The sequence below is a fragment of the Miscanthus floridulus genome, chromosome 18 (genome assembly GCF_019320115.1).
Source record: "Miscanthus floridulus cultivar M001 chromosome 18, ASM1932011v1, whole genome shotgun sequence".
NCBI lineage: Eukaryota > Viridiplantae > Streptophyta > Magnoliopsida > Poales > Poaceae > Miscanthus > Miscanthus floridulus.
The window spans coordinates 21,347,833-21,419,219 of NC_089597.1; the positions used below are offsets into that span (position 1 = coordinate 21,347,833).

A 71,387-nucleotide genomic window follows, 5' to 3' on the forward strand; every position below is an offset into this window, starting at 1 on the left:
CCCCACCATGGATATCGCCCAGCAAATGCTTCTCCTATTCGATGGGGATGCAGAGCTGTAGGATCCTGGTGTGGCTTCATTTGTAGAGTTCACCCTCTACAAGAACGAAGGACTTGGCACAATGTGTGAGCCATCAAGCTTCCGTCTTGTCAATCGGCAGTGTGTCACAAAGTAGGTAGTTTAGGTAGAGTGTTCTCTAGTCAACTAGAGGGTCTGGCTATGTCGCTGGATCTTCTTCAAGCTCCATGACCTTGGGGCCGGACGAAGCCATTGGTTGGTTAGCCCCCAAGGGCACACCCTTCGTTGGCCCATTTTGACCCTTCGTAGCACACCGAGGGCTTGTGTTGGTTGCTGGCGAAGACACCTATTGGTACCGGCTCTCGGCCAGATACTGCCTTCGCAAGCACATCGGTAGCCTCGTTGAGGCGCCTTGGGATGTGATTGAGTTCGAGACCGTCGAATTTGTCCTCCAGCCGTCAGACTTCTTGGCAGTATGTAGCCATCTTGGCATCGTGATAGCTCGACTCCTTCATGACTTGGTTGACGACCAGCTGGGAGTCACCCTGGATGTCGAGGTGTTGGATGACCAACTCAATGGCAATGCGTAGGCCATTGATGAGTGCTTCATACTCAGCCACATTATTGGATGAGGGGAAATGGAGACGAACCATGTACCTCATGCGTACCCCAAGGGGCGATACGAAGACCAGCCTTGCGTCGGTGCCCTTCTTTATCAGCGATCCATCAAAGTACATTGTCCAGTACTCTTGATCGACGACCATCGGTGGTGTTTGGACCTCGGTCCATTCCACGATGAAGTTAGCCAACACCTGGGACTTGATCACCGTTTGGGAGGCATACGTAATGCCCTGATCCATCAACTCGAGTGCCCACTTTGTGGTTCTTTCCATGGCATCCTGGCTTTGGATGACCTCGCTGAGGGGGAACGACGTCACAACCGTCACTGGGTGTGACTCAAAGTAGTTGCGTAGCTTCCTCTTGGTGATGAGGATGGCATACAGGAGCTTCTGGATTTGGGAGTAGTGGGTCTTAGAGTCGGATAGTACCTCGCTGATGAAGTACATAGGGCGCTGCACCTTGAGGGCGTGCCCCTCTTCTTCCCACTCCACTACTAGGGCGGTGCTGACCACTTGCGTGGTGGCCGCTATGTATAGCAGAAGGGATTCTCCATCGGTTGGAGGAACCAAGATCGGGGCCTTTGTCAGAAGCAGTTTGACCATGTCAAGTGCCTCCTAGGCCTCGGATGTCTACTCGAAGCGGTCGGCTTTCTTCAAGAGTCGATAAAGGGGGAGACCTCGTTCGCCGAGGCACGAGATGAATTGGCTGAGTGCGGCGAGGCACCCTGTGACACGCTAAACCCCCTTTATGTTCTGAATCAGGCCCATCCTTGTGATAGCTGAGATTTTCTCTGGGTTGGCTTCGATGCCACGCTAGGAGATGATGAAGCCGAGCAGCACGCCCCTCGGGACCCCAAAAACACACTACTCGGGGTTGAGTTTGATGCCATTCGCTCAGAGTTTTGCAAAGGTCTGCTCAAGATTGGCAATGAGGTGGTCAGCCTGTTTGGACTTGACCACGATGTCGTCAACGTAGGCCTCAACGGTCCGCCCGATGAGGTCCCCGAAGAATTTGAGCATACTGATGAGGACATGACACCCATGCATATGACCATGTTTGCCGCATGGTATGGAGGGGTAGGAGGCCCACAAGGGTGTCCAAGTCAAGAAGGAGGTCCGAGGCTAATTCGGTTCGAGTCCCCGAGGTGGAGGCCCAAAGTAACTTAAGTTCGAGTCTACCTCGGCCTTCAGGACCAGTCTGCCTTAAACTGGTCACCCAGGACACATCCGGACTCCGTTTTCGACGATCCACATATGGATGGAAAGCTAATTTGATAAGAAAGCCAATCCAAGTGGTCTCACATAAAAAGCTTTTCGAAATCAATAGAAATCATCGAAACAAGTCAGCGTCCAGAATCTGCCAGGGTGCTGCAACAACGTCTTTTGGTCCATTGGACCGTGTATCGTGTTTGGGCCCATTAGAGGGCGTGTCCAGGGGGGTGATGCCCAAGACTCTATAATTAGCAGCTGTCGCTCTCCTTAGGGTTTAGGTTTTGTTTAGATCTTGATTTCCTCGTGAAACAGACATCGTTTTGCTGCAATTGTGCCGCCAAGGCTACTTGCTATGAACCAGGGCCCCAGTTCTTGATCTTATTCGCCTGTGGCAATTAGTCCTTTCGAATAAAGACTTGAACTCCTTTTTGTTATCATAAGCTTCATATTTATTTGTAATTTCAGATTGCGTTCATCCCGTTCTTGCTCGTGTTCTCGATTCGCTTGTAGGAAAGCCTTCTCGGCGAGGTCAATCGCATTCACGTGATTGATAACCAACGGAGCAGTGGTGTAACGGTTGCAGGGGTCCAAATCAGTCTTGGTTCGAAGCCTAGATCGTGAACGTCGAGTCTGCACCAATCAACGCTATCATACCTTTTGGAAGATCGGGCCTTGTCTACATCAAGTGGTATCAGAGACCTTGTTGCCCGTTAGGTATAACTTTGTTTTTCCCTTTAGATTGTTACTGTTTTTGCATTATCTATAGTCCACAAAAAGCCAAAAAATATATACACCGCCACATATTCCCTATCCTATAGCCTCGTTATGCTGTGCAATTTTGTCTCTGTTTCGTGTTGTTGAGTTTGTGTCCTAGGGCAAGTTCTGGTTGCTGGTTTTAGATCGTTTTTTAGTCCAGTGTATGTTTTTTCCTTTGTTTTTCATCATAATCCGTGAACACCTTCAAGTCTTGCTATGTTTCCTTTGTATCTATCAAACCCTATTCCATGCCATCTAATTTGTTGCACTTGTCTTCATTGTTTGCATCTATCCATAGCCGCCGCAACAACTTTTGTGCGTATTGTTCCTGTTTTGGCCTCTAATTCGGAGTCCGTTCGTAAAACTGGTCTAGTTTTCGCATATGAACTCGGATTTCGACGTTCCATATATCAAAATCGATCAGAAAAAAATTCGGATCCGTCCATCCCTCGACATGTTAGGGTCAGAAATTTTTATTTTGGTCAAAAACTTGTCACAAGATCCTCTTTTCGTGGTCACAAGTTTTTTGTCGATTTTGAGCACGTGTTCTGAAATTTCCACAGGCCACACCTTTCACTTGTTTAAGCTCATATTTTCTGTGGTTACTTCTTTTATGCTTCTAATGAAGGAAAAATATCAAAAAAAGAAAAAGAAAAAGTCAAAATTTCCCAAAAAAACAACGATAGCCCCAAAAAATAGAAAAAAGAGAGGGGCAAAAGAGGAACAATATCTAGAGGAGCACATAGAGAGCGCCATTTGAGCTATGTTTGCGTGTGCTGATTTTTGCCTTGTTTCTAATCATATTCCTGCTGTTCACATCACTTGATACATCTGGTACTTAGAACGTGAGTAGGCCAGCAACTAAGATAAGTACTCTGGATACTTATTCAGCTTTGCTATTCAGTTGCGAATATTGCTATTCCTTGCTACTATATTGTGCCTGTCCAAGCTCCATTTTCTTCTAACCAAGTACAGGTTCGCCTTGCAACTGTTACACTCAAGCTACAACGGTATCACAGTCATCGACCAATTGCACCGCCTGTTGCTTTGGTAAGAACACTTGTAAGACCGTGGTAAGACGCTTGAGAGTTGAGTGCCTTGTTTTTCCTTGTCCACAACCTAAGTAGTTGATAGGGATAATACTTTTATGTTGTCTTTTGCTGTCTTCTAACAATGACAGGTTATTCGTATCCACCGACTTATGATGGTATAGGTGCTGATGAGTACATGGAGTGGGAAATTACCATAGATAACATATTTGCTACTCGCTTTATGTGTCCAAGGAGGAAGGTAAAAAATGTAGCTAGTGTTTTGCGACATTCTGCTTTATCTTGGTGGGAGTCTTTAGATCCTTCTGATAAACCTCAAACTTGGAAAGATATGAAACTCCTTATGCGAGAAACCTTTGTCAATCCACCTCCTATTTTGACTTCATATGCTGAGGTGCACCATTTAGAGGAAGAGTCTGTTGTTATTCCTCTTGCTATGACTAACCTTCTGTAGGATAATGTACATAAGCGAGAGGATGACATGGAAGAAAATGAGGAGCTCACAACCTCATATGCAAATTTAGAACCATCACTTCACAATGCACCTATTACTCCTGCTGAGAACACAGGTAATGCCCATGGTGCTATACACACAGAAGGTGAGAATTGTTTTAATGTACTAAAATTTTCCACAAACCATGCTATCATAGAGCAATTGTTAGTGGAACCCTCTCTTGATTTATCTTTGTCCCATGATAATTTGCTTGAAGTTCCTTGTGATAAAGATGAATTGGTTGATGATGCTTCAGTTTTACATGTTTTGGAACCAGTCACTTGTGCTGAAAATAAACATGTTATTCATATTGCTACTAAAACTGATGAGTTCAAACTGTTGTCTTCTCCACATACTTTGGGTTACATTGAATTTGATGTTTTATGTAACCTAGATTGTTTGGAGGAGAGCCTTTTTAAATATGTTGATTTGCCTTGGTTTTCTAAACAAACATATCATGTTATTGGCAAATATAACAACAAAGGATGATATATGATACATCGAGCATACGTTCGTAGTAATATGAATTCTCCTTTTGTTGTACAAGATTATGATCATTTAGAGGGCAGACATAATAATATAAACATTTTCTCATGTTCCTCAAAGAAATAAGTTCACTTCCAAGAAGGGGAGCATTGTTGGTTGCTACCTATGTCTGCTAGACCATCTATTCCTGCATTGTCTTTGGATCAGTTTCAAGCACAATCGACGTCGAGGACGGCTTTTAGTCAAGAAGGGGAGGATGATGAGGACATGACACCCATGCATATGACCATGTTTGGCGCATGGTATGGAGGGGTAGGAGTCTAGCAAGGGTGTCCAAGTCAAGAAGGAGGTCCGAGGCTAATTCGGTTCGAGTCCCCGAGGTGGAGGCCTAAAGCAACTCAAGTTCGAGTCTACCTCAGCCTCCAGGACCAGTCTGCCTTAAACTGGTCACCCAGGACGCATCTGGACTCTGTTTTCGATGATCCACATATGGATGGAAAGCTAATTTGATAAGAAAGCCAGTACAAGTGGTCTCACATAAAAAGCTCTTCGGAATCAACAGGAATCATCGAAACAAGTCAGCGTCTAGAATCTACCAGGGTGCTACAACACCGTCTTTTGGTCCGTTGGACCGTGTATCGTGTTTGGGCCCATTAGAGGGTGTGTCTAGGCGGGGTGATGCCCAAGACTCTATAATTAGCAGTCGTTGCTCTCCTTAGGGTTTGGGTTTTGTTTAGATCTTGATTTCCTTGTGAAACAGATATCGTTTTGCTGTAACTGTGCCGCCAAGGCTGCTTGCTGTGAACCAGGGCCCCAGTTCTTGATCTTATTCGCCTGTGGCAATTAGTCCTTTCGAATAAAGACTTGAACTATTTTTTGTTATCATAAGCTTCATATTTATTTGCAATTTCAAATTGCGTTCATCCCGTTCTTGCTCGTGTTCTCGATTCGCTTGCAGGAAAGCCTTCTCGGCGAGGTCAATCGTGTTCACGTGGTTGATAACCAACGGAGCAGTGGTTTAACGGTTGTGGGGGTCTGAATCAGTCTTGGTTCAAAGCCTAGATCATGAACGTTGAGTCTCCACCAATCAACGCTATCATACCTTTCAGAAGATCAGGCCTTGTCTACATCACATACAACGCTGGTATGTAGCCCCAATGTTCTTCAGACCGAATGGCATTGAGACGTAGCAAAACGATCCAAAGGGGGTGATGAAAGATGTCGTGAGCTGGTCGAATTCTTTCATCGTGATTTGATGGTACCTAGAGTACGCATCAAAGAAGCAGAGGGTTTCGCACCTTGAGGTAGAGTCAACTATTTGGTCTATGCGCGGCAAAGGAAACGGATCCTTTGGGCATGCCTTGTTGTGACCCATATAGTCAACACACATCCTCCATTTCCCGCTCTTCTTTTGTACAAGAACGGGATTGGCTAACCACTCTGGGTGGTATACTTCCTTGATGAACCCGGCTGCTAAAAGTTTCGCTATCTCTTCACCGATGGCCCCGCGTTTCTCCTCGTCAAAGCGATGCAGGCGTTGCTTCACCGGCTTGGAGCCTGGGTGGATCTTCAAGGTATGCTCGGCGACTTCCCTCGGGATGTCTGGCATGTCCGAGGGTTTCCACGCAAAGATATCTCTGTTAGCGCGGAGGAAGCCGACGAGCGTGCCTTTCTATTCGGAGGAAAGCGTGGTACCAACGCACACCGTTTTACCCTTGGTGCTCCTAGGGTCTACAAGGACTTCTTTAGAGCCCTCTGTCGACTCGAACGACCCGGTCAACTTGTTGGCGTCGGGCGCTTCTTCGGTGACCTCCTCCTTGAGGACGGCGAGCTCCCTGGAGGCGATGATTGCTGCGGTGTGATCGCAGCACTCGACCTCGCACTCATAGGCACGCTGGAAGGAGGTGTCAATGGTGATGACCCCACGGGGGCCCGGCATTTTCAGCTTGAGGTATGTATAGTTGGGGACGGCCATGAACTTCGCGTAGCATGGACGTCCTAGGATGGTGTGGAAGGTTCCGAGGAACCCAACCACCTCGAAGGTGAGGGTTTTAGTTCTATAATTGAACTGATCCCCGAAGGTAACGGGCAGATCGATCTACCCAAGTGGAATGGCCTGCTTCCCAAGCACGATGTCATGGAAAGGTGCTCAGGTTGGGCGGAGTCGTGTCCGATCAACGCCCATTTCGTTAAGCGTCTTGGTGTACATGATGTTGAGGTCACTGCCTCCATCCATCAGTACTTTGGTGAGCCGCTTCGGGCCGATGATCGGGTTGACCATGAGCGGATATCTCCCCAGATGCGGGACGCTCTCTGGATGGTCGGTCGGATCGAAGGTTATGGCAGACTCTGACCATCGGAGGAAGGGAGGTGTGGCTGGTTTGGCCGTGTAGACCTCATGGTGTGCGACCTTCTGATGACGTTTGGAGTCATAGGCCGCTGATCCTCTAAAGATCATCAGGCAGCCATCCGGCATCAGAAAATCATCGTCCTTCTCCTCGGCGTCGTCCGCGGTGGGGGTAGGGTCCTTTCTGTGCTCCCCTTTGTTGGAGCCTCTGGACAAGAACCACCGCATGAGGCTACAGTCCTTGAGCAGATGCTTAACCGGGAAGGCATGGTTCGAGCATGGTCCCTCGAGTAGTTTTTTTGAAGTGGTTCAGAGTGCCCTCCGTGGGCTTCCGACCACCCTTGTGGTCAGCAGCGGCCATGAGCGAGTCCTTGCGCCGTTGCTTCTTGTTCTTCCTTTTGGCAGAACGATTGGAGGTGCCTTCGTCGGCGCCCTCGTTCTGCCTTGCCTTGCCTCGAGACGATCGAAGATCGCTCTGACCACCTCTTCTCTTGAGGCATGGCTGGTGGTGATGTCCAGGAGTTCCTTGGTGGTTCATGGGCCCTTGCGTCCTAGCTTATGAACCAAAGACTCGCAGGTAGTCCTGGACAGGAAGGCTCCTATAATATCGGTGTCGGCGATGTTAGGGAGCTCATTGCACTATCGGGAGAAGCACCGGATGTACCCATGGAGGGTCTCACCGGCCTTCTAACAGTAGTTCTTGAGGTCCCATGGGTTCCCAGGGCGCTTGTATGTGCCCTAGAAGTTCCCCATAAAGATCTCCTTTGGATCCACCCAACTTTGGATTGCGTTGGATGGCAGGTGTTCCAACCATGCTTGTGCTGAATCGGCTAAGAATAGTGAAAGGTTGCGGATAATGAAGTTGTCATTATCCGCACCACTGGCTTGGCAGGCAAGCCGATAATCTTCGAGCCATAATCTAGGGTTTGTTTCCCCAGAGTACTTCGGGATATTAGTTGGTGGCCGGTACCTTGGCGGGAAGGCAGCGTTGAGGATGTGCCGGCTGAAGGTCTAAGGGCCCGGCAGGATGGGGCTCGGGCTTTGGTCCTCACCGCTGTCGTAGCGTTTGCCGCGATGAGGATGATAGCCGTGGCGGGCTCCTTCTCTCAGGTCACCGTAGGTACGTCTGCGGGCGTCGAGAGTGCTGCATGCATCGCATTGCGGCCAAGACGCTGATGTACTGGGACCGTGGCGTGCTGCCTGCCGCCTTGTGGTGCCTGGTGGACTGATGTGTCCCTAGCAGGGTGCACTGAGGTTGTGCGTTGGCTGGCGTCGAGCTCGCGTCATCGAGACAGCAAGCTCTCAGCCTGCTGCGCCGCTGCACGCTCGAGTAGCGTGTGAATCTCGCGGTGAGCCTGATAATCCTCGGGCGTCGCAGCCTCTGGAAGGCCATGGAGCAAGGCCGTCGTGCCGGCGATGTTCTGGCTCACCCGGGTGAAGCGAGGAAGGGCTTCATCGTCGGTGATGATCCTTCGGTTTACATCATGGGCCATGGCACGTGTGCGCCCACCGTCTCCGCGGTGTTCAATCTCCCTATCGACTTCTGCGCATTCCTACACAAGCTGGAGTCATGCTTCCTCAATCTCTTGCTGTCGGGCTTTCAGCTGCTCCACCCCCATGCGAGGTGGGGCTGTTGTCTCCCCTTCGGTTTCATCACCGAGGTTGCCCACCGGGGTAGCCTCCTCCGTAGGGACGCTTTCGATGTGTCCCTCAGGGGTACCCGTCATGAAGCATTCCTGAGAGGGGTGATGGCTCCCTCGGCTAGAGTCAGAGCCAGAGGACGACCCCGGCTCCTCTGTGAGAAGGTTGTGGAGAGATTCTGTGACATGTTCGATCACCCCCATGAACTTGTTGTTCGTGGGTGGCAGGACCATGCGTTGTGCCACAAGGTGGCTAATGGTCGCCGCAGCGTTGTGGAGACCGAACGGAAGCGCTATCGGGGCGCTCCGTATGTGGTGTTCCGGAGAGAGGGACCCTCCTCCGGAAAACCACGCCATGTCATTGGCGTCGGAAAGGGTGAGGTGGCGCTGGTCCTCCCTAGACTGCTAGGGTCCAAGGGAGACACCGAGCTGGCGCTCAAGCCTCTCGTGGTTGAGGCCGATGGAGGGGAGAGATTGGATGGCGACGTGAGCCAATGCCAACTCTCCTCCCACCATGATGATGAAGTCTAGGTTCCCGAAGCGCACATGTGCGCCTGGGACCCAGCTGATACCGTGGCTAGCCATACGTGGCCTGATGTTTAACGTCAAAACGCGCAAAGGTCCTCTACCTGGTGCGCCAACTGTCGGTGTTTCGAATAAATACCGACTAGTAAATTTATATTTGTTGCGCGTTGGGCCCGGATGGTGTGCTAAAAGACACAAGGTTTATACTGGTTCGGGCAGAATGTCCCTACATCCAGTTTGCTGCTGCTTGTATTATTAGCACTAAAAGGTTCGTAGTAGGGGGTACAAACGATCGAGAGAGGGACATGTCCCAAGTCTCTGATGGAAAGGTCGAACGGGTGCTAAGAGCTTGAATGCTGCTTAGCTGTGCCATGTGATGTATGTGGAATCGATCCGTCCCTTTAGTGGGGTGTCCTGCCCTCCCTTTTATAGACCAAGGGGGAGCAGGGATTACAGATGGGAGAAAGAGGAAAAAACCAGCGGTAGAGAAGGTCCTTTGAAGGTGCTGGGTCTTCCTTTTCCCTTGAGCCTGCCTTGCTGACATGGCAGACGGTGCCAGGGATAGCATGTTCGCTGATCCTGATAGGGCCGTGCTCTGGCTTCATTCAGCAAGTGGTCACGTCCCATCCTACTCCGACGGACGGTGCGGCGTGCCAGGGTGCCGAGCCGTGACTCTACGGGGAGCAGATGGGGTAGTGACCATACGTCCGTTACTATAGGTGATATGAGTTCCCTCCTGGATTGTAGTGGTTGTCGTATGCTTATGTCAGGATTCGCGTCCGAGGGCTGATGGCGGCGCCCACAACACTGTAAGACAAAAGTCGACGCCTACAACACTGTTCGGACTCTGTCATGCCTGAAAGGGCTTAAAGCGTCCGTCCCGTCATATCCTGACGGTACTTTCCCGCATGCGTGCAGGGTATGGTCCTCGGTACTGCGGTTGACCTGAGTGTCATGTCTTACCTTGTGCTCGTCATTATGAAGGAGCAGGGTGCAGACATCGGGCCAGGCGGAGCCTGCCCTCGGACGTCGGGCGAGGTGGAGCCAGCCTCGGGACGTCGGGCGAGGCGGAGTTTGGCCCCAGACGTCGGACGTGGCGGAGTCCAGTCCTCGGGGGTCGGGCGTGGTGGAGCCAACCCTTAGGGGCCGGGCGAGGCGCAGCCAACCTTCGGTCGTATGGGCAAGAAGTGTAGTTGTGCTCTTGTCTATTCGGAAGCATCAGCGTTTGATGGTTATTAGTTTCACCTCTTTAGGTATCACAGAATTTGGTCCCCGACAATGCATATCTTGCTTCATCATCCGATGCACATTTCTCTTGCAGCGGCCAACAAATTCTTGATATTGCTGCCCTCAGTTGAACCAGCCATATTGGGGTGGAATTTGTCTTGAATTCTTGATCTCATAGGATTCTGCGTGCTTTTTGTTTTTGTTGTTCTGGAGTCTTTGTTTTCGTTTGTCAAAATTTGGGGAGTTCGTTCTGTGCAGCTACCGAGGAGTTATCGTCAAATTTGGTTGAGAGATTTTCGTCATCTACAAAATCATAACGTTAGCTTCTTCTGGACAGACCTAATGCACGATTGTTTCATAACCCTCTGTGTCCGTTTTTATAATTGTTTGGTGAAAATGGAGTCGAGTTTGGAAAATCCAGGCTTGAAAACGGTTTCGGGATATGCAATTGTATGGAAATGAACCAATATGGACGAAAATTCAATGAGAACGGTTGCAAGCTGGGAACTTAAATATTTCACGTCTTTGTATCACAAATCACAGTCACACACAAAAAAACTCAAAAGTTCACAGGTTAAACCTTTTGCAAAGAAAAATAGGTAAAGCATGAATTCAAATATTCAGACACAAATGACAACCTGAAGTTTACAGATCACACTCACAGCTAAAAATAACTAAGCACAATTCACACTTTCATCATGTCTAGAAGACTAGAAGACGAGTTCCGAGTTCACATGACTAGGTGCAGATACATAGTTCAGATCACACAGCTAATAAATTAAAATGAGACAACATGAATACAATACAACACACAATAACTAGAGTTTTCCATAGCCCCGTTCGGCTGACAGAATTTTGGCTGAAACTGGCTGAAAACACTGTTCTGCCTGAATTGTTGTGAGAGAAAAATACTAAATATGGGATAAGCCGAACGGGGCCACCGACTAAGAATGAGTTAGCACTTAATAGTTAGCAAAGGTGAATAATGTAAATATATGTCTATGACTCTGAGGGTGAGATGTGAGAACACTAGGATTTGCTTAGGTTGGGGAAGCTTTGATGGGCCATAGTGGGCTTGGACTGTCACACAAATCGGAATCAAATCTACAATACAGGTCTATTTCGACTAAATAAGAAATTTCGTAAATACGAATGAAAAAATACACACTCTATTTCCGTTTTGATACCACGAACTTACGTCCTGCAATCCGTTTCACTTTAAGAATTTTCCGAAAATACAGAAACAAATGGATCAAATGTAAAAAAAGAAAAAAAAACAGACAGGCTGAGGCAGAAAATGTCTATCTAGCTACATGGGTGGACATAGGAGGAGATGCGTGGAGACAATGTCACCGTGATTTCACTGATTTGGCCCCATAATTTTCCTTTTTTTAATTTGTTCAGTTTGTTTGCCGATCCGTGAACGGACGCAAGGCCGGCTGGTTTAGCGTTCTGAGTAGCATCCTCGCGGTGCAGGTTCGAGCCCCAGGGGTGGTGCATCCGCGCGTTATTTTTAGGGATTTTTTTCGAGCGAGGTAAAAAAAAACCGCGTTTAAAGCACAGGTCTATAGTCAGCTCATCTCATAGGAGTGGGTCAAGGGTTCGATGTTTTCTCGATCTGCGTGAGAAGATCTTTTTAAGCCAAAAATACTGGGCTGTATAGCCACCGTGGATCGAGTTTTTTTTTTCCAATCCATCGACACATCAGCGTGGAGGAATTTGTCGACCGCGGATCGAGTTTTTTTTTTCCGATCCATCGACACATCAGCGTGGAGGAATTTGTCGAGAGAAAACCATAATTGACCCGATATTTCGGGAAGGTAATGAAAATTTTTATTATATTATAGAAAAATGCGATTCTACTACTTTTATGGGCCCCAAAGTGTGGCCTGCTTCAAATTCATGAGGATATAATAAAAATCAGAAACCTTGGAATTGGCAACTGATCGGCTCCCGACTCCACGGCATCACCGAGGGCCCCTCCTCCTGTCCCGTTCTGCTTCTGCGGTCTGTATAGGGACTCCAGGTTTTGATCCGGACGAGCCGCCGCCTCCATCGCCCCCATCCTCAGCTTTTTAACGGATCCGGACGAGGCGCTGGTGTCATCCTCAACGCCGCCAACCTCCGCTCCCCCGTCGTCCTCACCCCCTCACGCCCAGCAGTACCAGAAGACCCCGGCCTCTACCTCGTCAATGGTTTAGGTATAAGGCTCGTACCACTTGCTTGTCCTGTGGATTTGTTTGTTGCATCGGTGTTAGGGTTTGTTTGTTTTGGATTTGGATCCGTGATTGATTCCTGACAGGAGCAGACCGACTTGCTTGTGCGCGAGAACGGGATAGACGGGGCTGTAGGAGTGCCAGTCCTAGTCGTAATTAGGTGTACTTGGATGGGGATTTTCTTCTGGCCTGAAGCCCTGAATTTTGACTGCTCTCCAAACCAAATCCTGCATTTTTTTTTATATACACGTAACATGTCTAAACTCCAAACTGCCAGCAATCATGCATGATTAGGTTCAGGTCTGAAGCTATAGCTTGCTTGCAGCTGAATTATATATTCATCCATCTTTACTGTATGCCAGCTGAATTATATATATGTCTGATCAGGACCACCACATATGTATTTCGCTACACCTAGTGATCTGCATTACTGAACTCACAAATTCACATGAATTATTTGTATCATCAGCAGAGTAAATGAAGAACAAGATTACTGTATGTCACATGAATGAGAACTTTAAAAAAAAACATGCAGAGCATGGTTGTGCATGCTGCACTCTGATAAATTACTTTCTTTCCACTGAGTTGTTGCATCAATCAGTTCCCTGTTCGCTGCTTTAAACATTTAGGCACACAAATAAAGTCTATTATAATTTGCTTGCTATATCTGCAGTCTGCACTGTTGAGTGTTGACATCATGCACCAACTTGTATTCCACAAAGCTCGCAGAAGCAGAACCAGGTTACGGAATGATTTAGGAAACAATTTTGAATTAAACCTGCCGCTGTCAGAAACAAAGCGGAAACGGATTAGCAGCTACCAGCATCCATCAATTACATGCGCTGCACAGCAGATGTGGCTTCTGGCCTGTACGAATGTTGGAATGCTGTTATTAGTCTTAAAATGTTAGAACCCTCCCTGCATGAATGGAGGGATATCGTGAGCAAGTGAATCTTTATGGCTTCGGTTAGTGGCTGCATCTGCGTTTGGTGTGGACCTGTGCTATTCATGCTCCTGTATACTCTAGTTTTCAGAATGGTTGCACCTCCATTTAAATCATTTACTGTGAATATGCAGTGATGGTCATTGACACTAACATGGCTAGCTAGCTAACCGTACTATTTTAGAGGATGATTCTGTGCACAATAGAGGGATGCTAATGTCTTGTTCATGTTAAGGGTCAATCACTCTAGTATGTTCTTTTCAGATAATACCAATTGGCCTAAGATAAAAGAACTTGCTTTAGCCAATTTTCAGTTTGTTCTTTTCTTTTTCTAGCTTGTCATTTTAATCCTTAATGTTGTCATGACAATCCTTCTATAAAGACAGATATGTAAATTCACTTTACGAGTCATTCCAAGAATCACATTCCAAACTGGATTGAAAGCTGTGAAACCCTAAGCTTGTCATTCTGTTATTGTAAACTGATCTGCCTTATTGCATAGTATATGGTGCTTGATTCACTGCTCATGTTAATAACATCTTTAAGTCTGTAGTTTGTTAACTCTGAGCCTTGTGTAATTTCATCTCAGGCCTGCATTTTCATGATGAAGGAGGCACGATCTTCGTCTTGGTCAGACCTCCTGCCAGAAATATTGGGGCTTGTTCTCAGGCGGCTGACCTCCTTAGCTGATCGTGTTCGACTAAGGGCAGTGTGCCGCCCATGGCGTTCCAACGCTCAGTTAGATCCCCTGCCCCCACTGCTTCCTTGGCTCACCCTCCTTGACGGGACCTTCTTGAGTATTCCGGATGGTAAAATTATCAGAATGCCGATACCAGATAAGGGTTTTTGCAGAGGTTCTGTTGACAACTGGATGTTCTTTGTGCATAATAGTGATGGTGATTGCTCACTGATGAACCTTTTCTCCAAGGCCACACTGAATATTTCTAAGCTAGACATCACGTGGCTCAATGGAAACTCCAGATATTATAATTCACATTTCTATAAGCTGATGGCACCCTTGCCCTTGGAATCATCACCAGGTTCCCTTGTTGTGCTGGAAGGTGGTGGTAGGCTTCGTATCTGCCAGCCACCAATCGCAGTTGACTTGCGGTTGCACCTTGATGATATTACCTTGTTTAATGGAAAGTTGTATGGTCTTAATGGCAATGTGAAAGGTCCTAATATGGCTAGAGGGGGGGTGAATAGCCTATTTAAAAATCTACAAATCAACTAGAGCAATTTGATTAGTATGACAAATAGCGTAATGCAAACTTGCTCTAGCTCTACAAGTGTTGCAAGCCACCTATCCAACAATTCTAGTTGCAATGATTACTTAGGCACACAAACTTGCTATGTAATTACTCACTAAGAGCTCTCAACCTTGCTACTCTAAAGAGCTCAACTAGATGAATATAAATAATAAAGCAAGCTCTCAATTCTAATTACACTAAAGAGCTTGTGTCAACTAGTTTGCAAGAATGTAAATAAGTGAGTAAGGTGATTATACCGACGTGTAGGGGATGAACCAATCACAAGATGAATATATAGCCAATCACCGGGAGAATGCCAAAGACAAGAGACAATCGATTTTCTCCCGAGGTTCACGTGGTTGCCAACACGCTACGTCCCCGTTGTGTCGACCAACACTTGGTGGTTCGGCGGCTAAGAGGTGTTTCACAAACCTCGTCCACACGATTGGACACCGCAAGAACCTACCCACAAGTGAGGTAACTCAATGACACGAGCAATTTACTAGAGTTACCTTTCGGCGCTCCGCCGGGGAAGGTACAACTCCCCTCACAATCACCGGAGACGGCCACGAACAATCACCAACTCGTGCCGATCCTCCACCGCTGCTCCAACCGTCTAGGTGGTGGCAACCACCAAGAGAAACAAGCGAAATCCGCAGCGCAACACGAATACCAAGTGCCTCTAGATGCAATCACTCAAGCAATGCACTTGGATTCTCTCCCAATCTCACAATGATGATGGATCAATGATGGAGATGAGTGGGAGGGCTTTGGCTAAGCTCACAAGGTTGCTATGTCAATGAAAATGTGCAAGAGTTGTCCCTTGAGCCGGCCATGGGGCTATAAATAGAGCCCCCATCAAATAGAGCCGTTATACCCCTTCACTGGGCAAAACGCGCTCTGACCGGACGCTCCGGTCATACTGACCGGACGCTGGCCCTCAGCGTCCGGTCGCCCGATGGACGCCACGCGTCACCAGCTTCAAACGCTGTTCGTCAGATTTCAACGGCTACGAAGTTGACCGGACGCTCCGGTCAAAACTGACCGGACGCTGAAGCCCCAGCGTCCGGTCGTTTCCAGTAAGCTTCCCCGAGGCATGTTTTTTTCGACCGGACGCGTCCGGTCCACCTTGACCGGACGCAGCCAGCGTCCGGTGCTCAACCCTTAGCCACTGTGCAGACCCGTCAGTTTGACCGGACGCAGAAACCAGCGTCCGGTGCATCTCAGGTCCAGCTGTCCGGTGCAACACCGAAACTGGCGACCTCTCTGCCAGCTCGACCGGACGCAGCCTTTCAGCGTCCGGTCGCTGAGTGACCCAGCGTCCGGTCAGTAGACCGACGCCAGCATCATTTCGACCAACTCCATTTCAACTCTAACTTCTTCACCCTTGCTCAAGTGTGCCAACCACCAAGAATTTTGCATCCGGCGCAATAGAAAATAGACATTTCATTTTCCCGAAAGCGCCGAATCCCGCCGAGCAAGCTCGGCGGGAGGGAGAGAGGGACCCAAACCCATCTCAACCCTGCAAACACCTTGCGCACATGTGTTAGCATATTTTCACAAATATTATCAAGGGTGTTAGCACTTCACTAGATCCTAAATGCATATGCAATGAGTTAGAGCATCTAGTGGCACTTTTATAACCGCATTCCGATACGAGTTTCACTTCCTCTTAATAGTACGGCTATCTATCCTAAATGTGATCACACTCACTAAGTGTCTTGATCACCTAAAACAAAATGGCTCCTACATTTTATACCTTTGCCTTGAGCCTTTTGTTTTTCTCTTTCTTCTTTTCCAAGTTCAAGCATTTGATCATCACCATTGCTATCACCATTGTCATGATCTTCGTCATTGCTTCATCACTTGGAGTAGTGCTACCTATCTCATAATCACTTTGATAAACTAGGTTAGCACTTAGGGTTTCATCAATTAACCAAAACCAAACTAGAGCTTTCAATCTCCCCCTTTTTGGTAATTGATGACAACCCTTATACAAAGATATGAATTAAAGTTCATTTGAATCCATGTTGCTTGCCCAAGCATATTTACCATGTGTAAAGGGTATAGGCAAGTTTCATGAACTCCATATGGTAGTAATTGCTCCCCCTACATATGTGCTAAGAGTTTGGATTGTAGCTTTGCACATATGCTTAGATAGGAAATATAGGAGTCAATTTCTACCAAATGATGCTAAGGTATAAGAGATGGACCTTTGAAGCGTGATACCAATCGGAGTGCACCAATATACCATCCTTAGCACCATTAGTAACTAGACATACACAAAAACTAGAATACCCCATGAGATCAATATTAAAAGCAAGGGTCTAGTTTTCATAATGTGAGCATGAGTCTAGTTACTTTTAGCCTATGCATGCTAGTTTTCATTTCAAAATTCAAACCTACAACTAGCATACACCACACAAGCATGGATATTTGAAAATTAAAAACTTATGCCATGCAAACAAACATATGTAATGCTCATTCAAATGCACCATACAAGTTTATGAGCTTGCTCCCCCTACTTGTGTGCTCAAAATTTTAATTGATCCCTTTCCTTTAGCATATCTCTCCCCTTATGTCCAATACTCCCCTATCACTCATATCTTTGTTTCTCTCCCCCTTTGTCAACAATTAGCACAAAAGGTGAGCTTAAATTATGGATAGGTTGGGGTTAAACCATGTGAAATAAGGATCATTTTCTCAATTTTGGTTCAATCTAGATTACTTGCAAAAGATATTTAACTCGGTTTGATCCAAGGACAAGCTTCTTCACACCTCCAAATAAGGGTTATCTTGTACCATGTTGAGTTAAACACTTATAGCTCATTTTCTAAATCAAACACTAGGTTTACAAGCCCACAAACATGTCATATGCTACCACTAGATCATTTCAAACATACAAGCAATAGTGGTACCATATAAGCATCAAATTCATTTGATTTTCATGAATGAGCCTACGACATGATAGGAATGACTAGATGCACTAAACAAGTCCTTAGTAATGAATGGATGACATGTCAATCAACTTTACCTTGCTTTGCTCGAAGGAGAGGCATGTCATATAATGGGGGTGCATCAACACATATTGGAGAAGTCAAGTATGTTCAATTCATTCCTTAGCTTGCAAAACCTCTTCTCATCAAGTGGCTTGGTGAATATGTCGGCAAGTTGATCTTCGGTGCCCACACTCTCTATGCAAATGTCCCCTTTTTGTTGGTGATCTCTTATGAAATGATGGCGGACATCAATATGCTTTGTTCTTGAGTGTTGAATCGGATTGTTGGTGAGCTTGACGGCACTTTCATTGTCACATAGCAAAGGCACTTGCTTGAACTTGATTCCAAAATCACTCAAAGTAGCCTTCATCCAAAGTAATTGAGCACAACAACTACCCGCCGAAATATACTCCGCTTCGGCGGTTGAAAGTGCTACACTATTTTGCTTCTTTGATGACCAAGACACAAGTGATCTTCCCAATAGTTGACATGTGCCCGATGTGCTCTTTCTCTCAACTTTGCATCCCGCATAATCCGAATCCGAATATCCAATCAACTCAAATCTTGCTCCTTTGGGATACCATAATCCAACATGTTGTGTATGCTTCAAGTACCTCAAAATTCTCTTTGTTGCCTTCAAATGACTTTCTCTTGGTGAGGCTTGAAATCTTGCACACATACATACACTAAACATCACATCCGGTCTTGATGCGGTCACATAGAGTAGACTTCCAATCATAGACCGATACATCTTTTGATCCACCATGTTGCCACTAGCATCACTATCTAAGCTTCCACTTGTTCCCATTGGTGTACTAATAGCTTTGCTCTCATCCATTTCAAACTTCTTGAGCATGTCCTTGATATACTTGCCTTGACTCACAAATGTGCCATTCTTCATTTGCTTGATTTGAAGACCAAGGAAGTAACTAAGTTCTCCAATCATAGACATCTCAAACTCACTTGCCATCATCTTGCCAAACTCCTCACAAAATTCTTGATTTGTTGATCCCAAAGATGATATCATCCACATAGATTTGCATGACAAACAAATCATTTCCAAGCTTTCTTGGTGAAGAGAGTGGTGTCAACCTTTCCCATCTTGAATCCCTTAGAGAGTAGGAAATCCCTCAATCTCTCATACCATGCTCTTGGTGCTTGTTTCAATCCATACAAAGCCTTTCTCAACTTGTAAACATGGTTGGGTTTCTTTTCATCTTCAAAACCGGGAGGTTGCTCAACATACACAAGCTCATTGATGTACCCATTGAGAAATGCACTCTTCACATCCATTTGATATAGCTTGATGTTGTGGGCACAAGCATAAGCTAGCAAGATCCTAATTGCTTCCAATCTTGCAACCGGGGCATATGTTTCTCCAAAGTCAAGACCTTCAACTTGAGTATAACCTTGAGCCACTAATCTTGCTTTGTTCCTTATCACTATCCCATCTTGATCTTGCTTGTTCCGAAAGACCCACTTGGTTCCAATCACATTATGACCCTTAGGCCTCTCGACTAACTCCCATACTTGGTTTCTTGTGAAGTTGTTTAGCTCTTCATGCATAGCATTGACCCAATCAACATCATTCAAAGCTTCATCTATCTTCTTAGGCTCAATGGATGACACAAATGAGAAGTGCTCACAAAATGATGCCAATCTTGATCTTGTTTGCACACCTCTTGAAATATCACCAATGATGGTGTCCAATGGATGATCTCTTGCAACATTGGTTGGTTGAAGCACTTGCACTTGATTGCTAGCATTTGATTGATCACTTGATTGAGATGATGAACTAGCCATTTGTTGATCTTGCACATTGCCATTACTAGTGCTTGCTTGGATTTGATCATGAGAACCACTAGCTTGCACATTTGAGTTAGAGAGCACTTGATTCTTGTCATCTTCAACATCAATCACCTCTCTAGGCCTTAACTCACCAATGTCCATGTTCTTCATTGCATTGACCAATTGAGTGCCTCTTACATCATCTAGATTCTCATCTTCCTCTTGGGAACCATTTGTTTCATCAAACTCCACATCATGAACCTCCTCAAGAGTACCACTAGCCAAATTCCAAACTCTATAAGCCTTGCTAGTAGTAGAGTAACCAAGCAAGAAACCTTCATCACATTTCTTTTCAAACTTGCTCAATCTAGTGCCTTTCTTCAATATATAGCATTTACATCCAAAAACCCGAAAGTATGCTATGTTGGGCTTTCTTCCATTCAATAGCTCATAGGGTGTCTTCTCCATCATGGGGTGACAATAGAGTCGGTTGCTATAATAGCAAGCCGTGTTGATTGCTTCGGCCCAAAATGAATGACTCACATTGTACTCACTCAACATTGATCTTGCCATATCAATCAAGGTTCTATTCTTTCTTTCAACTAGCCCATTTGATTGAGGAGTATACTTGGCCGAGAATTGATGTCTAATTCCAAATTCATCACACAACTCATCAATTCTAGTGTTCTTGAATTCACTACCATTGTCACTTCTAACTTTCTTGATGGTTGTTTCAAACTCATTGTGAATGCCCTTGACAAATGATTTGAATATTGCAAACACATCACTCTTGTCACCAAGAAAGAACACCCAAGTGTATCTAGTGAAATCATCCACAATCACAAATCCATATTTATTTCCACCAATGCTAGTGTATGTGGTTGGTCCAAACAAATCCATATGCATCAACTCAAATGCCTTGGATGTACTCATCATGCTTTTCTTAGGATGTGTATTACCAACTTGTTTTCCGGCTTGACATGCACTACATAGCTTATCCTTCTCAAATGTGACATCTTTCAAGCCTCTAACTAAGTCATGCTTAATCAATTTGTTCAATTGTTTCATTCCAACATGACCAAGCCTTCTATGCCATAACCAACCCATGCTAGACTTAGTGATCAAACATGTTGACAATTGAGCCTCTCTAGCATTGAAATCAACTAAGTATAGATTCTCATATCTAAATCCTTTGAATATCAAGTTTGAGCCATCTACACTTATGATCTCTACATCATCCACACCAAATATGCATTTGAAACCAAGATCACACAATTGGGCTACCGACAATAGGTTGAAATTCAAGCTCTCTACTAGTAGCACATTGGAAATGCTCAAATCATTGGATATTGCAATCTTACCAAGCCCCTTGACTTTGCCTTTGCCATTGTCACCAAATGTGATACTATCAATCCCATTGCTCTTGCTTTCATTGATTGAATTGAACATTCTTGAATCACCGGTCATGTGTTGTGTGCACCCACTATCAAGCACCCAATGCCTTCCTCCGGCTTTATAGTTTACCTACAAAAGAAAATCAATTCCTTTTAGGTACCCAAACTTGCTTGGGTCCTTGTAGGTTAGTTACCAAGGTCTTTGGTACCCAAATGGCCTTCTTCTTTGGGCCCACAATTGGTGTACCAATGAACTTAGCCTTCACACATTTGGCACCCTTATAAAGCATGTAACAAGAATCAAATTTGATTGAGGATACATTAGGAAGCTTGTTCTTGTTAGTTTTGCAATATTGCTCTACATGCCCAACTTGCTTGCATCTATTGCAAAACCGACCATTGCCCTTCACAAAGCTAGCTTTGGGAGTGACAAAGGCCGCCTTGCCTTTCTTGGGAGTGTAGCCTAATCCCTCTTTATTGAGAGAAAACCTTTGGCTACCCAAGCACTTTAGCAAGCGGGCATCTCCACCATAGGCATTGCCTAAGGCACGAGTGAGCTCATTCACCTCCTTCTTGAGGGTCTCATTTTCCACCACTAGTGATGTATCATTCATAGGTGGAGTGAAAGTGGTAGTGCTACAAGAAGTGTTAGTGGAAGCAATAGCAATAGGCTTATAAGTAGATTCATTAATAAGATCACATGTTAGTCCCACATCACATGTAACTATCACTTGCTCCTCCTTGGCTTCCTCCTTCTTGACTTGCTCAATGAGAGAAGAATGAGCTTTTTCAAGCTTTGAGTGAGCTTTGCCAAGCTTCTCATGGGCATCCATTAGCCCCTCATGAGTGGCATTGAGCTCATCAAAGGATTGCTCAAGAAATTTTACTCTCTTGCGCAATTCTTTGCACTCCTTTCTCTTCATCTCATTGCAAGCGTGCACTTGCTCACACATGTCCATGAGCTCCTCCTTGGAGTACTCCTCATCTTCATCATCACTCCTACAAGAATCACTTTCATCATCATCACTTTCATCATATTTTACCTTGGTAGGCTTAGCCATGAGGCATGTTGATGGAGTGTCGAAGATGGAGGGCTTGTCGTTGATGGCGATGCTTGCTAGTGCTTTCTTGATTGTTTTCTTGCCATCATCACTAGAGTCATCACTATCCGATGAGCCATCACTATCCCAAGTGACCACATAGCCTCCACCCTTCTTCTTCTTTTGAAAGGTCATCCTCTTCTCCCTCTTCTCCTTCTTTTCTTTCTTGTCCTTCTTGTGTTTGTTCTTCCCATCTTCATCATTGTCACTATTGTAAGGACAATTGGCTACCACATGATCGGGACTCTTGCAATTATAGCATCTTCTCACATATTCTTTGCTCTTGGTATGATCTCTTCTTTTTCTTGCACCATAGCCTTTCTTCTTCATGAATTTGCCCATCTTGCGCACAAAGAGAGCCATAGCTTCATCATCAATATCACTAAGATCCTCATCATCACTTGACTCTTTCTTTGATTTGCCCTTGTTCTTGTATGATGATGAGCTAGCCTTGAATGCTACACTCTTCTTCTTCTTGTCCTCATCTTCCTTCTTGTCCTCCTTGTCATCCCCCTCCCTTTCCACACGGTATGTCTCTTGTGTCATGACTTCACCTAGTACTTGGTTGGGGGTGATCTCCTTTAATCCTCCTCTTATGATTAGCATTCTCAACATTTCAAACCTTGGAGGTAGACTCATCAAGAACCGATGAGAGACATCATCATTCTTGATCTTTTCTCCCAAAGCCTTCAAATCATTGACAATGACTTGCAAGCGATGGAACATCTCCGGTATGCTCTCATCATCTTTCATCTTGAAACCTATCAACTTGTCCTTGAGAATATATAACTTGGCACTCTTCACCTCCGGTGTGCCCTCATAGGTTTCCTCCAATCTCCTCCACACTTCATTTGCTCTTTCACAATCCTTGATTTGCTCAAACACCTTTGGATCAAGGGCATTGTATAGGGTGTTGAGAGCCATTGTATTGCATTGCTTGTTAGACTTATCTTGGTTGGTGGGATTGTCGGGATTAATGATAGCATAATCATTTTCGGTTACATCCCATACTTGATCATTGATTGAACCAAGATACACACTTATCTTTCTCTTCCAATAATCATAGCTTGTGCCATCAAAGAATGGTGGTTTGCCCCCCACATGGTTGAACACAACTTGAGCCATAATTTGACACCGAGGTTGTTAAGCCTTTAATCAAACGGTGACCACGGCTCTGATACCACTTGAAAGGTCCTAATATGGCTAGAGGGGGGGTGAATAGCCTATTTAAAAATCTACAAATCAACTAGAGCAATTTGATTAGTATGACAAATAGCGTAATGCAAACTTGCTCTAGCTCTACAAGTGTTGCAAGCCACCTATCCAACAATTCTAGTTGCAATGATTACTTAGGCACACAAACTTGCTATGTAATTACTCACTAAGAGCTCTCAACCTTGCTACTCTAAAGAGCTCAACTAGATGAATATAAATAATAAAGCAAGCTCTCAATTCTAATTACACTAAAGAGCTTGTGTCAACTAGTTTGCAAGAATGTAAATAAGTGAGTAAGGTGATTATACCGACGTGTAGGGGATGAACCAATCACAAGATGAATATATAGCCAATCACCGGGAGAATGCCAAAGACAAGAGACAATCGATTTTCTCCCGAGGTTCACGTGGTTGCCAACACGCTACGTCCCCGTTGTGTCGACCAACACTTGGTGGTTCGGCGGCTAAGAGGTGTTTCACAAACCTCGTCCACACGATTGGACACCGCAAGAACCTACCCACAAGTGAGGTAACTCAATGACACGAGCAATTTACTAGAGTTACCTTTCGGCGCTCCGCCGGGGAAGGTACAACTCCCCTCACAATCACCGGAGACGGCCACGAACAATCACCAACTCGTGCCGATCCTCCACCGCTGCTCCAACCGTCTAGGTGGTGGCAACCACCAAGAGAAACAAGCGAAATCCGCAGCGCAACACGAATACCAAGTGCCTCTAGATGCAATCACTCAAGCAATGCACTTGGATTCTCTCCCAATCTCACAATGATGATGGATCAATGATGGAGATGAGTGGGAGGGCTTTGGCTAAGCTCACAAGGTTGCTATGTCAATGAAAATGTGCAAGAGTTGTCCCTTGAGCCGGCCATGGGGCTATAAATAGAGCCCCCATCAAATAGAGCCGTTATACCCCTTCACTGGGCAAAACGCGCTCTGACCGGACGCTCCGGTCATACTGACCGGACGCTGGCCCTCAGCGTCCGGTCGCCCGATGGACGCCACGCGTCACCAGCTTCAAACGCTGTTCGTCAGATTTCAACGGCTACGAAGTTGACCGGACGCTCCGGTCAAAACTGACCGGACGCTGAAGCCCCAGCGTCCGGTCGTTTCCAGTAAGCTTCCCGAGGCATGTTTTTTTGACCGGACGCGTCCGGTCCACCTTGACCGGACGCAGCCAGCGTCCGGTGCTCAACCCTTAGCCACTGTGCAGACCCGTCAGTTTGACCGGACGCAGAAACCAGCGTCCGGTGCATCTCAGGTCCAGTGTCCGGTGCAACACCGAAACTGGCGACCTCTCTGCCAGCTCGACCGGACGCAGCCTTTCAGCGTCCGGTCGCAGAGTGACCCAGCGTCCGGTCAGTAGACCGACGCCAGCATCATTTCGACCAACTCCATTTCAACTCTAACTTCTTCACCCTTGCTCAAGTGTGCCAACCACCAAGAATTTTGCATCCGGCGCAATAGAAAATAGACATTTCATTTTCCCGAAAGCGCCGAATCCCGCCGAGCAAGCTCGGCGGGAGGGAGAGAGGGACCCAAACCCATCTCAACCCTGCAAACACCTTGCGCACATGTGTTAGCATATTTTCACAAATATTATCAAGGGTGTTAGCACTTCACTAGATCCTAAATGCATATGCAATGAGTTAGAGCATCTAGTGGCACTTTTATAACCGCATTCCGATACGAGTTTCACTTCTCTTAATAGTACGGCTATCTATCCTAAATGTGATCACACTCACTAAGTGTCTTGATCACCAAAACAAAATGGCTCCTACATTTTATACCTTTGCCTTGAGCCTTTTGTTTTTCTCTTTCTTCTTTTCCAAGTTCAAGCATTTGATCATCACCTTGCTATCACCATTGTCATGATCTTCGTCATTGCTTCATCACTTGGAGTAGTGCTACCTATCTCATAATCACTTTGATAAACTAGGTTAGCACTTAGGGTTTCATCAATTAACCAAAACCAAACTAGAGCTTTCACAATGTGCTTTCAATATTTGAGATTAATTATGGTCTTAATGGTAAGCCAAAGATATCATCCGTCCGATGCATAACTAGTTACCCCACTTTTAAACTTATACCGCCCCAACCATTGCCCGGCACGTGCTTGTTGCTGAGTTATCTAGTTGAATGTTGTGGTAGACTGTTGATGGTGAGACGAATGATTGGGTGTAATCCAGAAATAAAACCTTGTCCCTTGGAGTCTGATCGCACTGCAGGGTTTGAGGTCTTTGAGGCAGATTTGAGCACCAAACCAGGCCAATGGATATGTGTCCGTGAGTTGGGTAGCCAAGCTCTCTTTGTTGGGATGCACTGCTCCAAGTCTTTTCCTGCTGGGGAGTGCACTGGAGTTGAAGAGAACTGCATATATTTCATGCGTGACTATTTTCTGGACAACCATGCTGCTGATCCTCTTAGTGACAGTGGTGTGTACAACATGAAAAATGGGATCATCAAACCCTTATCAGAGACCGCAGCTGTGCCACAGCATCGTGGTGGTCGGTGGCGTCCAACTTGGATATTCCCAACTGATGCTATGTAATCACCCAGCTTAGCTTGCTGTTTTGGGATTAAGTATGCACTCATAAACTTAAGTTAGTCGTTCAGTTATCAATTGTTGAACCATATTACCTACTCAATAAGACTAAAGTATCATGTATTTGTTGTATATATTCTTATATTAGTTTTTCGTTGTACCAATCTTTATTTTCAATAATAATGTTTACTTATGATGATGCTGTAGTGCTGTACCAAGGAGGAGAATTCTTTTCACAGAACGGCTTGACTTGGTTGTTGATTTTCTTTTATTGTCCTGTGTTGATGCCTGGCTTTGGCGCTTAAAAATTCCTAGCACTTATTTATGCATGACATGTAATCTGTGGCTGTATGCTACACATTTGTATCTGAATGCATATCTAGCTTCATCATCTGATTCACATTTCTCTTGCAGTAGCCAGCAAATTCTTGATATTGCTGCCCTCAGATCAACCAACCATATTGGGGTGGCATTTGTCTTGATCTCATAGGATTCTGCGTGCTTTTGTTTTTTTTGTTCTTCTGGAGTCACTGTTTCCGTTTGTCAAAATTTGCGATTTTTTTCATCTACGAAATCGAAACATTAGCTTCTCCTGGATGGACCTAATGCACGATTGTTTCGTCTTGAGATGTATTTTTTTTAACCTCCTATTGTTTTGATGCCTGAAATCCAGTCAGCAAAGCAAATCAATTTATCAGAAAAGGGGAGTCGATCGAACCCACGTTCAATGCCAACGACTCAACGAGGCAATGATGACGGCTCTTCTTGTCTTCCCCTTTCTCAGTTCCTCCTCTCCACTCCCGTTTGGGCCTCATAGCTTCATGCCCCGACTCGATCGAAGCATTTTCAAGTCCACAGGTGAGTCCGTGACGAGGAAGGATCGAGGCCCATTAAAAAAATTATATATATTTCGAAGTAGAACTGGGCTGCAGCCCATATACATGTTCTCCCCTGTTCTTTTAGAGTTAACTTAGCAGTGCATATAGCCATCTACATGTTTCTCAAAAAAAAAAAAGCCTATACATACCACGTGTCCACCTACTAGCTAGTGCATCTACCCTACTCCAATCTCGACCGCGTCCTCCTCCTAGGCTACTGCATTACTCCGATGCATGAGATCGTGTCACGCGGTATCGCATTTGTGTTTTGGCCCCGTTGGCTTCGCTGAAAAAATAAGTTGAAATACTGTTTCAGCTAATTTGTTGCGAGAAAAAAATATTGTTTCGGCTGAAAAAATAAGTTGAAAATACGGATTATAAGACAAGCGAACATGGCCTTGTCTTTGTCTCAGCACGGCACGTGGCACTAGCCATCGTGCAAAAGCCTTTTCCACTAGAAGCCTTTCCGGTTTCAGCTCGGATCGGACGGAGAACCAATGCACCGCGTCAGAACTAACATCGGCACAAGGCAATGCACGCGTGGGGTGTTGTTCTCCTGAGCCATGACCCTTCGCCCGCGCGCTACACGATGAAATTTCCACGCAGCTTCCCGCGTTCCCATCTTTGGCACTTGCCACCGCGGCACGGCTTTGCTGCTTTGCTACTATACTAGGAGTCTAGGACTAGGAGAGCCTCCCCGGATCGATCGGTAGGGCGTGCTCGGCTTGGACGATGCCGGCTGGAAAAAAAAAGGTCTCCATCAAGTCTAGTCAGGACGCGTGGACGGCAGCAGAGAATTCTTTTTTTTTTTCCCACGCCGGCTGGTCGATCACTCGTTCGCTCCGACCTACTACTTCCCCTCGTTTACGAAAAGAAAAGAAAAGAAAAGAAAAGAAATGTAGTTCTCGGTTCTCAAGCGATTTTTAGTTTGATCGAATCCATTAAAAATATTAACATTTATAGTATTAAATAAATATTATTAGAGTAATTATATAGTATTAAATATTTAAGAAATTTTGACTTATCACAAATTTATAATTGTTTTTTTTTGTGTGGATGGAGGCCGGAGTAGTCTATGCATAGAATTAGTATCCGTGGACATGGTGCGAGACTAATTAATTCCGAACGTATATATGTGCATGCATGATACGTCCATTCCCCGGCCGGTCGGTCACATGTAATCAATCAATCTCATATCTTAGAGCGCCTAGCGCGTTTATAATCCTTGTGTACACGACTTATGTTGGGCACTCAGAGGCGGCGAGGGCCGAGCGAGGATACATTGCCATCGCCTCATCAATTGTTGTTGCTATATATATGCGCTCTGTTCGTTTGGCTTGTTTGGCTTATAAGCTATGGCTGAAAGTACTGTTGACTGATTTGGTGTGAGAGAAAAATACTGTTCGTTGGCTGATAAGCCATGGCTTAGGCTTATAAGCCGAATACGACCAAGCGATGATTTCCTCATTTGCGATATGATTTCCCCATTTATTTACATATATATCAGTTACTCATCAGATCTGTCATCCTCTTCCATCAGGCTTATTAGTTTATTTACAACGCATGCATATAAATCGCGTTGCAATTGTAAAAAAAATACTAGTAATAATCAGACGAGCACGTACGCGGCGATCTCGACCGCGCATCCTCCTCCTAGTCTACTACTGCGTATCCTTCGACGCGACGCGATAGACAGAGGGAAAGCCGCGCCATTGCCGGTTTCAGCTCGCATCGGACGCCGCCTGCGTGCTGCTGCCTCTCCCGATCGGGCTCGCGTCGGGCCGGTTGGATGCTGCCGTATCGTCGTTGCTAGCTGGCCTCCTCGCACTGCAGCCATATATACATGCTCGGCCATTCGTCCCCTGGCACTGGCGCCAGACGAGACGCAGTGCTGCTACTGCTAGTGCTAGCTAGCTCCACACGATCGAGTGTGAGTGTGCGTACAAGACCCTGTAGTCCTCCTCATCAGTTTGGACATTGGAGGGACGAATTGCATTGGTTGTTCTGACGGCCGGGACGATGGATCCTGCTGCCGGGAGGAACAGTGCTGGTACGTGATGAGCGCTCCACCTCGTCCTGTAGCGCCTAGCGCCTCGCCATCCCTGTTTGATAAGGTCTTCCAGCAGGAGCATTTGCGGTGGCCGTCCCCGTGGAGTCGTCGGCGGCGGGAGCAGCAGCACCGCCAGCAGGAGCGGCGGCGGCAGCAGCACGGCCGGCGGCGTGGACGCAGGTGACGCGCGTGACCGTGACGTGGGCGGGGGCATCAGGCGCAGGTGGCGCGAGTCATGTGACGTGGGCGGCGGCCCTGTTACTAATGGGATGCGCCGCGGCGGGGCTCGCCCTGTTCGCCCTGTCCGCGGCCGACTCCAGCCTGCTGGAGCTGGTACGTACGACGTTCGCTTGTCAACTGATACGGCCCTTCATGTGAAATTTCTGCATTCTAAACCGTTAGTTCTTGGGCTAGCTTAATTGGCTCTTGCATGCCTCTTGGGGTGAAATTGAAAAGCAGCTTCTTCAATTCTTGTCGCATCGACCAAGGACGGTGACCATGTTTACGTATTTGCCACTGCAGGGGGCCTGCGCCCATGCTGATCAGGTGGCGGCCCTGCGCACGGCGTCGCAGCGTCTGCTTCTGGCCGCCTCCGCGCAGGTGCCCGCGGCCACCATGGGCGTCCTCGTGCCGGCGCGGCCGGTCGCCTTCTTCGCCTACTTCGTGGGATGGCTCACCGCCGGACCCGCCACCGACGTCCTCTGGATGCTCGTCGCCTGCCACGACAGCACTGCCCACGACGAGTTCTCCTTCTACTACCGCCTCTTCCGCTTCCTGCTGTGTGCGGCGCTTGCCGTGGGGACCTTCGTCTCGGTCTGGTGAGACCATCGTCCACGTACGCCAACGTCCATCGGGTCTCCAGGCTCCAGCAGCCCGGCCACGCAAGAAATTAATAATCGGTTTAGTAGTAATAGGACCTAGCTAGCTACTCGTTCATGCTATCGCATGCATGGATGCATCATCCCGGAGCTCGAGTGCTAATCAGTCTAAACATCATATATAGATCGTCCACTGTCTGTCGCTTATATCTAGGGTGTCAATTGTTAGCCTACCTAGCCTAGTAGGCCTGGCAAGTTACTTTATGGATTATATATATGGTTCTCATGGAGTCCTGGTATGATTTACTATCAACATAGTAGCATTTGGTACTGCTTGGTTTGCTGTGTATTTGGTACTGCTTGGGAGAGAGAGAGAGAGAGAGCCATGACCGAAATGATTCACAGACTCTAAATTCCAATCAATGCCCTGTTTGGTTCGAAATAAAGCCCTCTTTGACACGGCTCATCCAAAACGGCTTCACCGGTGAAGCCAAAGCCGGTGAAACCAGAAAAACTGGTTTTTCCAGCTTCTAGTTCATTTTAACCCCGGCTCACAAAACGGCTTCACGCTACAGTGCTTCGATTTGCGCAAAATAGATGAAGCCGAAATCTGCATAAACCGTGCCAAAGAGGCCCTAAATCCGAGAGTACGGTACCACATGATTTTCCTTGCCAGTTTTAGCACACAGAAATACTAGTGGTTGCGTGGTTGGTCATCCCTCATTCTCACGGGTTTTACGGTCCTGCACGGTTGGAGATGCGTATTATTATCTGCCATGGCATTTGTTCATTTTTCATCCAGCAGCTATACTAGTGTCGCACGTGAATAGGTTTTCTCGTCCGTCCGCATGTATTGGTACAATTCGAGTAGATCACACCGGACTAATTATCCAGCATGAAATAAATATGGACAATAGATAATCTCAGGAATCAATAGATAAGTAGTATGGGAAAATGTGGACAAGTAAAAATAATATGCATGTGCAAGTGTAATTAGAGATTGCTCATCTTCTCAATTGCATAAGAGCAACACCGTGTGTCATATGTAAATGCTGCACAAATGTGATTCAGAGAAAATGGGGATTTGTAAATTTGTGTACGTGTTTGTCGTCAAGACCATTTATCCGTGCATCCAAAGTTGAAGCGATGAGAATGACTACAAGTTGCATCACATCGTCAAAAAAAGGGCCGGCATCTGGTCATCATCCTCTTCGATCGAACTCTTTTAGCGTGCTGACAAATCTTTCTCAACCGTCCATTTGTATCCTCTAGACCTCTACCTCCTACCCCCTACCCACCAATTATGAAGGAGTGCTATTCTTTGAAGGGTATTGTCATCGATGCCCCAAAATTTCCAAACTATATATAAGGACCTGTTTGGAATAAGGGAAAATTTTTAAGTTCCTGCGTTTTTCCTATAAAATTGAACTGATTCCTGTGCAATTCATGTGAAATTCCTGCGTTCCAAACAGACCCTAACTGAATTCTGATCCCCAAATTTTCGTTTTCAATAATTTTATACGAAATGCATTCGTTCCAAACGGGATCTTTTACTCGGTGATTGTCCATGCATTCAGACCACACAATTTCATAAAGATAAGATGACAGAAGAAAATTATAGAGCAATTACATCTGAATCTGAATGCACCTCACATCACCCTAGCGTAGTAGCATCCCTCTCCGCTTTGACGCCTATACACACGTAGTACACGTACTCTCGGGCTGTCAAGAATCCGAGGCGTGCAAGGCGGGAGCGTCGTGCTGCTGCGGCTGTGGCTGCTGGTACATGACGAACGAGCTCGACCGCGACACAGGCCGGGAGTAGCTGGACCTGCGGAAGCTGCCGGCGGCGATCTCGTCGGTGGGGTCGACGAACTCCGCCTCCCGCTCCCCGGGGATCCTGCACTTCTCCCCGAGGATGATGCCCTTCTTCCACAGCGTGTCCTCCGACTCCACCTTGTGATGGTGGTCCTTGTGCTCCCGCCGGCTCAGCCGCAGCTTGTCCGGGATGTTCATGCTCAGTTTCTTGCTCACGCTGATGGACAGCCGCCGCTTCGACGTCGACGACGGCAGCGCCACCGGGTCGATGGCGCCGTGCGTCGCCAGCTCCGGCGACAGCCTCACCACCGCCTCCTCCTCCCCCACCTCGGCGCCAGCCTCCTGGCTGCCGCTGCCGCTGCCGCCGGATACGGAGCCCGTCCCGGCCGGCTGGACCGACGCGGCCGGGTCCGCATTGGTGGCCGCCTTTGGCTTGCGGCCGCACGCTGAGCACATGGACGACGTGAGCGCGACGGTGGCGGCCACGCACGCCACGAAGAAGGACAACGTGACGGCGTCGTGGCCCAAGAGTAGCTCGCCGTCCGCTGGCGGCGGCGGCGGCAGCCACCTTACCATTGTCACCGGCGGGATCCCGGCGACGGGAGAGAGTTATTTCTCTGCCCGGAAGGAATGATGAAGCTAGCTGCTCGTCGGAAGCTTCTCTTCCAGCGGGGCGGGGAGAACCTCCCGTTTCCAAATTGGAAACTGGAGGGGCCTCCAAATTGGAAACTGGAGAGGGGCCGGTTCGGCTTCAGGTTGTGTGGCTCTGGAATAACACTTCTCCTGTTCTTAACTGGGACAAGCTAATTTTAGAGGACAAATGTTCTAGCACAAATTTGGGCAATGCCTGCCTGTGTGAACCTCCAGCAGCCCAGATAAACTTGACAGTAAGACATTAGTTAGTGAACAGCTAGATTATGCGTAGCTAGATTATGCGTAGCCAATAATCTAATTTACTGGTGTCAACAGTAGTTTGTTTTACAGAGTACCAGACACCAACAACCAATTGGGACTCGACTAGCCTGGTAAAACTATCATCAGAGTCCAGTTCTTGTCCTAGTGTACACTGAAAATAAACAGAAAAAAATAATTGTACACGTTTATGTAGCTAAAATCTCTAACAAAAACTCTTGATGTGTTTGCTGCAACTTTATCTTCCGAAAATCATCTAAAACTTTGCTCCAGGAGAATTGGGAGATGGGTGAAATTACTGAACTGATTCAACAATGCTGTGGTCTTCAGAGTTCAGTTTTGCTTTTGCTGGATTTGACGGGCTTCTTTGCCCCTTTCCACCATTTCTTTACCACATTGGACACTTTGTTTACATGCCCTTTCAACTTTTTACTGGTATCCTTCAACTGTTGCACGACTTGCTGTTTCAAATCTTTCTTTTGAGAACCCTTGTCTTTCAGAGCTTTTCCCTGCACGAGTAGGTGCGATTAGATGTTTAACTTGGAATGGAATTTTTTCACTCAAATTGTTTTGAATCATTACCAAGTTCTTTGGGAAGTTGTCATCCTCGTCTTCATCATCCTCATCATCATCGTCTTCAGTACCAAAGTTATTTTTCATCAGATCGTCCCTGGAGTACATCTTCATGCTTGGGGCTCCTGGCATACCCTGCCATCACCCATAAGTAGCATTTTTTTAATATTTGGGATCCACTTGGATAAAGTTAAACTGGCTGAAGTTAAAGTATCTACCTCCATTGATCTCAATATCTTTTCCATCTCAGCATCTTTTGATGGCTTCCTTGCAAATGGTTCCCCAGGGACTCGATCCTGTAAAATTCATAATGATGTCTACGAATGAGATGTCGGTACTTATCTTCTTGACACTCATGTCCTAATGCCTCACAGGCTACTATACTTATATCAGCTTGTAGTTATTTTTTACAAGTGAAACGGCCATGTAACAAGTATAGCTATAGTGAGATTCAAAATCATGCAATGCCATCCTTCAAAAGATAACATGCAATTCCTTTGTTAAGTCTTTGATTCTATCACTTCATAAAGTTCATAACTACTTTTGCTTTCCCAGTTAGGGAAAAAAAAGTCTTGCAACATACTACCACATTTTTCACCAAAGCACTTCAACATATAAGTCAGAAAACAACTGAATTCACTGCAGACTACATAATAAATGCGATTCAGTTTCCTTAGGTGCAGCTTGACAATATTGTATATGAGCACTTAACAGGGTATTGTCAAACTAAAACAAAGCTTGACACCAAAGCATTCTACTTATGTCTTTATTAGGAAATACTAGCACCTAAAGCTCAAAGTCAGAAAAGGGAGGCTCCAAGGACTCACTTTTGGAACTGGCGGCAGATCCTTGGAACACGCTTTCGAAAGATCTTTGCAGAGAAATTTCATCAGCTGATCAACTGAGGGGTTATTTTTGTATACAAACTCAGCAACATCAGTATCAGCATATCCTACCACCTGCAATGAATTCGATTCAGCAAAATTCAACATGACAATATTTAATAAAAATAGTGCTGTGCCTACTCCTTTATGGTTAGTAATTAATGTAAAATCAGAAGGCAAACTTTAACAAGATTCATAAAAAATCAATACAGTTACAAAAAATATATATCAAACAACCTCCTGACATGCACGCTCAATGGTCTTGCATTCTGCATTGCAATGCCCTTCCTCATCTTGCTCAACAAGCTGCAAAACAAACCTATATATCAGTTACATTTGCGGAAACCTCACAGTTAAACACGAAGCTACATCAGTCAGAAACATGTAGAGCAGTTTTTTATTTCTCGCTGCCTAGAGGAAAGAAACTACTAGTTGGACACATAATTCCTGTCAGGTATAACTTCACACCAAGGCGAATACAGTGCAGAATGGGTTCCTAGTTCCCAGTGTCACAAGGGGGGAAACAAGGCAAGTATAAATATACTCACAGGACTCTGCAAATATTATGGAAAAATGGAATAAACAACAGCTTTCCATAACAAAGTTCACTTGTATCAAACTGCTGAGTTTAAGAATTTCAGTCACAATCCTGCCACACCAACCTCAATAAACAAACAACAGACAGTGCGAATTTACCTCGAGCTTGTCGCCTTTCTCGACGATGTCGATCCGGAGCATCCAATCCGCCTCCTGCTTCTTCAGGTTGCAGACATTCTCCGCGATCTCGATGATCTCGATCTCCGGCACCTGCACGCACCCCCAGTCCCCAATTCATCAGCACACCACCGACCACCCCACCACACACCAACTACGCAGCCAGCCAAGAGCCAACCGCCCGAATCGACACCGAGCAGAGCAGAGCAGAGTACCTTCTTGGAGGGCTGGAGCGCCTGCTGCTTCTTGGCGACCTGCGCGGAGATCTCGCGCGCGATCCGCTCGCACACCTGGCACCGGATGTAGGGGATGTCCTCCCGCCGCGCGGCCGTCGCCGGCTTCTTCTGCCCCGCAGCAGCCGCAGCCGCAGCCGCGACGGGGTACAGGAGGACGGCCGCGAGCGCGACGGCGACGAGCAAGGCGACGGCGCGTCTCGCCATCTCTCTCGCCTCACTGGTTGGGCTCGCTGCCTGCTGCTCTGCTCTTGCAGCAGCCGAACTTGAAGCGGGTGCGGTCAGGGCTGGTTGGTTCGGTTCGGGCCGGCGCGCGTGCCTACGTGGCGGGGGAGTTCTGCGCCGTCAGTTCGTCCACGTCATGTGATCGGAGGGTGAACGGCGCGTTTGGGGCGCACGGGCCAATGGGATGAGAACAGGTGGGCCGCGTGACGTGGTTTGGTTCGTGGGCGTCCTGCGTTCTGGGTGACTTGCCAGTTTGCGCCACTCCAGCTTTGGTTTGCTCTTGCTTGGATTTGCACCCAGCGTCCAGAAGAGCCCGTTTCGCGGATGAAATGGACGATAAACAAATTTTCGACGTATAGATATAGCACAGTCTGAGGCTCGTTCGGTTCTCTAGGACGGAGTCACTGAAAAGATTCTTAGAATGGTTCTAGCTCTAATCTTGGGTAACCGAACATATCCTTAGGCCTCGTTGGGTTCTTCTGGAGCGAATGCCGGAAATGATTCTTAGTTGGATTGCTTTAGTAATTTGTATAGTCTTAAGGAGCTGGAATTGTTCTTGGGCCAAATCCTAGAGAACCGAACGCACCCTTAAGAATTTTTGTATGAACATGCATGCAAGGGTAAGGAGGAACAAAAATTCTTTCTTAGTATGATTTACTACCCGAGACGGCTTCTTTGTCAAGTGTCCCACATTTTGCCGAGTGCTTTTTATCGGACACTCGGCAAAGAGACTGTTTACCGAGTGCCAGAGATAAAGCACTCGGCAAACAACTGACACTCGACAAAGAGGTGGTTTGAGGACTCGGCAAACAATAACACTCGGCAAAACTGTCTTTGCCGAGTGTTATTCTCCTGACACTCGGCAAAGGGCCGCCGCCGTTAACCCTTTGCCGAGTGTCTTCTTCTGACACTCGGCAAAGTAGTGATTTGCCGAGTGTTATTTTTTTTTGACACTCGACAAAGCGGTGATTTGCCGAGTTTCATTATATGAAACTCGGCAAACCATATTTTTTTTTTTACTTTTGACCTCCAAACTTTTTCTGCGGTCCTCATACAATACCTGGTGCTCCATGTTCCAATGTGGCACATTTCTCGGACTTTTTCTATATTTCTTTAATTTATTTCATTTAATTGAATTTTCTTGGATAATTCAAATTATAACTGCTAGTCATTCGAATAATGAAAAAAAATGAATGGAAAAATGATATTCATGTTTTAGTATAATGTGAGGCCGTATCCAGGACCAGACCACCAATTTCGAACATCTTGTTCACGAAACATGACCACGAACTCGCGGTCGAGTTGTTTTTAAATTCTATAAAAAGCAAAAGAAGTCCGAAAATCATGAAACTTGTCAAGATGTCATGATATCATATGTGGAGGCTATGATAAAAATTTGAGAAGGTTTCGCGCAAGTTGTCACGTACGATGCTTGCAAACCGAAGAATCTCCGAAGAAGTTTCATGATTTCGTGAAGAGGCCGACAAGGTGGTAAGCATCGTACGTGACAACTTGCGCGAAACCTTCTCAAATTTTTATCACGGCCTCCACATATGATATCATGACATCTTGACAAGTTTTATGATTTTCGGACTTCGTTTGCTTTTTATAGAATTTAAAAACAACTCGACCGCAAGTTCGTGGTCATGTTTCATGAACAAGATGTTCGAAATTGGTGGTCTTGTCCTGGATACGGCCTCACACTATACTAAATAACATGAATATCATTTTTCCATTTATTTTTTTCATTATTCGAATGACTAGCCGTTCTAATTTGAATTATCCAAGAAAATTCAATTAAATGAAATAAATTAAAGAAATATAGAAAAAGTCCATTGGAACATGGAGTACCAGGTATTGTATGAGAACCGTAGAAAAAGTTTGGAGGTCAAAAATGAAAAAATATGGTTTGTCGAGTATCATAAAGTAACACTCGGTAAATCACCTCTTTGCCGAGTGCCAGAACGTATGGCACTCGACAAAGAATTTTTTTTAAAAAATTTAAAACCCCCTCTTTGCCGAGCGCCAGTCCGGGGGCACTCGGCAAAGACCTTTTTTTTTAAAAAAAAAACCCTCTTTGCCGAGTGCCAGGACAGATGACACTCGACAAAGAATTAAAAACATTTTAAAAAAACTTTGCCGAGTGCCAGATCGGGGCACTCGGCAAAGCGGGGATTTAACCTTCCGGCCCAGCCGGCCCACACACACCGCACACACGCACCCGCCCCCGCGCCAGCGCCAGCGCTGCCGCCGCTGCCCGCGCCAGCGCTGCCGCCGCTGCCCGCGCCCGCGCCAGCGCCACCCGCGCCCAGGCACGGAGCCAGCGGTGGGGCTAGGGGGGCTCCAGCCCCCCTACCGCTTGCGAGCAAGCAAAGCCCCGTAGAGCTGCCGTCTGAAATTTTAGCTGTAGATGTATAGGTAGGAGGGGCTGAGATTTGCTGAACCTCTTTTCTTGGTAATTGCTGTTGTTTAGCCCCTCCTAAATTTTTTCCTAGCTTCGTCCCTGCCCGCGCCCGCGCCACCGGAGGTGGAGGAGAAAGAGAGGAGGACAAGCTCGTCAGACACCTCGCGCTCTTCACCGGACACCAGCCCGCCGTGCCGCTCGACAGGCAGCAGGCCAACGGCGGCAGGAGGTCGTCGTCGTTGTCGACGTCCACGCAGCTCGGTACGTAATTATGGCATTTGGGATCGGTCAGACTTGATGAGAAGGTGCAATGCACTGCCTATATATCCGGTAAGATAAATAGCTAGTATTTTGTATCCGTGTTTGCAAAACACTCAAATTAACACATGAGTTTGGTTGCTGTTTTCATTATCATGGAAAGAAAAAAGGCACCGCAAAACTGCAATCAAACTCATGCTGTTGCTCTTCGTGCGTAGATCAATCGACACATATATAGAGCTGTAATTATGAATTAGTAGTGTGACTGTGATATTGGTGTAGTTTTAGTTTTGATTTAATGGTGCTACTACTCCAATAAGATATGGCATCAAAGCAAATGTGACTGGCATGTTTAACTTTGCAAAAATTAGGGCCTACAACACAACTGAATATTCTAAATAAAGTTTTTTATATATATATCCATGCATGAAAACTCAAAGCATGCATGAGTTTGATTGTTATTTCCATTATCCTAAAAAAAGAGAAGGCAACAGCAATCAAATAAACTCATGCTGTGTCGAACTGTAGATTGCATTGACATATATATACTTTGCTATAATTCTGAAGTAGTGTGGTGGATTGTTTTGGTTGATGTACTAACTATAATTATTAAGACGTCAAAAAGGATGTCAAATGTTAATGCCTTTGTTAAGTTTACTCTAACTTGGGAAACTTTATAGATTGAACATCCCACATGTATATATATATACTACTTTGGTACATACTCCACACATAGACTGCTGAGTTCTGACTGCATGTTGTGTTCAGCAAGAACGGCCTGAGGTCGGTCGATCTTTTGTTAATTTTAATTTCGATCTATGGAGTGATACGAATGCTACATATATAAGTTCTAGTCAAAACTGCTATCTATCGAAATACTGTGGATTAACTCAGGAATTATTCTCATGAATCTCAGCATTTGCACACTACAAAAAGATGGTGGGCGGTGGGAGAAGGAGGAGGAGCGGCCGCAGGAGGTAGCCGTCGCCTGCCGCCCCGTCGCGTGAGGAGGAGGAGGAGGAGCAGGTGCCCCAGAAGGACGCCGAGGAGGCGCAGGAGGACGACGAGGAGGAGGAGGCGACAGCAGGGGGTTCCGCTTCCTCTAGTTCGTCGAGCGTCTACTTGCGAGGTCCCGCAAGCCTCCCTCAGCGACCGATACCTCGTGAGAGACGCCCGCTGATTCGACCCGAGGGAGAAAAGTAAGTAACTTTAGATGTTATCACTACTTTATATGATATGTTGAAAATCAAAATAGAAATTAATAATTTTTCTTAATCACTTGGGCAGGAACTGGACGATTGTGGCGAGTGGAGGTGGTCACACACGTCAAGTCAATGGCATCCTCGGTCTTCTGTGCAAGGAGCACTTCCCTGGCCTGGTTGAGTACGTCGGAGTGACGGGGCCGGCCTACTCGTTTGACCACTACGCCGCCACCCCCGATGCTGCAGATCAGGCCCGCAGGGTATTCAACAACAAGGCGGAGCGGGTGAAACAAGAGCTGTGGGTAAGTCTTCCTCGCATTACATTGCTCAATACAATTTTGAAATAATGAATGGATACATCGTGTTTGTATGCAGGATTTCTTTAGATGCCAGGACGGACATGAGGCCAGGGTGGATGCGGTGGCTACCAAATGCTGCAAAAAACTCATCGTGGACATGCATTACGAGGCGCGTATCTAGGCCGTCGTAACTTACCACGGGACCGTCCTTGGAACGAAGGTCACCAAAAGGGACGCAAGATCCATGACGCTGACCCGGGATCAGTACCTGTAGGTAAATACAGAACATTAACACTGATTTCTTTTGAGATTAAGTAGGCTTAATTTCATCTTCTGATATGTCATGCACTTGATGGCCTGTAGATGATTCCTTATTGGTGCGCCGCGCATCCCCAGTGCTGGGAACAGATGGTGGACAGGTGGTGCTCACACGAGTGGGAGGAGACGCACAACTTGTGCCGGGAGCGGCGTTTGATGATGCTAGGTGTAGCACACCATCAAGGCAGCCGTAGCCTTAGCGGATATGCAGAAACATGGGTACGCAAATTCATTTATTTATTCTAACGCTCAATTCTGCATGATTTCTAATCATCTTGCATTTTTTCTCGCAGTCGGCGTCACATGGTGGCCAACCTTGCTCCATCTTCAAGGCATTTGCTATGGCCCACAAGGGCATTTGCTCATGCTGTTGCTCTTCGTGCGTAGATCAATCGACACATATATAGAGCTGTAATTATGAATTAGTAGTGTGACTGTGATATTGGTGTAGTTTTAGTTTTGATTTAATGGTGCTACTACTCCAATAAGATATGGCATCAAAGCAAATGTGACTGGCATGTTTAACTTTGCAAAAATTAGGGCCTACAACACAACTGAATATTCTAAATAAAGTTTTTGATATATATATCCATGCATGAAAACTCAAAGCATGCATGAGTTTGATTGTTATTTCCATTATCCTAAAAAAAGAGAAGGCAACAGCAATCAAATAAACTCATGCTGTGTCGAACTGTAGATTGCATTGACATATATATACTTTGCTATAATTCTGAAGTAGCGTGGTGGATTGTTTTGGTTGATGTACTAACTATAATTATTAAGACGTCAAAAAGGATGTCAAATGTTAATGCCTTTGTTAAGTTTACTCTAACTTGGGAAACTTTATAGATTGAACATCCCACATGTATATATATATACTACTTTGGTACATACTCCACACATAGACTGCTGAGTTCTGACTGCATGTTGTGTTCAGCAAGAACGGCCTGAGGTCGGTCGATCTTTTGTTAATTTTAATTTCGATCTATGGAGTGATACGAATGCTACATATATAAGTTCTAGTCAAAACTGCTATCTATCGAAATACTGTGGATTAACTCAGGAATTATTCTCATGAATCTCAGCATTTGCACACTACAAAAAGATGGTGGGCGGTGGGAGAAGGAGGAGGAGCGGCCGCAGGAGGTAGCCGTCGCCTGCCGCCCCGTCGCGTGAGGAGGAGGAGGAGGAGCAGGTGCCCCAGAAGGACGCCGAGGAGGCGCAGGAGGACGACGAGGAGGAGGAGGCGACAGCAGGGGGTTCCGCTTCCTCTAGTTCGTCGAGCGTCTACTTGCGAGGTCCCGCGAGCCTCCCTCAGCGACCGATACCTCGTGAGAGACGCCCGCTGATTCGACCCGAGGGAGAAAAGTAAGTAACTTTAGATGTTATCACTACTTTATATGATATGTTGAAAATCAAAATAGAAATTAATAATTTTTCTTAATCACTTGGGCAGGAACTGGACGATTGTGGCGAGTGGAGGTGGTCACACACGTCAAGTCAATGGCATCCTCGGTCTTCTGTGCAAGGAGCACTTCCCTGGCCTGGTTGAGTACGTCGGAGTGACGGGGCCGGCCTACTCGTTTGACCACTACGCCGCCACCCCCGATGCTGCAGATCAGGCCCACAGGGTATTCAACAACAAGGCGGAGCGGGTGAAACAAGAGCTGTGGGTAAGTCTTCCTCGCATTACATTGCTCAATACAATCTTGAAATAATGAATGGATACATCGTGTTTGTATGCAGGATTTCTTTAGATGCCAGGACGGACATGAGGCCAGGGTGGATGCGGTGGCTACCAAATGCTGCAAAAAACTCATCGTGGACATGCATTACGAGGAGCGTATCTAGGCCGTCGTAACTTACCACGGGACCGTCCTTGGAACGAAGGTCACCAAAAGGGACGCAAGATCCATGACGCTGACCCGGGATCAGTACCTGTAGGTAAATACAGAACATTAACACTGATTTCTTTTGAGATTAAGTAGGCTTAATTTCATCTTCTGATATGTCATGCACTTGATGGCCTGTAGATGATTCCTTATTGGTGCGCCGCGCATCCCCAGTGCTGGGAACAGATGGTGGACAGGTGGTGCTCACACGAGTGGGAGGAGACGCACAACTTGTGCCGGGAGCGGCGTTTGATGATGCTAGGTGTAGCACACCATCAAGGCAGCCGTAGCCTTAGCGGATATGCAGAAACATGGGTACGCAAATTCATTTATTTATTCTAACGCTCAATTCTGCATGATTTCTAATCATCTTGCATTTTTTCTCGCAGTCGGCGTCACATGGTGGCCAACCTTGCTCCATCTTCAAGGCATTTGCTATGGCCCACAAGGGCATTTGCTCATGCTGTTGCTCTTCGTGCGTAGATCAATCGACACATATATAGAGCTGTAATTATGAATTAGTAGTGTGACTGTGATATTGGTGTAGTTTTAGTTTTAATTTAATGGTGCTACTACTCCAATAAGATATGGCATCAAAGCAAATGTGACTGGCATGTTTAACTTTGCAAAAATTAGGGCCTACAACACAACTGAATATTCTAAATAAAGTTTTATATATATATATCCATGCATGAAAACTCAAAGCATGCATGAGTTTGATTGTTATTTCCATTATCCTAAAAAAAGAGAAGGCAACAACAATCAAATAAACTCATGCTGTGTCGAACTGTAGATTGCATTGACATATATATACTTTGCTATAATTCTGAAGTAGTGTGGTGGATTGTTTTGGTTGATGTACTAACTATAATTATTAAGACGTCCAAAAGGATGTCAAATGTTAATGCCTTTGTTAAGTTTACTCTAACTTGGGAAACTTTATAGATTGAACATCCCACATGTATATATATATACTACTTTGGTACATACTCCACACATAGACTGCTGAGTTCTGACTGCATGTTGTGTTCAGCAAGAACGGCCTGAGGTCGGTCGATCTTTTGTTAATTTTAATTTCGATCTATGGAGTGATACGAATGCTACATATATAAGTTCTAGTCAAAACTGCTATCTATCGAAATACTGTGGATTAACTCAGGAATTATTCTCATGAATCTCAGCATTTGCACACTACAAAAAGATGGTGGGCGGTGGGAGAAGGAGGAGGAGCGGCCGCAGGAGGTAGCCGTCGCCTGCCGCCCCGTCGCGTGAGGAGGAGGAGGAGGAGCAGGTGCCCCAGAAGGACGCCGAGGAGGCGCAGGAGGACGACGAGGAGGAGGAGGCGACAGCAGGGGGTTCCGCTTCCTCTAGTTCGTCGAGCGTCTACTTGCGAGGTCCCGCGAGCCTCCCTCAGCGACCGATACCTCGTGAGAGACGCCCGCTGATTCGACCCGAGGGAGAAAAGTAAGTAACTTTAGATGTTATCACTACTTTATATGATATGTTGAAAATCAAAATAGAAATTAATAATTTTTCTTAATCACTTGGGCAGGAACTGGACGATTGTGGCGAGTGGAGGTGGTCACACACGTCAAGTCAATGGCATCCTCGGTCTTCTGTGCAAGGAGCACTTCCCTGGCCTGGTTGAGTACGTCGGAGTGACGGGGCCGGCCTACTCGTTTGACCACTACGCCGCCACCCCCGATGCTGCAGATCAGGCCCACAGGGTATTCAACAACAAGGCGGAGCGGGTGAAACAAGAGCTGTGGGTAAGTCTTCCTCGCATTACATTGCTCAATACAATCTTGAAATAATGAATGGATACATCGTGTTTGTATGCAGGATTTCTTTAGATGCCAGGACGGACATGAGGCCAGGGTGGATGCGGTGGCTACCAAATGCTGCAAAAAACTCATCGTGGACATGCATTACGAGGAGCGTATCTAGGCCGTCGTAACTTACCACGGGACCGTCCTTGGAACGAAGGTCACCAAAAGGGACGCAAGATCCATGACGCTGACCCGGGATCAGTACCTGTAGGTAAATACAGAACATTAACACTGATTTCTTTTGAGATTAAGTAGGCTTAATTTCATCTTCTGATATGTCATGCACTTGATGGCCTGTAGATGATTCCTTATTGGTGCGCCGCGCATCCCCAGTGCTGGGAACAGATGGTGGACAGGTGGTGCTCACACGAGTGGGAGGAGACGCACAACTTGTGCTGGGAGCGGCATTTGATGATGCTAGGTGTAGCACACCATCAAGGCAGCCGTAGCCTTAGCGGATATGCAGAAACATGGGTACGCAAATTCATTTATTTATTCTAACGCTCAATTCTGCATGATTTCTAATCATCTTGCATTTTTTCTCGCAGTCGGCGTCACATGGTGGCCAACCTTGCTCCATCTTCAAGGCATTTGCTATGGCCCACAAGGGCAAGGCGACGTCCGACGTCAACTACAACCCGGAGGACGGGCCCGAGGCGCACAGCAATGCGACCGTCCACAACCACCTCAGTGAGTACACATCGATGGCAAGGGAGGTCCATGGGTCAGAGTATGATCCAAGCACCGAAGACCTTGATGGAGAAGTCGTCATGAGGGTGGGAGGAGGCAAGAAGCATGGGCGGTACTGGATTAGCGACGGCGCCATCGACTCAGCAGCTACTCCCAGTCTCTCCAAGATTTGAGCAAGCAGCACGAGCAGGAGCCTGGCCATACGACCTCGGCAGGACACTTCACACCACAGGGTGGAGGCACTCGAGGTTATTCCTGGTTTATTCGTCGTTCATTGGTTTTTTCATATCTTTCCTTTGCATTATTGTAACATTGGGGTGAATATATTGTAGGCCCAGCTGAAACAAGAGAGGAGGATATGGGAGCAGATGCAGGAGAAGATGGAGAGGGTGGAGGCCGAGCGGGAGGCCGAGCAGTGGAGGATGGCAGAGATTCTTTAGTACATGCAAAGTCTTGGCACCGCTACGGGTGTAGCTCCACCACCTTCGCTATTCGCTCCACCTCCACCTCCACCTCCTTACTATTCTACTCCTGTGAGTATAAATGTTTTAGTTTGTATGTTTATGCTTACGGTCAAACCTAGTGGAGTATGAAAGTTTTATTCATGTATGGTATATATTTATCTTGTCTCACACATGCAATCTCTTCTCCTTTGTGCAGAATCAATCGGCGGCATCGAACGATCCTCATGCTTTAGCGAATCCTTCACCAAATCTGTGATGATACTTGTGGTTGATGACGATGGAGCACTTGGATTGCTTGTGAATTTATTTGTGATATATTGTGAGACATGTGACGTTTGTGATATATATGTGACGTTTGTGATATATATGTGATGTTGATGATATATATGTGATGTTGGTGATGTTTGTTATATATATCTTTTGTTTGTTTGGATGGGATGTAAAAAACAAATAAAAAATGCTATTTTTAGTCACTTTGCCAAGTGCAATGGCCATGACACTCGGCAAAGTGACCATCTGGTAACTATCTGGGAACATGCTTTGCTGAGTGCAATGGCCATTGCACTCGGCAAACATCACAGGTTTGCTGAGTGTCTGGACCGTGGCACTCAGCAAAGGTGGCCACTTTGCCGAGTGTCTTGTCGGCGACACTCGGCAAAGCAGGCACCTTTGCCGAGTGCTTGACCTTGACACTCGGCAAAGCCGCCATGACGGTGGCGCTCGCCGTCACGGCCACTTTTCTTTGCCGAGTGTCGGATTGGCACTCGGCAAAGCCTTTGCCGAGTGCCCGATAATGTGCACTCGGCAAAGAGGTCTTTGCCGATAAACTGTTTACCGAGCGCCCAAGGCTTTGCCGAGTGTATATCGGCCTTTGCCGAGTGCCTCAGGCACTCGGCAAAGAAGCCGCCTCCGGTAGTGATTCTTCTCCTCAAGTGCACAATGCCTTGATGGCAAGATGCCTTTAGTAGGGCCCTGCTCCATAAACGGATTGGTGAACTAGTTAAATATATAATCTATCTATATTGTATGGGTGGGCGGGTGTGAGGTTCGTTAAATTTCTTGCGATAAAATTACCCATCTGGATTCAAGTTCTTGACTTAACACCGACGTTCCTATTTTTTCTAAATTTATTTTATGATTTAACAACGTCATTCTTTCTGTGTTAGACGATGTGCCCATCAACAACGATGCACTTGTGGATGTGGGTGACTTCATCAAACTTGAGATTGATCGGTCTAGTTCAATCTCTCGGAAGCGATTGTCCATAATTATTTCATCAAACTCGAGATTTGATAGTCTAGCTCAGTCTCTAGGAAATACCTTGCATGTGTTAAAAATGCTCATGTGTACTGTGTATGTGAGCGTCATCAGTCTCGAAATTTGGCGGTCTAGGTATGTGTCTGTGTGTTTCACACGAAAAATAGATGATAAACCGGAATCACTTCATGAGACCATTCAATTAGCAGACTATATTTTGATTCACAAGAAAATATATTCATTCAAAGTCATATAAATAAATATATACTTAAAAATTCTGAAATGTTTGTGGACGGATAACAACATAAATTCAATCTATTTTAAATTATTGTACTAAAAATAGTTATAACTAAAAAAATCAATCTATTTTAAATTCAATCTATAAATATATACAGAAAATGGAAGCAAAGAAAGGAAAGAGGATTAGTGTGAAACCACCCTCTGGGCCACTCGCGTGCGTTCTCTTGCAGAGGAACAAGATTTGAGGCCCCACTTAACTATTTGATCATTATCAGTATTTTTGGGTTTTATGCAAAAAAATAACCATGATAAAAATAACTTGATGCTTCCACTATATGTGAACCAATACTTTCTAGAAAAAACGTTCTATACACAATTTGGAAATGCGTGCTTGGTATATAATAATGCGTGCTCTAGGGCAATATCTTGAATTCATTCAGTATTGCAACTTACTGTGTGTTTGATTAATAAATCATGAACTCTACATCCATCCCATCACGCCATACTAAGCTCTCATGTTGCATAGAAAGATAGGACATTAGCTTTATATTTTTCATGTAGTGTGTAGAACATTTTTCTAAAAAACTATCATTCCAAGTTGTCTGTAGAACATTTTTTAGTGTACGAATTCTTTAAGTTAAAAATATGCGTGAGTTACACACACTGCACAAGTATGGGATTACAAATAAGTCAAGACTTCTCTCTACTGATTGTATACTACTATATAAGGTTCTCAACCCAATTGTTCATGGGTATAATCTCAATGCTGAGGACAATAAAACCACTCATCTTGAAGGTGAAGATGCTAATATGGATACCTTACACCTTTGCCATTTGTGGAACACACGTCTCCAACGTAATGCAACCATCTACCCATTGATTAGAAAACTTTGTGTCTCCAAGAACTGCACCACGTGCCATTGGAATGCCACCACACATTGCCTTCCATGAATGCATAGGATCATGGCTATCGAGGAAGACATTATACGTCGACTTGCTTCCTCTGAGGCTAACAGTCATTTTCTAGCTTGGAGAATCAAGCCCATAACGCCTATTGTCACCCCTAAGCGCAATTAATGTTAGAAATATATGTTGTTGTTTGGACACCATCTTGGTGTCGATCTTGCTATGTATCTCCAAACAAGCGTGGAGTTGAGGGTCGGTGCCTTGCGAGGATTACATGGAGCATCCAATCATGCAATAGTTGGTAGGCACTGATTCCTTAGGGCATGTACAACGGGTCTCTTGACCCCGTCTGTATGATGCCAGTTTTATAAAAAGACCCCCGCCGATGCCAGGAGACGTGGCCTCCGTCGTCTCGTGAGGTGAGGGTAGAGCTCGTGGACCGAGGTCGAGTCGACAGCTCCAGCACCGTTGTACGGTCGTCGTCGACGACCAGAGGGCGCGCGGATCCCGTGCACGCGCGCGCGGGAACCTTCGCCTTCGGTCACGCCGGTCCGCTCATCATCGCCGCCTGGGCGCAGCAGCAGCATCTATCGCCGGTGTCCGCTCGCCGTCGCCGCCTGGACGCAGCAGCAGCATCCATCGCCACTACTGACGGCAAGCGCTCGGTGACGGCGGCCTCCTGCGTGGATGGATCTGGAGGACGTGGCTTTCCTGGCCATGCGTAGATGCAAGCGGAGCCGGAGGAAAAGGTCGCCGTAGCAGTTGAAACGGAAGGACAAGGATGCCATGGCTTCATCCATCTATGGCTTTGGACTGGCTTCACGACTGTCTCTGCCATGGTAAGCTTCAGATCAGAGAACTTGGTAATCGATTAATTCTATTTGGTACTAATTTGTTTACTCATTGCCGTAGGTGTATTTGCTCTGTTTTTTCTGCATTACTACTGCAATAATTTGGAGCAAAATGGGGGAGGTGATGCTGTGCCGAGTGTAGCTTTGCCTTATTTATGCTTGATACGTTTTCTTTCAAATAGCTATACAGTGGTATACAAAAATTTATTTATAGTTGATCCTAACTAAATGCAATGCATTAAACAGCTTAGAGACGGACCCCTGTCTGTGGGTCGTATGATTTGTCTTTATACCTATCTGTATGATAGATTCGAAGCGCTTAGAGACGAACCCTCGTCTGTGGGTTGTACATGCCCTAAGGGAGCATGCTAGCACGGTGGGTTGTACAGCTTAGGCTGTCTCCAATGGGAGGTCCATTGCGGAATCCAAACTCAAAATAGGTCTCCAACACAATACCTATATGGAAGACGCATTTTGGATGCTAGGAGAGGCATAACCTAAATCTGAGTATCCTCTCTTCTGAAGACCCATTTGCAGAAAGGATTGTCTTTTGGGTCTTTTTGTTGGAGAAGACAAAAATAGGTATTGAACTCTTTGTCTGTAGCGCTATCCAAAGGACGAATAAGTCTTGTATTTTTGGTCGCGGTTGTTGGAGACAGTCTTAGAGAAGGCAAAATGGATATCAAGGGAGCATGCTAGCACGGTGACCCAAATACATTTAAGGCTCATCACAACCATCTGGTATTGGTCAAAATTGGAGACTTGAGGTCCACCATGTGCAGATTGCATTGGAACTCAATTAATAGCATAATAAGATTTGAGGCCTCACTTAATTCTTTGATAATTATAAAAAATAGGCTTTGTGTAATTTTTTTGATAAAACTAACTATTGTTTTCTTTATCCCAAATTATTGGAGCCAATCATGCCCCCGTGCTCGTGGTGCTGTCACCGGTGGCCCTGCAAGCCAAAACCTTCATGTAGTTGAACATGGTTGCGTAGTGTAAGAGCACATTGGTGAACCTCGCTCCCTAGCGATGGCGGGATGTTGTGGTCCACCTTATGCTCGACTACCATTTTGAAGAGGATGTCAGTGGGCACGACCATAGTCGGATTAGTGTATGGGTCAACAAGGAGGCAAAAGAGGTGTAAGATGGAGTCTATGGCTAGTGCCTCACTGGGAACAAGTTCAAGCGTCCAATTATCGAATCGATCTAGTTGGTCGGCGCAGACTCCCTGGAAGATGAAGCGGACAACTAGTGAGATGGCCCAAATCATGAACTCTACCATCCAATCATTCCATACTAAGCTCTCATGTTGCACAGAAAGATAGGACGCTAGCTTTATATTTTTCATGTAGAAGTGTAGAACTTTTTTTTAAAAAAAATACTGCCATTCCAAGTTGTGTGTAGGACACTAGCTTTATATTTTTCATATAGTGTGTAGAACATTTTTTAAAACAATATTCTATCATTCCATGTTGACTGTAGAACATTTTTTAGTTTATGAATTTTTTAAGTTAAAAAATGTGAGTGAGGTACACACGCTGCACCAGCACGGGATTACAAAGTCGACTTCTCTCTACTTATTATTTACCGGTATAAGGTTCTCAAGCCCCTTGTTCATGAGTATAATCTCAATACCAAGGACAATAAAACCACTCTTCTTGAAGGTGAAGATGATAATTGTTGGATATATGGGTCCGGGATACCATTACCTCCCATATACTCGATCCACGCCTGTTTACAAGGCTGAAGACGATGAGGAATGAGGCCCACATAGGCCAGGCGAATCCACAAGCCTGGAGATCAAGTCATTCTGAGGATATTTGGCGCCGTCGAATCTAGGCGATAGGATAGAATCATTCTATTATGCTTTTGATGTATAGTCTTTTACTTGTATGCCATTAAAAAAGATGGTCTAATCGTCTATGTCCCTAAAAAGTTCGATCTATCGTCAGTGTCCAAGCTCGAAAAACTTTTCTCTCTTACGCCATTCTGTCTATTTACAACACTAACGGCATGAAATGTGGGTGGCAAAGGACTTGAATGCCCCTGGAACTTTTGTTTCTCATGTGCCACTGCCTGCTGGGCGGCAACCTGATGGCTTTTGGTGTTCTTCTCTGTCCTCGCGGTGAAGCCGAATATGTCGCGGTGAAGCCGAATATGTCGTACAGCCTCGCGAGACCAAAGTCTCCTAGCCGTCCGTTCATCTCGCTGTCGAGCAAGACGTTGCTGGCCTTGATGTCTCGGTGGATGACGACCTGCTCCCAGTCCTCGTGGATGTACAACAGCCCTGACGCTACGCCTTTGATGATCCGGAACCTCTGCACCCAGTCTAGCGTGGCCATGGCCTCATCGTCGTCCTTGCCGTATAGGTACTTGTCAAGGCTGCCGTTGGGCATGTAGTCGTACACCAGGAGAAGCTCGCCTTTCCGTCTGCAGTAACCGAGCAGCTGCACGAGGTTCCGGTGCCGGAGACGGCCGATGCTGACGACCTCGGCGATGAACTCCTTTATGCCCTGCCTCGATTCGTGAGACACCTTCTTGACGGCGACCTCCAGCTTCGATTTCGGGAGCACTCCCCTGTACACTCTCCCGAATCCTCCGACGCCGAGCAGCATCTTGCTCTTGAACCCTTCCGTCGAGCGGAACAGGTCCTTGTACGTGAACCGGTGCGGCCCGAACTCGACCTCCCAGTCCTCTCGCAGTTCGGCGTACTTGAGGCGCCGCCGGACGAGGGCGACCACGACCGCCACCATGGTGAGGACGAACGCCGCGGTGGCTATCGGCAGCACGATCTCCAAGACCTTGGACCACGGCTTGGGGCCGAACCGTGGTAGCTTGGGCAGGCTGGCGATGTTGATGTCCGGAGCAGGGCCGTCCATGGCGAAGCTCCAGTCGAGCACGTAGTGCTCCGACCTCACCGTGCCCGTGGCGGACGAGAAGCCCACGTACGCTGGCTCCACGAGCACGTCCGAGAGGTTCTGCGTGGCCGACACCAGAGGCCTGGAAGGCTTGGGCGTCCCGAGGGGAGCCATGAACACGTTGATCCGCGCGGTCTCGCCGTCGTAGTCCACCCAGACTTGCATGGGCTTGGCGCTAATCAGGGTCAGGTTGTGGAACGCGCCGGTGCCGTCGTCATAGTAGCCGGCGGTGGTGGCGTTGATGGAAGTGAGGCTGTTGACGTCGATGCCGACGTGGTTGTCGTCGGGGTCCTTGAACTCGGTGCTCCGGATGGTGTCGAGCTCGACGCCGAAGACGTGGTTGCTGGCGTTGCCGTTGTTGGAGGTGTTGAGGAAGCCCAGGTACTGGCTGGGCAGCGCGTTCGTGAAGCTGTCCTTGCCCACGAAGAAGACGATGCCGTGGCCGTGGCCATTGAGGAGTCACCTGTGCTTTAACCAAGCGGTCAATACCGGTCAACACGGCCTCCACCTCTAATTCCAACGGCAAAGGGCAACTGAGGTCATTTGCCACAGCGGACCCCACTCGTCAGGACAGCCAAACGGCGCAAATCAAACAGAAGGCGGACAGAATGGCATGAGAGAGAAAAGTTTTTCGAGCTTGGACACTGACGATAGATCGAACTTTTTAGGAACATAGACGATTAGACCATCTTTTTTAATGGCATACAAGTAAAAGACTCTTTGATGTAACAAACTAGGAAACACATCTATTAGCCTATTGGATCTATTGTAACCCTACCCTCCAGACTATATATGGAGGGGTAGGGGCCTCCTGATCGGACCAAATCATCGACATTCTAGCGCATATCTATGAGCAGCAGCCCATATAACGGAACATACAAATATATAGAGAGAAGCCACTTCAAACTAGATGTAGGGCACCACGTGTCTAAACCAGCATAATCCCTGTGTCTTGTGTGCTACCCATTTGATTCCCTATGCGTGAATACACTACTAGGTATTGTGGGAGCTAATTCTTTCTACACTAATGGATACCTCACACCTTTGCATGGAACTGACCCATCTCCAACTTAATGCAGCCTTACCCTTAGGGTTTTATGCCAGGAATATCCATTATAGATAGGGCCAAAATTAGAAGAGAGGCGAGTGATGGGGAAGAAGAATATAAAGAGCCATTCACAACATTTATTCAGGCCAATTCACTATATGCACTACTAGAAATATCTACTTCTATGACGAATAGATTTCGTCACTGGAGCAAAATTCATCATAATTTTAGTTTTATAATGAATTTATGACGAAAACCGGTTCGCCATAGAAGTCACGTGACTCTTGCATATCTATGATGAATCTGACAAAATCGTCATAGAAGTCTCTTGATCTGTGACGAAAAATAGACCGTCAAAGAACTATTTTGGCATGCGTGGCAGGGGCTGCCACGCTGTTGGGCGTTTTCGTTGGAGATGCTTTCCACGTGTACATGCTATAGCCCATGTGTACATGCTATAGCCAATTGCATTAGAGATGGTTCGAGTACGTGTCACCTTCTTATTGCAGAACATGACCATCTCTGGTTCTTGCACGTTTTAGATTTTTATTAGACCACGTGTCGTTTCCCTGTTGTTTCACATGTCAGTTTTCTACTAGCACACGTATCGGGTTGCCGTTGGATCACGTGTCACTTTTTTATTGGATCACATGTCATATTTTTATTGGTCCACATGTCTGTTTCTTATTTAACCATGCATCACTCTGCTGTCCATCCATGTGTCGTATTTTTATACGTCCACGTGGCTTGACAATTTCCTTCCACGTGTTAGATTTTTAATAGCCCATGTATCATGCCCTGACCAATTCATGTGTCGTGCACTAGTTCGTCCACGTGTCGCATTTTTATTTGATCACGTGGCCTGTCCTGGTTCTACCGCGTGGAGTACAATCAATTCGTCATAGAAGTAATTAGAGCTCGTTACTACTACACAGACTGACTATATAACTATTTAGCCTGGCAATCAAATAACAACAATTTACATTTCATACGTCAGTAGCGAACCACTGACAGAGTATCACCACATTAACATCAAACTAGCACATGAGTCCACACATCAAACCACAAATGTTCACTGCATTAAGCCACAGGAGTTGAAGACTGAGAATTACCAGAAGAGCTGAAGCACGTGCATAGCTCACGGAGATTGTTGTACTCCTCCTATTGCCATTTCTTGTATTCCTCAAGCTCCCTTTCAGTCTTTTCCGTCTTCCTCTTCAGTTCATCCACTTGATCGACGAGGGTAGCAGAACTTTCCTGTTCAGCAGCAAGCTATTCCCGAAGCATTCTCTCCGCCGATGTCTCTATTCTGGTGGAGCTTGTCTGGATACCAGCATTCTTCAAAAAAAGGTTGTTGCTGCTTTCCTGGGAGAGGCCTTGCCCTAGTGGACGCAGAGGACCTTGCAAATAACATCAGCACTAGTAATTGGTTGCTGCCCATCAGCAACAGGTTCTGCTTACATAGTTTTCATAGCTTCCTGCGAAATTCAATCAGTAAAATATTAGGTCACAGATAGTGTAAGAGGACTTCAATTGAAAACCCAAGAGATTGATTCATAATAAGTAATGCATAGGCCTTTCTCAGCCTACTGCTGATAGAGATTACATAAGCTTTAGTAGATTTTTATAACACTAGGCTCCTCCTACGTTTCCTTCTTTTATGGCAATGGCTTCAGCAGATTTCAAGGGAAGCCAAAGAAGATACTTACAACTGCTGCTTGTAACACCCCTGGTGTTACGAGCTCGTTTAGCACCGCGCTTTAGGCCTAAGTCAAATTTTCGAAACGAGTTTATTGGAATTTTTGATTTAAAATGTACTTGATGTGCTAAGTGAATCCGGTGACTCAGTTTTGTGGACTCGAATAAACGTCCAGGTTAAATTATTCAGTGCGTAAAAATATTTAGGAATGTCGAACGATAATTCTGGTAAATAAATAGCGAACGGTTTGTTCTATTAAATTAAGCATGAAAAGCGACTGTTATAAATAAAATAAAATCCATTAATAAATAGAACGATATATATATATATATGTGTGTATATATATATACTCATGGGTTTATTTTGATAAGCACGAACTGACGAGAGAAAGAGCGCATCAGTTTTGTTTATTTTTCCTGGCGTACAGCATACTTGTTGTAGGGCAATTATTCACCATCTCGTTCCTGTCGTGGCTCTGCATCCCTGGCGCGTCGTTTTGCCTACGTCACTAGCCTTGTCATGCCCCACACCCCGCTAATCGCTACCGTTCGACTGCCCGTTTCATCGCGTCATCTCTGCTGCCATGAATGCCGATGTCTACCTTGCCTGTCTCTGCGGCCGCGGTCTTGTCCGTGCCAATCGGCACGCTATGCCGACCACGTTGGGCCAGGCCGTCCTGCCATCGTGTTTAGGAAGTAACCGAGCCGCACGCGTCTCCTTGCTTGTTCCTCTTGAGCTTGTCTGCCTCTACCGTCCTTTCGCATTGACGCCATGCCGCCGTTTCCTCTACGCTGTCGTGTTGCACTTTGGACGTGTCGTCCCATCTTGGTCTTCCACGGCACGTTCCTATCGAATCGAGGCCGTCCATCCGCTAGGCGATGAGTTCACAGTGCTTATCCCCGCAGCAGCCGCAACGTTTCCGTCGTCGGCCTTGCCTCCTGCCCTCACGCAAGCGCGCTCTACGCACCGGCATAGCCGCGCCTCACTCCCGCGCTGGCCATACCGCACCGCTCGCTACCCTGCAGCGCCAAGTCCACCCGGTGCCAGCCCTCACCGTGCGAGAGCACGCACCGCCCCTTCCCTCCCCATGCTGGCCGCAGCCCCACGCCACCTCCTCCGCACATCGCTGCTCCACGATGCCCGCGCGTGTCTCCACCTCGCTCCCCGCGCTGCCTTCCCGTCCGCGTTGGGAACCGCTGTGGCAGCGCCGCATCGCATTGGCCTGCCTCCCGTGCCCCGTCCGCCCCGGTGCCAGCCATCCCAGTGGTGCCCCTCCTTCTTCCTTCCCCGCAAGCGAGCTCCCGGCCCGCGCTGGTCCGCTGCCCCGCAGCAAGCGTCTTGGCCACGCGTAGCTTCGCCTCGCCCTCTCTCTCAGCTCCGGTGCGGCACACCGCCGTCGCCTGTGCCCACGATCGCCGGCGTCCCCTGCTCTTCTTCCTCGTGGCGCACATTGTGGGTTGTTGTGCCGCCCAGGCCCCGCGCGCATGCCCCCGCCGTGTACAGTGCCGGAGCCACAGAGCACCACGCCGTTGCCACGCCTCCCTCTGTCGTCATGTGTGCGCGCGAGCGCGTGCGCCCTATGGTCACGCCGAGCCTCTGTCTCCTCGGCGTTGCCCCTTTCTACAGCACCATGGCCGCTTCCACCACCCTACCGCGTGCGAGCGCATCAAGCCGTGGAGCCGTCTGACCTCGCCGCACCTCCCCGCACCGCCCCGCTCCACCTCCGCCGCCGGCGAGCCACCGAAGGGGCCGGCGGGTTGCTCCTCTGCTCCATGCGCTCTACTCCTAGGACAAGGAAGGAAGGTGAGGAGGGTATGAATCCAAGCCGAAATGTTATACAGGGTCCTTACTACAAAATACATGACTCGGATCTCGGAGCGAATAGGGAAAGTGCGGGGTTCTTTCTGTAAAATGCGCAACGCATTGTGGGCTCGGCCGCGCTGGGCCGGCTTGCCACTGACCGCGCGCTGGGCTGCTTGTGCCGCCACATTGGGCCGTTCGCGCCCACGTGCTTGGGCCGGCTTTGTGCCGCCACGCGCTGCGCGTCTGCGTGGGCCACCGGCTCCCACTGGGCCGCACGCGCGCCCGTCTCAGCCTGGTGCTGCACTACCTGGGCCGCTCGCCAGTCCGGCCTGCTACGTGCCTGGCCGCGCCACTGGACCGTGTACAACGTTCCGTGCTGGGCCGAGTTTGATTGACGCCGTCCCATTTCGACTTGTAGAGCAATTTCTAAGTTAGTTTAAAAGGTAAAGTTGTAAAATCAATATAAAATAGCATAGGAGTCCAAAAATGGTGAAACTAATTTTGTTAGTCTCCTAAAATCATGATCTACCTGTTAGTATATTTTGTTCACATAGTTTGATAATATTCTTGGAAGCTATATAGTTAATTAAGGTACTTAATATTGTAAAAATATAAACTTGTAGGAATTTCCGTGGTAAATTAGTAATAGTGTTGGATATTGAATTTCTATAGTAGGTTCCTAGCAATATTAGGTATTCATTATAATTGTTGTAGCTCTAGGATAATTAGTTTGCTAGATAGATAATGATGTCCTATTTCGAATAAAGATTAAATTGATAGAATGGAATAAAGAAAAAACTTGGGTTTGTATAACTAAAACTTTGGTTGGGAAGTAACGTCTAATTCGACAACATGGATGCGTAGACTAGCGCGTAGAACTATCTTGTTAACATGTGAGGCGTGATCGGATTTCTAAGCATTTCAGCTGTCGTTGATTATTTACATCTATGCATTTGCATCAATGCATACCATATAGGTACGATGATGGATCAACGGATCAATTGAAGGATGATTGGGAATCCGAGGATGGTGCAATGGTATTCTCTCTAGGAGATGATGCAATGGGCTTTCTATTCAGTTGATGGTGGATGATCTGAAGATGCAGATACTAACTTTTTAATATATATCTTACCCCAAGCCCCAGTGCATAACCCCTACTTTTCTGTAGTTTAAATTATATTTGTGCATTAAGTTTTAAGGAGTTGAATGAAACCCACTTGCATATGTATATCTTTATCCTATAAGTCTTACTAGTATGATATGATCGTGTAGATTGCTATGCTACAGGACTCCAGTAGAAGCCGAGTGATTGTCTGTCACTCGCGAGAGATAGGAAATATATTACTGTACTATTATCACTTGGAAAATATAAATGGTGGAAAGGAAAATGGTGACTGGGCAGGGATATGGTTTGGGTATTGGTGGGTGTAAGAGGTTGTGTCGCCGTGGACGTGGGGCATGGCTTGGTTACACTGTTTTCCCTGTCTGTGTTGGTTAATGACCGTTTGTTGCATAAGCCATCGAGGCAAGTCACATATTTATTATCCCGAGCACATACTTGTGTATGGGCGCTTGGAAGACTTGTTGCTCTCTTGTCGTGGGTTCTGGCTCTTTCTGGACCGACTGTCAGGGTTTTGTTTTGGTGGAGGAGGTCCTTGCACTGCACTGAGTCTAAGACTCAGAGGCGGGGGCTTGGAGTCCTAGTTTGGATGGGGACCTAGGACCCCAGGACAGGAGGGTGATGGGTTGGTCCTGCTTGTGCCTTGGGTACAAGTGGGGCATGTGTTTTTAGGGTACCTAGCTGGGGATATTGATTCGCAAATCGCCGCCGAGTCGGTACGGCTTGTCTTATGCCTAGCACCGTAGTAAGAACTGAAAGACGAAGGATGGAATGGAAAAAGTAATTTGATTGCTTACCACCTGCTTGAAAGTAGTACAGGTGCTTACATAGAATGGTTAGTTAATGAACCAATGTGGCTATTAATAAAAATTGAATATAAGGACGCACGCTTAGTAATGCTTCCTGCAAATACAATAAACCCACAAGCCAGATAGCCTTGCATATCCTTGGAGTCTTTTTCTTTCCTCCTGTTGGGTTAGTCTTGCTGAGTATAATTGAGTACTTAGGGTTTTATTCCCCCTGTTGTAGGTGACAGGTGGAGGCTAGAGCTGACGTTTGTGTGTGGATTCCTCCTGGTGGGCTCAGAGAGGATTTCCTTTACGCTGCGATCATAGTTTATTTATAACTCTCACTAAATGTTTTTATAAATGAAATTTTATAATCTGTTGTCATAGTTTACATATCAATACTTCATCATGCCATGAATAGATAATTATTTCTACTGTAATTCTGATCACATGTTTATATTTCGCTGTTACATTTAATTGTTCATAACTCTGATAATATGATTACATTCCGCTGTTATAATAATAACTATTATACTCTGATGTTGTAATAAAAGTGATGTAAGAAATGTTTAAGAATGATGTAAGCTTTATTCTCTCATTTGTGATCCTGATGGAAAAATGTGAATTTTCGAGTTCTCCCCTAGGGTATGCCCGACGGAACCGAGTAATTTAGTGTTCTCCTTTAGGTGCTTAGTGTCTAATGGAAGACGAGCACTCCTGGGAGGCATTAGATTAGACAGTTCTGCCACATTGCTCTTGCAACATTGCTTAGGCCATTTTTCCTACTGGTATGGAAGTCCCTGAAGACTTCCACAACATTAACATCGTCATCAAGTGGACCATTTTCTTCTTCAAGTCCTTGATGTTGTTCTACTGCATTCCTCTTATTCTCCTTCTGTTCACATTGCACATACGTTTTGGTTTATATTTATACAAAGGCAAGAGGAACAATAAAACTTAACCATCACTTACAAATTTTACATCTAGACAATATAGGAGCGAGATCCTGTAGCATGGTGGTACTTCACTCTTGCACGGTTTTGTTTGTTCTTCTTAGATGTTTTCTATAGCTTCATTATGTTAGACTACAACACAAGTAGACCATAGCAAGACTAGACAGGAAATCGATGGGTTCACACACCTTGTTCTTAGCACTAGACCAAATCTTGACAAGTTAACACCACTATGCGTCGTTCATGGACGAGACATGAGAGGTCATATGGATCTGATTAGCAGGGACGCCATTGAAGTGTGTTCTCTTCAACCTGTAGTGTTTCTGCCGTACCACAGACTGCATTACATTCTGACAATCTTTTTTTGTTGGTGAGTGAGCACCGTTAACGCACATCCTTCCCTGCATACAGTAGTGTGAATGAAATGTAAATCCGTTAAATTTGCTCAAAGCAGAGTTGAATGTCAAGAGGGGATACCCATACATACATTTAGCCTTTCCACAAATCTTGTGCAATAGACGGTGTCGGGCTTCTCCCCTTTGTATTCTTTCCAATGCATCAAAATTGGTACTTCCTTCCTAACTACTACACCTGCCTCTAAGGCAAACTTGGTAGCTTGCACTAGATCATGTGGCCTTCTGTTCCCCTCAGCAACAGAGATGAGCATTCTTGCTCCTCCTATTGATTTGCTCATTTTGTCCAGCATAATTCCAGGAGTTCAATGGTACTACACAGTTTTCATACATTTTGATTGTTAGAAAAGTTACATGGATATCAAATAGCTAGTGCAAATTTATTGATAGACATGTATAAGGTAATACCACCTAGGCAACTTTCATCGTTCTATGGGTGGGGGGAGATGGGAGTTTGTTGAGAGGTCTCCTCTTCAGCAGGGCTATCATCATCTGGCCATGAGTAGTCTCTCTTAGGGGTAGGTAGGGTGCCGTCTTGACTAATGTCTCCAGTCAATTGATGAAATTCGAATTGATCCCTAGGTTCGGGTGTCGGTCGTGATGGAGAATTATGTTCACCTACTGCTGCTACCTCCACCCTTTTGCCAGCAGAAGACGTCTGAGTACAAAATTCATGAGCAACCTCTTCTAGTGGTGTTGACCTTACTCGCTTAGAGAGCCTTCGCCCAGGACTCATGGTAGCGCTTGATGTAGACAAGGCCCGATCTTCTGATAGGTACAATAGCGTCGATTGGTGGAGACTCGACGTTCATGATCTAGTCTTTGAACCAAGACTGATTTAGACCCTCGCAACCATTACACCACTGCTCCGTTTGTTATCAACCACATGAACGCTATTGACCTCGCTGAGAAGGCTTTCCTGCAAGCAAATCGAGAACACAAGCAAGAATGGGATGAACGTAATCTGAAATTGCAAATAAATATGAGGCTTATGATAATGAGAAGGAGTTCAAGTCTTTATTCAAAAGGACTAATCGCCACAGGTGGATAAGATCAAGAACAGGGGTCCTGGTTCACAGCAAACGACCTTGGCGGCATAGTTGCAGCAAAATGATGTCTGTTTCATGAGGAAATCAAGAACTAAACAAAACCCAAACCCTAAGGAGAGCGACAGCTACTAATTATAGAGCCCCGGGCATCACCCCCTGGACGTGCCCCCTAATGGGCCCAAACACGATACACGGTCCAACGGACGAAAAGACGGTGTCGCAGCACCCTAGCAGATTCTGGATGCTAACTTATTTCAACAATTCCTATTGATTCCGAAGGGATTTTGAGATGAGACCACTTGCATTGGCTTCCTTATCTAATTAGCTTTTCATCCATATGTGGATTGTAAAAAACGGAGCCCGGATGCACCCGTGTGAACAGTTTTATGAGAGACTGGTCCTAGAACCCGAGATGGGCTCGAACTTGATTTGGGCCTCCACCTTGGTGACTCGAACCGGATGAGCTTTGAGCCTCCTTCTCGATTAGGACACCCTCGCTGATCTCCTTGTCCTCTATCTCCAAGCATGGTCGTATGCATGGAGCTCATGTCCTTATTAGCGCTGCCTTTTGTCCTGCTGGTGGAGCCTCCTCTATGGTTTCTTCGACCCAGACACTGAAATTGGAGATACAAACTTAAGCAGCAAGCATGTACAAATTCCATTGATATCCAAATAGTAAAGCATTGCATGGCTACCTACCCTCCCCTATGCCCCCTCCCCCTCCGAACTAAATACAAGATAGAATAAGCACCTCATCAATTGATAGGGGAACTGACTAATCTTCTAAATCTGAATCTGTTTCATCTGTATCATCAAATTGCTCAATTACCTCCTCTAGTTCAGGGATATATTCCAAATCTTCATCGTGTCTACCCTTTGTACTTGACTTTTTTGCCTTTGGAGACACATGTTTTGGGCCCACACGTCGTATTCCAAGTTTTTCCATCTTTCTAAGATTCTTTGCGATTTGTGCATCCCGTGCTTGTTCATAAGCAATTAGTGGCTGTTCGTCTAGATTACAAAGGCATTTATTAACTAAAGCTTCTACGAAATGTCAACACAGTGGAGCAAGAGTATGCAAATAAGTGCCTAACTAGTAACTATAGCTTATATGAAAGTCATTAATCCAATAAAGCACGTGTTAGCTACACTCAACTATAGGAAATATGTAACCCCATCGCTATCTACATATCCTTGGTTCAACCACTACAGTAGAGCACACATCATAAAAAGGAATTTGGGTACCTCTTCCTCTGTGTTCCCTGACTTTGCTTTGTTGTCAGCACCGCCGTCCTATCATCGCGGTCGCGAAGCTGGTGCGGCCAGCGTTGACGAAGGGGTACCAGATCTGGCTCCGACTAGGGATTAGATCTGGTCGATCATGATTGGTGCTGAGCTAGGTTGGGGATCTAGGTCCAGCTTGTACCATCGTTAAGGCGGTCCTTCTACTATCAGCTGATCGATGAATCGAAGGGGATCTGGCTTCAGCTAGGGTTTGAAAATGTATGAGAGAGGGTGCGACTGGAGAGTGGAGAGGGAGTCGAGCTGCTATTTCAAGGGTGCCTGGGGTATAGAGCAGGGTGGTAGAAGGGGTGGCTGGAGAGTGGAAAGGAAGGCCATGGGACTAGGATTTGGAGCCAGAGGAGAGACGATGCGGCTAGAGAATGGAGACGGAGGCGGAGACGGTGACTCTTTACGCTTTTATGTGGCCATCACATTACCACAAATGCCCTTGTCTGAAATCGATAGCGTGGTAAACCTATTTTTCACGCAGAGGGCAAAAGAGAGACATCTAATTTTCGGTGCGTGTTGGCGGGACTGCTTGGCATGGTGTGAAAATCAAATTTTTGGGCGGGCAGACCGCCCTGTCTGCTCAGAAGAGACCGGAATTTTGGGCAGCCTTAGTTGTTTCCTTTTTGGTTTTTTCATAATATAAATAAATATAAAACTAAAAGAGGATGATAATTATAAAAAATTAAAATATCCATGAATTTGACACCTAAAGATTACCAAAAAAGAAAAAATAAACCAGCTCGCTACAGCTTATTGCGCTGCAACTGGCGATTTTTTTTGTGTGTGACTGCATCTGCGGGTGTTTGAACTAAGGCCTATAATTAGTAAGCAAGAGGAAGGCATGCCCAGGGATGGAAAATCCTCCCAAAAAACTAAATGGGTTATTCAAATGATATCCCCATGGATTTCCTACCCTGGAAAAAGTAGTCATGGATTCTAAGGTGCTTTGAGTTTTTAGAGAAGAGAAAGAAAATTAAAGCATCCTCCTCTTGGCTAGCGCTCTTGCGATTCGCCAACTCACCAGTACTCTAGATTGTCCTCCTCCTCGCTGGAGTCACAGTCAGTGCTGTACTTTCCATCGCTCGAGTATGTCCCCATTGTTCGTGAGCCTCGAGCCAGTCGCCAATGCTGTCTTAGCGAAGGTGAATGTGGACGACGACATCTTGCACGCCCGCCTCGACCCTTGATCTGTGGGACATATTAGTAGTACAAGACATGACTAGGCTTGGTTTGTGGGACGACCATATGTGAAGTCTTATTTGCATGCATGTCTATGTTAACTTTTGTTGAACTTTGTATTAGGTCAGTTAAACTCTATTGAGCGTTGTGTAGCTCAGGTCCTTTGGTCATTTGGTAACTGGTTATACTAATGGTGTTTGCCCTTTCTAATTGGATGATGTGGGTGTATAGATGTTGAAATTTTTTGGACCCTAAGACAGTTCGACCCTACAAAATATAGATGATCCGGATCACTACGAAATATAGGGGCCATCCAAGTAGTCCATAGAACCCGACTACCAGGGGCTAACAACTAGTTCTAATCTATAGAACCCAACAATTAGTTGAGGATACAAACAGGTATGGACTAATAACACAACTAATGGGCTAATTATTAGTTGGCTATTTTTTAGCCATGGCTAACTAGTCACAGTCTATCCAAACAGGGCCTAAGACAGTTCGATACTAAAGAAATCTTGACAGGCCAGATCATAGTTTTGACAAAACAACAAAATATAGATCGTGTCAACTCTTGCACCGTATATGTGGGGTTGTGGGCGCACAGCCACTTGCGTGTGGGTCGTGGGGTGGTCCACGACCCACGAACTATATAACAACAGAGACAAGGGGCGAGAGGAAGGCTCTCTAGAGCTCCTTCTTCAGTTCCATCCCAAAGCTTTTGCCGTCCTCCCTACTACTAGGCATCTTTGTTCTTCTTTTTTTTCTACATATTGTTTTCTTTTTTACACAAATCATGGATAACTATCATCATTCTTGGGATATGTCTGTGTATCACTATGTCTTCCGTGAGCTTCATGTTCGCCATGGCCTACAAACAAGGGTTGTAGTGCTTGCAGTGCATTCTAACTTTTACAGTAGGTGGAACATTGCTTCTATAGTTGTTCAAGTTCTTGGCCATCGAAACTACCATCTTGCTGAGGATCATCTAGGACCCTATGTGTTTGTTGCAGTTCATTCAAATGCAGATCTTTAGACTTTGCTTTCATACCGCTATGAGTTCCGTGGTGCAGAAGTATTTTCTCATCGTATCCGTTATCTTACAATCCGTTCGAATGATCTAGAGATTGGTGGAGTTCATGTAGTTCCCCTCAACTGAGCAGTAGCAACATGGTCAGATGATGTTAACGTTTAGTATCTCATAACACTAATGTTCTGATTTGTGTTTTCAATGTTCACTAGAGACAATTGTGATGTTCTTTAGTTTATCTTGTTGTAATAATATCCATGTAAATGGACTTTTGTTGAACTTTGTATTAGGTGGGTTAAACTCTGTTGACCAAATATATATAGACAAGTACAGTATTGACAAAATGACGTTTACCTATGTCTTGTAAATAGTATGCATGCCTCATAGTCCGAGTTGTGTAAATTTGACCAACCCAGACATTTTACTCTGCTACTGAGCTGTGACTAGAACTTTTGCCAGATCGGCTATGCTACAAAGAACAGCTGCACCGGCTGTGGCTGCATGCATGAAGTACTAGTAAGGTAGTTGGATTTGAAGTGGCATCTTCAGCCACAGCCGAGCGAGTGTAGATGATCAGGACCTATGAAACCATGTAGCCATATCTAGCTAGCTGCTGCTCTACAAAACCAAGCAAGAGAAATTGCTTATGGAAGCAAGAGCAACTTGTCTTGACTCTTCAAGCTGTCCCTTGACCGCTGTGAATTCTTGGAGTGAAATAACTACAGAGGCTTTCCTCATGCATTCAATTCACTCATCGCAACCGCGCAAGGGTTGCTTTGTGCCTCGGTTTGTTGAACCAAACACATATCAGTAGTACTAGTAGTCATGAGTGGTTTTGATCTTACAAGAACCAAACACATATTTGTAGTCTTCGATAAAATTTGTTGAACTTGCAAGAACCATACAACGAGGAGTTCATCTCAACAAGTATCGTCTTAGATCTAATGCATAACGGATGAGACATAGCTGTTGAATTTTACTACGAACGCAAGAAAGTGCGGCCGCTATATATTTGATCTCGTAGAACACAACATAAAGGGTCGTTAGTTTTGAATGTCGTAGCAACTAGTATGCCCCTCGACTGTTGTGACTGCTTTGATTGGAGTAAAAAAAGTACAGAAAAGACCCATCACAACCGCACCAAGCATTCAAGTCTCAAGCGTGTCATGGTGGTCAAAAGCTCCTTTTCTCGATTCCTTCTTGTGTCCAACTTTCCTGCTGCATTCACTTCACTCTCATCAACCGTGCAAGGTGTATATGAAAAGAGCGTCCTCCCTTCCCTTGTCCGATAGCATTGCATCGATCTGCTTGCTCCCCTCTTCCCTCACCCGTTTGCATTTTCCCAATCGCGTTCCCTGGTGGTTTTAGGATCTGGATAAAGGTAATGTGCTTCATATTAAACCATACTATTTGTATGAACTTATTATTGTGTCTGCTAACCTCATTGCTTCCCCCCTTTCCTCGATTGCCATTTGTTCTAACCAAAATCATGTTTACAGATGGCAACTACTTACCATACCATGGATGTGTACTCTACAACAAATGATCTATTTTTGCAGCTAGGTTTGGAGCTAGGAGAACAAAACATGTTGCTTGTGACTTGGGGCATCGTGTACATGACCGAGCTACGTGATGCCTAATAGTTGAAGCTGTTGTTCGTGTGGTTGTTGGGCAACAATGCATTACCAGAGTTGTTGAAGACCATGATTGTGGAGAAATCTTTGTGTTTTGTAGCACTGTTGCGGATGCCCATCGGCTCTCTGACTATAGTGTCGATGTCAGTGGAGACTGCGTCATTTTCAAGATGGTTCACTGTCTCAACATTATCGGAAGTCCTTATGACCTCAACTATCTCAATAAGACCAAATCGATTCGACAACATTGAGATTTTATGTGCTTTGGGTACTGTTCATTGTCCTATGTATCAGTAATACTAGTAGTAGTAGTAGCCATGGCTAGCTTTGATCTGTGGGATAGCACAAAGTCATGTAGTGTATTTGTTGAGCTCATGTAGTAGGAACCCTTGCTAATATATGTTGTGTTATTTGCATGTCTGTGTCAAACTTTGTTAAACTTGCTAGAACCTTGAACCGAGGAGCAAGTCTAGCCTTAATCTAATGCAGAAAAGAAGAGCTATTGGTGTTTAAATGTTACTGAACAAGCAAGAAAGTCCGCCTATCATTTTTTTGAACGCCCCGGACAGTGAAAATGCTGTAGTGGATGAAGTTTCCTCAGTTGGTTTCTGTTTATTTTTTTGTTGCTTTGGGTGTCTGGCCTGATGGCATGGAGTCATGTATTTTATGTGTTGAGCACATGTATGAGAAGGCAACCGCATGTTCCTCGCAATTTAGATCTATAGAGGGAATCGGAGAGCTCCGGGAAGGTAGGAAATAAAACAAGCAGAGTTGCGGATGAGATCGTGGCGGTTAGAGCGATGGAGCGGAGAAAGCGACGGAGCAGAGATTTACTCAAAGATTCTAAATTTTGACCAAATATTTATAGAGGAGTATGATGTGTAATAAGTATTTTATAAAACATAAAACAATGAGCTTAATCAATAATCCTCTTCAATGAAGTGCGAGAGGAATCTCTGCACTGCCGGGTCGAGATACATAGACAAATCTCGTTGGCACATCAGGTAGGTGGATCTCTAGCCGAACCACTTGGTGATGCACATGCGGTGGAATGCGTGGCCATAGTCGGGCATTTTCATAGCATGGCCAGCCATAGGATTAGAAGTTTCATCCTCTAGGCAGATGCTGCAGTCCTGACACCCCGCTGGTGCCGCCTCTGCCTCTGCCTCCACGCAGAGCGTCAAGAGTGCCTCAGACGTGATGAACTTCAACTGTTCATCGACCCAAAGCTCAAGTGTGGCGTGGGTGATGCAGCCATCTCGGCAGGCCTCATATGCTAGGGCCATGAGTTTAGGAACATCAGGCTTAGGAAGGATGTCCTCCCATTGCTCGTCGATGAGATTGAGTTGCTGTAGCCGCATGAATGTCCTCATGAAGCCACAGAGGACATCACGGACACCTTCCTTGTTGCCAGGATGCCCATGACTTGATTTTCCTTCAAGATCCTAGTGGCGCTGCCTCCTTCATACAGGAGGTACACTAGCTACCAGTGACCGCCGGCTTTGAGGGTCTTGGTCACCGTGCATTCTAGGGTCACAGAGAATGATGCTTCAAGGACGCTCCCGCTAGATGGATCCTTGATGGTGAAGATATTTTTCAACGTCATTCTACACTTGACATGGTGTTTGAAAGTGGAAAACTGGGCAGCAGGATCTCCGGCGGAGCTCATGGCGATGGCTACTCTATGGGTCTAGTGGCTTAGTTTGTAGCTATGATTTGAATTGGTTTGGAGTTGGAGCAAGGATGATTTAAAGGGAACCCGGTGTTAAATAGCTACGGGATGAACATGAGGATAGTTATGAGATGGAATTTGAAGTGAATTGTTTCGAATATAGAGGACCTTAGATGGCTTCCAGCAAATGCCATCCCTGATTCTAGGGGTTGGTCGAACCATTTCCAATACTGGACGTGTTGGGAATATTCTAGTACAACATGAGATGTGTCCGGCCTAGTTAGATTTGCACTGCTTGGACTTTCTTGCGTGTGCTGTATAATTTGAATAGCTATGTGGCTCCTTTGTTAGGCATTACATCGACGCGAGACTTGATCGAATGAATTCCTTTATGCATGTTTACCATTCTATAAATCAGAAAGAGAACCGCACCAGGGATTCAAGTCTCAAGCGTGTCATGGTGGTCAAAAGCACCTTTTCTCAAGTATGAAGTCATGTTAATCATTTGTAGTTAGAACTAGTATGTATTGGTAGTAGTTGGATGTCATTGAGTAGTGGGATTGCACTGCTCTCCTCTTATTGGCAAGTATTAGATAAAATTTGTTGAACTTGCAAGATCCATGCAACGATGAGTTCATACGAGCAAGTCTCATTTTTTCCTCGTTTTCCTATGATGCTTGTTACTGTGTCATTTACAATTTTAAGTTTGGGCCCTGTTTTTAAATCTGGGTTCGAGCGTAGGATTGTCCGGCCACTGAGAAACAACATAGATTGGACTTTAGTGCACCATGCAACGTGACATACATCGAATGGAATTTTGTTTACTCCTCTGCTAATTTTCCAAGAACAAGGGAACATGGAGCCCCTGAATGAGCACCTCACAAACTTGAAGCACCCCCAATCGAGTATGGAGCACCTAAATAGGAGAGAACAAGGGAACAAGATTTGCTATGATTCACTTTCCCAAGACACGTTTACACGGACGCCTGGAATTCGAGCGAGGTGTCATTTGGTTCCTCAAGAAAGAACTATCACATTGGATGATTCACTTCCCCGAGACACGTTTACATGGTATACATGATCCTTCAAGAACATGGAGTCTCCGCCTACATAAACCGCCAGCCCTGTTTCCCCAGTGCTCTCCACCTCATCGTAGTTGCGCATTCATACTTTGCTCCGACGCCGCATTTGTCGTCGTTCATCACGTGCATGCTCCGACTCTGCTTCTTCCTTAGCTACGTCATGATGGATCGGCTACCAATGGAGTTGGCCACGAACATCGCTGGCCGCATCCCTGAACAGTCATATGCCCCCATGGATGACCTTGCTAGCCTATGGGCAACCTGCTCATTCATGTGCATGGTGTGCGGCACCATCGAAGTCGATCGGCACATACCACTGCGCTGGGTGCTACAGCATCAAGGTTTCTAAGAGTGCCACTACTACGACAACAACTATCATGCCCTGCTCACCACCAGGCTGGCCAGCGTATGCAACCTAGAGGCCTGCTTCCTCATCGGCTTGCGTCCCATCTTCGTGGAAGCCCGTAGGTCGATGATGCCACCGATGGAATGGCTTCAGCACTCCACTAAGGCAGGCTATAAACTTGGTATGTATGTCTACACCCTCGTGCTCACAGGTCCAATACCAGCGGCGGTAATGATGACATTGCCCATCGCCTGTTGAGGGAGCTCAAAGGTGCTGACGAATTGGGGTAGGATGCACTGCCATGGAAGAACTAGACCTTTCCATAGTTTTGCTAAGACATGTACTATAACAACCTAGGTTTTAGAGCATCCAAAAATGCGAGCTTTTTAAAAATTTTCCTACAAATGTGTGAAGCATGTAGTCTCTATGTCAAACCCGAGTAAACTTAGCCGAGCTTGCTCATAAATCACTGCATGCATATAGAATTGATTGTAGGAGAGTGCTCGTGCTCTTGAGTGGTTTTCGTGTGTGTCTTGTTGGAGTTGGAGTTCACAAATCCATAGCAAAATTCCTCTCAATCTCTTTTGAATCCATCTCTAATCCCTTTTGAATCTCTCTCGAACTCCTTGAATGAAAAAGGAAAAATTCCTTTCTTCCTTCTCTTCCTAAATTCAGCCCACCATCCCTTCTCTTCCCCCTCTGCCCAACTGGCCTTCTCCTCCTCTCCTTAGCCCAGCAGCCTCACGCTAGCCTACCTAGCGTCGCTGCCTCCTTGGCCCATCCTGCACCGGACCAGCCAAGCGCCCTTCTCCCTTCTTCGCCCACCAGCGAAATCTGTGGCCAAGCACGCCTTCCTTGGCCCAGCTGCGTGACCTGCTCTGATCTGCCCCCATAGACCTAGGCTCAGCACTCATGGGCCCACCTACTCATCCCAACGGTTCCCCTCCTAACCCTAAGCGCTCCCCTAGGTGAATCATGCCACCGCCACCGGCTGACCACGCGCTCCCAAACCGCGCCCTCAGCCTCGGCATTCGTACCTCTACATCTCGCATCCAATGCTACATGTCCTGTCCATGGCACGGACACCGAAGATCACTAGAGCACCCTTAACCCTAGCTAGCCGCACCTATAAGTACCGTAGCTACCACTGCTCCTTTCCTCTCTCCCAGCAGTCGCCGCCACCGCCGCGCCCCTCTGCTCACTTCCTCCTCCTCCCATAGAGCCCTGGCTAGCCATGGCTATTGCTCCACCCGCCGTCACTGCCGACAATAGGGCCACAACCAACCACCACACCACTATATCGCCTTGCTGCATCCTCCAACGGTGACCAGCAGAGCCACTGCCCCTCTACACTGCCTCCAAGCCACCTCATCGAGCTGTGCCTCCATGCCAACTACTACACCCCTGCCTCAATCCTGGCCATGCCAATAGCAGCACTAAGCCACCCTCGCCTCTGTCCTCTCCAACCCCACGATGCTGTGCCCTCCTCTGTGATGTCGTGCTCCACTTCGCCGAGCTGCAACGTCAAGCCATGCCCATGTTGGGCCCTGTCCCCATGCCAAGGCCATGACATCATCATCTGCGTCGCCAGAGCTCCTCCTCATGTCGAGCTTCACCGAGCCCCGCATGTCTACATCCGGTCCACAAGCACATCGCCGAGTCAGACACCACCGCACATGCTCCTACTTCACCATCAACTGTGCCTCGATGCACCTCGTCGGAGCCTCTCCGCCGAGCATGGAACTATGACGACATGCTCCGCCCCATCCTCATCGGCCATGACTGGTACCACCTCACTGGCAACCAACTTCCTTTCATCCTTGGTGAGCCCAGCACCCAAGCCTCCTCCTTTTCCCTTCCCCATCATCATTCATGACTGACATCGGCCTTCGTGCCATGAGCTCTAACTGTCGCATGCTGCACTTCCTCCACCTCCTTTCTGCGATGGCTGTGGCCACACCGTGCCACTCCTCTAGCACTGGGAACCAGAGCCGTTGATCGCGTCGTCGGAGGGTAGCAGCATGACCTTGCTGGCGACCCCCTTCCCCACTGCTGGTGAGCTCCCAACACCAAGTTCCCACCTTTCCATTCTATTGCCATCAACCTTGGCTAACACCGGCCCTCGTGCCATGAATTTCACTACTGCAGGGAGGCGACACCTCCACTCTTCCTCGACCACGATGAGCCCTGCTCTATCCTTACCATCTAGCAGTGCCCCAGTGACCCAGCACCATGCTAGAGCACCTTCCCCACCATCGCTCAACCTATGAGCTAGCTGTGTAGGACCAGCAGCCACCGTTGAAGGCCCGGGGCCGTGTCTAGCATGCAGTGGCCACCTCTAGGATGTCTGCTGCCACAACCAGCTAGCCGCCGGCCAGCCGTAGCAAGCTGTAGCCCACCAGAACATACCACGATAGCCCTTCATGATCAAGGTCAAGCCTTTGAACATCATCGACGCCAACCCCAACATTGACAAAGCTCTTGCCTTTCTTTTCATTTCATTTCATACTTGCTCCTATACATGATCATCATCTATATCTTTGACTGCTTGTGCCATGCCTTCGCCGCCGATCTATATTCTTGTTGCTATGGACATGTGCCACTCCACTCAGTTGTTGTGTTAGTTTGCTTCTTGGTTCTTAAGCCATTCGTGTTGTTGGTTAGTGTGTCATTGTAGTTGTCTGTGGGCCGTGCCTTTGATCCAGTTGAGGGATCATACTTCATTCGATCGTTTTGGTCATGGGTTTGTCCTATCATGGCCAAAACACTAAGCGCAACTCACTCCCTCGCTTCTTAGTTGGCTTTGAAGTACTATGAATGCTAGCCCCTATCCATGTCCCTAGGACATGGCCATTGTGGACTTGATGTCGATATCGACACGGTTCTTACCTGCACATTTCAAGGCCTATGTGACCTAGTCTAGTGGGATACGAATTAGGGGACAACCTTCGTAGAACCATTGGAAGCCAACTCGTTTAGGTGAAGCTCGTGGCCACAAGTTGCCTTGCCATGACCATCAGGTTTTACCTCTTTTGCTCACTTGTTTATCCTAACCACCTCATATGATTGTACCACATTGACCATAGCATTCCTTCGGATCTAGTGGTGACAACTGCATCGCTATGGACCTTAGGGATAGCCTTGTGCCGATTTAGTGGCACGATCGTGGTGCCCTACGAGTAGGTTTGGATCATGGGATCGTGTCTCTTTTCTTCCAACCTTCGTCCGTTCCATGATGAGTTGGTTGAAAGAGTGTGGATTCCATTCTTCTCTCCTCTCTTGTTCTCAATCCTTGTCGATCCAGTAAGATGATGATTGAGCCCTTCGCTTGGTTGGTGTTTATTGCTCTCTTGATTCCATTCCTTCGATTCCCGTCGTTTGCTATGGCGAGTGAATCAAAGAAAGCTGAATCCTGTGTCCCCCTCTTTTGGTTCTATCATGCTTAAGCCCTTGTATACTTGCACCTATTTAGACCGTAGCATTTCTTTGGTTCTTGTGGTGACAACCACACCGCTAAGAACCCTAGGGATTTCTTAGTGCATTTAGTGCACCTAGGTCGTGGTACCCTACAAGTAGTTGGGCACTCGTGTTCTCTTGTATGTCGCTCCTTTCGATGCCCCGTCTCTTGCCATGGTGTGTGGATTGGAAGAAGCAGACCACCTCCCTTCTCTTCTCTCCCCTGTTCCACCCTCTCTTGGTTCTCATCAATTATAATGGCGTAAGGATTGAGAGAGACTAGAACTACTTCCTTTCCCCCTTAGCCACTCTTTTTGATTCCCGTCAATCCCCATGACGCCTAGATCG

The 71,387-nt window shown here is 46.4% G+C and overlaps 5 protein-coding genes across 6 annotated transcripts; 1 reads left to right on the top strand and 4 right to left on the bottom strand.

Moving 5' to 3' along the window:
* Positions 1 to 28,457: 28,457 nt before the first annotated feature.
* LOC136523903 (uncharacterized) lies at positions 28,458 to 29,883 on the top strand. 2 transcript variants are annotated; one of them, XM_066517426.1, is made up of 3 exons: positions 28,458 to 28,766; positions 28,840 to 29,099; positions 29,289 to 29,883. In XM_066517426.1, the coding sequence occupies exons 1-3, from the start codon at positions 28,736 to 28,738 to the stop codon at positions 29,586 to 29,588; spliced, it is 591 nt and encodes a 196-aa protein (XP_066373523.1). In that variant the 5' UTR covers positions 28,458 to 28,735; the 3' UTR covers positions 29,589 to 29,883. The 2 variants fall into 2 exon arrangements, with proteins under 2 accessions (XP_066373523.1, XP_066373524.1); XM_066517427.1 differs by having other exon boundaries at positions 28,459 to 28,766; positions 28,843 to 29,099.
* A 1,319-nt stretch (positions 29,884 to 31,202) lies between these two features.
* On the bottom strand, positions 31,203 to 32,249 carry LOC136521502 (uncharacterized). The gene has a single exon (XM_066515253.1). The coding sequence runs from the start codon at positions 31,976 to 31,978 to the stop codon at positions 31,310 to 31,312; it is 669 nt and encodes a 222-aa protein (XP_066371350.1). The 5' UTR covers positions 31,979 to 32,249; the 3' UTR covers positions 31,203 to 31,309.
* A 90-nt stretch (positions 32,250 to 32,339) lies between these two features.
* LOC136521501 (uncharacterized) lies at positions 32,340 to 34,980 on the bottom strand. The gene is made up of 7 exons (XM_066515252.1): positions 34,701 to 34,980; positions 34,468 to 34,578; positions 34,009 to 34,077; positions 33,715 to 33,846; positions 33,106 to 33,183; positions 32,897 to 33,022; positions 32,340 to 32,823 (listed from the first exon to the last, which is right to left on the bottom strand). Exons 1-7 carry the CDS (start codon positions 34,923 to 34,925, stop codon positions 32,641 to 32,643), a joined length of 924 nt encoding a protein of 307 aa, XP_066371349.1. The 5' UTR covers positions 34,926 to 34,980; the 3' UTR covers positions 32,340 to 32,640.
* Positions 34,981 to 49,458: 14,478 nt separating this feature from the next.
* Positions 49,459 to 50,936, bottom strand: LOC136519464 (L-type lectin-domain containing receptor kinase SIT2-like; the record flags this gene model as incomplete). The annotated part of the gene is made up of 1 exon (XM_066512863.1): positions 49,459 to 50,936. A coding segment is annotated over one exon (1,380 nt), but the record flags the coding sequence as incomplete, so codon positions are not given.
* Positions 50,937 to 65,499: 14,563 nt separating this feature from the next.
* LOC136523436 (uncharacterized) lies at positions 65,500 to 65,844 on the bottom strand. Its single transcript, XM_066517122.1, has one exon. It carries the CDS (start codon positions 65,842 to 65,844, stop codon positions 65,500 to 65,502), a length of 345 nt encoding a protein of 114 aa, XP_066373219.1.
* Between the last annotated feature and the right edge of the window lie 5,543 nt (positions 65,845 to 71,387).

Excerpts from the sequence above, each read along its gene's own strand:
- LOC136521502 (XM_066515253.1), bottom strand. The coding sequence starts at position 31,978 with ATGGTAAGGTGGCTGCCGCCGCCGCCGCCAGCGGACGGCGAGCTACTC.
- LOC136523436 (XM_066517122.1), bottom strand. The coding sequence starts at position 65,844 with ATGCGGCTACAGCAACTCAATCTCATCGACGAGCAATGGGAGGACATC.
- LOC136523903 (XM_066517426.1), top strand. The coding sequence starts at position 28,736 with ATGGATCCTGCTGCCGGGAGGAACAGTGCTG. Across the intron at positions 28,767-28,839 it reads TGCCGGGAGGAACAGTGCTG|CAGGAGCATTTGCGGTGGCC; the intron begins GTACGTGATGAG and ends AAGGTCTTCCAG. Across the intron at positions 29,100-29,288 it reads ACTCCAGCCTGCTGGAGCTG|GGGGCCTGCGCCCATGCTGA; the intron begins GTACGTACGACG and ends TTGCCACTGCAG.
- LOC136521501 (XM_066515252.1), bottom strand. The coding sequence starts at position 34,925 with ATGGCGAGACGCGCCGTCGCCTTGCTCGTCGCCGTCGCGCTCGCGGCC. Across the intron at positions 34,579-34,700 it reads CGCTCCAGCCCTCCAAGAAG|GTGCCGGAGATCGAGATCAT; the intron begins GTACTCTGCTCT and ends GGGTGCGTGCAG. Across the intron at positions 33,023-33,105 it reads AGATATTGAGATCAATGGAG|GGTATGCCAGGAGCCCCAAG; the intron begins GTAGATACTTTA and ends GGGTGATGGCAG.